This window comes from Hippopotamus amphibius, chromosome 11, assembly GCF_030028045.1.
Source record: "Hippopotamus amphibius kiboko isolate mHipAmp2 chromosome 11, mHipAmp2.hap2, whole genome shotgun sequence".
NCBI classification, from domain to species: domain Eukaryota; kingdom Metazoa; phylum Chordata; class Mammalia; order Artiodactyla; family Hippopotamidae; genus Hippopotamus; species Hippopotamus amphibius.
The window spans coordinates 21,352,119-21,424,207 of NC_080196.1; the positions used below are offsets into that span (position 1 = coordinate 21,352,119).

At 35.4% G+C, this 72,089-nt stretch overlaps 4 protein-coding genes across 5 annotated transcripts; all 4 read left to right on the plus strand.

Moving 5' to 3' along the window:
- The first annotated feature begins 1,702 nt into the window (after positions 1-1,702).
- LOC130831679 (putative olfactory receptor 2W6) lies at positions 1,703-6,658 on the plus strand. Of its 2 annotated transcripts, XM_057700029.1 has the most exons (2): positions 1,703-1,711; positions 5,729-6,658. In XM_057700029.1, the coding sequence occupies exons 1-2, from the start codon at positions 1,703-1,705 to the stop codon at positions 6,656-6,658; spliced, it is 939 nt and encodes a 312-aa protein (XP_057556012.1). The 2 variants fall into 2 exon arrangements, with proteins under 2 accessions (XP_057556012.1, XP_057556011.1); XM_057700028.1 differs by lacking the exon at positions 1,703-1,711 and having other exon boundaries at positions 5,705-6,658.
- Positions 6,659-21,825: 15,167 nt separating this feature from the next.
- LOC130831687 (olfactory receptor 2B6) lies at positions 21,826-22,767 on the plus strand. The gene has a single exon (XM_057700036.1). It carries the CDS (start codon positions 21,826-21,828, stop codon positions 22,765-22,767), a length of 942 nt encoding a protein of 313 aa, XP_057556019.1.
- A 19,070-nt stretch (positions 22,768-41,837) lies between these two features.
- LOC130831694 (putative olfactory receptor 2W6) lies at positions 41,838-42,767 on the plus strand. The gene has a single exon (XM_057700044.1). The coding sequence runs from the start codon at positions 41,838-41,840 to the stop codon at positions 42,765-42,767; it is 930 nt and encodes a 309-aa protein (XP_057556027.1).
- A 26,006-nt stretch (positions 42,768-68,773) lies between these two features.
- On the plus strand, positions 68,774-69,709 carry LOC130831743 (olfactory receptor 2W3-like). The gene has a single exon (XM_057700098.1). The coding sequence runs from the start codon at positions 68,789-68,791 to the stop codon at positions 69,707-69,709; it is 921 nt and encodes a 306-aa protein (XP_057556081.1). The 5' UTR covers positions 68,774-68,788.
- Positions 69,710-72,089: the final 2,380 nt, after the last annotated feature.

A 72,089-nucleotide genomic window follows, 5' to 3' on the forward strand; every position in this document is an offset into this window, starting at 1 on the left:
ATGTTCAAATATCTGTCTACTAACTGTAAATCTGGGTTATCTAGCGATTTCTTTCTATGGCCTTCAAAAAAAATTGATTACTGGTCATATAATCTTGCCTCTTTTCATGTCTAGTAAATTTTTATTGTACACTTGACTTTGTATGAATGGACAATAGAGGCACAGATGATGTTATTTTCCACCCACGTGTTTCTTCATGATATCCTTTAAGTAGATCACATAAGGGCTTCTTTTTCTTCCATTTTATTATCCTCTGCTCCCACTACCATGTTCCCTCGTGTACCAACCACAATAAGCATTTCAATTCTTTCATTTTGCAAAACTCCTCTAAATTTTTGAAACTTCTCTATTTTATTTTCTTCATCAAGAATCCTCTCCCTAATAATCCATCTTTTAAAGTTTTCTTTAAAGTAAACTAAAACCCAATATAGAGTGTGTTAAGTGCAATAAGAGTGTGACAGAACTGCAGATAATGACCTTCAGGAACCTAGAGGAAAGAATAGCCAACTAAAACAAAGAGGAAGAAGAGAATTTTCTAGGAAGAGTATTTTAACTGAGCCTTGATTATTTTAGTATTATTTTTAATGGAATGAATATCTCCATCTGAGAGAATGTGACAAGCAAGAACACATATAGTTAGGAAAAATCACAATTGTTAAAGATCTGCTGTATATTGTCAGGGACGATGTTCAGTATTTAATATATCTTACTTTATTTAACTTTCACAGAAACTCTTCAAAGTAATTTTTCTCCCCAGTGATAGTAAATGAGGCTTTATAGTTTTTAAACCTGCATTGTTTCTGAGATGGAGTTTAAACCGTTCTATCTCCAAAGGCTATTCTCCTTCCCCTTTGTTCTAAATCATTTTCCAGAGATAATTCAATTTTTCATTGTTTAGGGGAAATGATGAGTAGTTCAATGTATTTGGAACATAAAATAAACAGAAGCTCTTTTAGATAGAGCTGGAAATGTTAATTTGTCCAGAACTAGTATTAATATTGAGAAATGTGTATTTCTCTAGGCAATGAGTCACTTCAAGACTTTAAACACTGGCAATGTAACACCTATATTTTAGAAAGGCTCCTTTTGTAGCAAAGTGAGAGATGACTTTAAGAAACAAGACTCTAGAGATTAACTAATGAACAGGCTCCTATAACAAATCAAGCAAGAGTTAATGAGGTACTAGGCTATGGCAAGAGAAGTGGAAATAAAAAAGAACAAGGTATGAAAGACAGATGTTATGGGTAGCTTAGAAACATTGAATATGAGCATTCAGGGGAAAAGATGGCTCAGGAAAACTGTAATGTTTTAAGATTTAGTGATTGGAAAAATCACGGAGGTGAAAATCAAAAAAAGACTTTTGGGAAATAAAGTTCAAAGAAGTGATGAACACTTGACATCAAATTTTATGAATACAAGCAATAATAGTACAAAAGCTACAGTGGTGATACAGTTACAGTAAAAGAGAATTTGTTTAAAGGTAATTGCATTTGATGAAAAAGATGACTGACATAGACTTATAAACATCATTTTTTTCTCTGATAACATTCTAGGATGTCATATCACAATTGGGAAGTATCTCTTGTCATCACTTGTAACTCTTGGATTGTATTATTTTATTTCACAGAAAATAGCTTTCTGTAACTATAATAATTCCATCAGTTACAAGTTTAAATGTATTTGTAATGGGTTAGGGTTGGTGATGGGCCTGGTGTGAGTAAAATGGATAGGAGTGAGGTAACAAAAACAATTTTAAGACTGCCTTTAAAATTTCTTCTTTGGCTAACAATTCCACATCCTTCATTAAGTGCCCCATGAGGATCTCAACACCTTTATTTCTCAGAAGGACTTATTATCTCAGAAAGGAAGTTCTTGAGAGCATCAAGTTCTCTAGGTATTTGTCCCTATTTTCTGTGAGAAAACATTACGTTGAGATGGTAATACAAGCTAATAACTTAATGTAAGTATAAGAAGCAACTCTCAGAGGAATGCCTCATCCTACTGTGCCAAGAAGTTTGCTGGAACACAGAATTAATATTGATTAGCTTTGATTGCTCATCTACGTCCTTCAACATTTGCTGACAGAAAAAAATCACTGCATGCCATTTGTTTATAAATTAATGCAGATGATAATATTATCATTGTTTCCAGCTAGTATATTCCATCTCTGCCAATATAACTAGTGGTATTAAGATTATAGCATAGGGACTTCCCTGGTGGCTCAGTGGTTAAGAATCCGCCTGCCAATGCAAGGGACATGAGTTCGAGCCCTGGTCTGGGAAGACCCCACATGCCCTGGAGCAACTAAGCCCAGGTGCCACAACTACTGAGCCTGCGCTCCAGAGCCCATGAGCCACAACTATAGAGCCCATGTGCCACAACTACTGAAGCCCATGTGCCTAGAGCCTGTGCTCCACAACAAGAGAAGCCACTGCACTGAGAAGCCTGCGCACCACAATGAAGAGTAGCCCCCAGTCGCTGCAGCTAGAGAAAGCCTGTGCACAGCAGCACGAAGACCCAACTCAGCCAATAAATAAATGAATAAATTTATATTAAAAAAAGATTATACTATATGACATTAATGATGTTTATGTTTAAAACATAGCACTTGACATGATGATGACCAAATATATTCTGTTTTTACTTGACAAAAGTATGTAGAAATGGTTACTGAAGTTAGTCAGCCGTAGAGTACTAATAATAATGGTGATCAAATTCTAAATAATATTTTAAATGTACAAAGCACATTTATATGTAGTATCTCATGTGTATGCCTCTGTAGTATCTTATATGTATATCTCTGGCTGTAGAGGTGAAATGTGAGATTCACCTCTGGTAGAAATCTTTGACAGCTAAATATAGAAAACGTGTTTTTGAGATGCAATTGTTTCCATACTGTTCATCTTACGATCGTAACAGATAGTTTTTGTATTAATTTTAAATGTCAAAATTAATCTCTTTTTTCAAGTTAAGCTTTATTATTATGGACCTTATAGTTGCATAGAAAATTAATCTTCAATAAACAAAATTGTAAAGGGCTACGAATGGTACTTCTCTGCACTGCATGCCCCAAACAAGTGCATCTTTTCACAGATTCTAGGTTCTATTCTGAATTGAGTATGAGGTGGCCACGTTTCATGCCTTAATGCTTATCACTAACTACTGGTCTTGATGGGACCCAGTGAGGAAGATCTGATGCTCTCTCGGATGAACCTGTAATGTGTGTGTGCTTGTGTGTGCGTGCGTGCATGTGTCTGTGTCCACGTGTCGGTAAAAGTGATGTTTCCTCTGAGACCATACACTCTCCCAACCCTTGTTAGAGATAATTAGTTCAGGGAATTTTTGAAAGGAAAGTTTTACTCCATAGGGTGAGGCAGAAAAGGAAGTATGAACTCTGAAACCCATATAAAGGTGAGTCCTTCGATCTTTAAGTGTTCCTGTGCTGAGTGTACATCAGCCATGCCCCCGGCTTCCTTCAGCCTCCTCCTTATCTGACTCCTTATCTGATGTGGAGGGGGTATGTGGATATTTGGGGTTCTCAGGTGGTATAACTATTGTGTGCTCATCAACATTCTCTCTTCATTCAGATTCACCTCTGCTGGGTACTGTTGCCCCTTTTTCTTTTTCCCTTCTCATAGATTTCCTAAACGTTATCTTTCTCTTGTTTTCACTCTGGTCATCCCACTTGGACTTCCAAGTGAGGTCCCAAGAAAGAGAAGGAACTGTGGACATGGCATGTCTGAGGCTGCAGTCAAATTTGGTAAGTTAGTGATTCTGTGTTGGAAGAAATATGACCCAGGCTTCTTTCCAATCACCTGGGGGTTTTGTGGTTTTTTTGGTTTGTTTTGTTTTTTGTTTTTTTTTTGTTTTATTTTGTTTGGGATTTTTTTGAATTTTAGACTATAGCTGTATCATGGGCAATTAGATTTATTATGCCAATACTTCACAGCCTAAATGTTTATGCACTTTATTTACATAGGCTTGATCAAATTTTAAAGATTGTGGTTTAATACCACTTGTTCTATGAGGAAGCTGGAGAGAGATTTTGAACTTATTAATGGAGTTCTACCAAAAAAAAAAAAAATTAGGAAGTAGTGGAATCTACTGAATTGGAAAGCCTTAAAAATAAAAATACTAATTATGGTTCTGCATTGCAAGATACTATATTGAATAATGAGCTCTCAGTAATTGTGAGTGTTGAGTATTAACAGTGAGACTTTGAACTCTAACACTGAAAGTCAATGAAAGAAACTTATAAAATGTTCTTCTGGGTTTCCTATGGCTTTGCATTTACCTCACATTTTGTTCAGCATAGAATGAGCAGTTTGTATAGCTATGACGTGTCCACATGTCTCTTAACCCTGGGACTTGATAATTCATTTCCTTAAACAATCTAAGCAGTAAATCACCATTCTGCCTCTTTGTAAACAAATTAGATAATAGTTGGTATTGGGAAATTATTTGGTTCAATTTTTTTAAATTTTGTGAAATGGAAATTACCTGGTCAAGGATCTGGATGTCACAGAGGACATATAAATTTGTCCTGATTTCCATAACAATGAAAACTTACTTAAATGCAGTGATAAACTGCATCATGCAATTAAATAATTTCTGTGCATGGCTCTTGTGAGAAAACTACGTGTTACTGTGTTTGGAAACCATTCTATCGAGCTGAAATAAGGATAGATACACTCACATATAATTTAAAAGAATATTCTCGGAAAACAGAGGAATTAGCCATTAGCTACTGAAAGTTCAGAAATGCAGGCATGCAGCCCTCACAAAGGGAAGGTTTGGTGAAGAAGGGCATCAATTAAATATTAAGGTGATGACATGAGGAGGAAGGCAGACAAGGAATGGTTTAACCACCACAGAAACACTGAACGAGAATTAACAATTCACAAGAATCTTCCCAGTTGTATAATCTCATGCTTTGTGGGTCCTTTGGTTCATTTGAGAAACTGTTAACTGTGGAACGAGACAGTTACTGTCAATCACAGTCTCCCTGCATTCCCCTCCAGTGGGGCCAGGTGACGCTAGGTCTAGGCTCATTCTAACAGAGTTTCTGTGCCCAATGTACACAGTGTTAACACATCCTGCAGGCAAATATTAACTGTATTTCTGATATTTTGAATAAAAATATGACTTGTTTGTTTATATCTTTGCCTGTAATACCATGAAAGCTACCTGCCTTATTCAATTTATAAGTAATAAAACTCTTTGTATTAAACTTTGTGCAACAAATCAAAAGAAATGAGTTACAATCTCAATTTTACAATTTATTTAGTTTCTTTATGTGCAGATTTGTATAACTGTTGTTCTGCCTAACTCTACAGTTAGAGTCAAGATTAATGGAGTCATCTCTGGAGTGAAATTGCAGGCATTCCAGTCAGTTCCATGTACCAGCTGTGTGATCCGGGGCAGCTTATTTTGTCATTCTCTTGGCCTCAGTGGCTTAATTTGTTAATGTTGAATAATTAAACTGCTGACCTGCTGGGGCTACTTTGAGAATAAAATGAGGTCAACTGGGTCAAATGGTTTAATTAGTGCCTAGCTCATGAGGTCTATAAATATTAGTTACATTAATATTTAAATGATTGTAATTCATTTGATTATTTTTTCTTTTATATTCTGAGATATTTTGAGCATATAGGGTATATATCTATGCTCTTCACAGATATTTATCTTTCTTCTAACAGGTAATATGTGGTCCCAGGTGAAGGAAAAGGACAACACAAGTTCTTCTGAAGGCTTCATCCTGGTGGGCTTCTCTGATTGTCCCCACCTAGAGCTGATCCTCTTTGTGGTTGTCCTTACTTTTTATCTGCTGACTCTTCTTGGCAACGTGACCATCATCTTGCTTTCAGTTCTGGATTCCCGGCTGCACACACCAATGTATTTCTTTCTGGCCAACCTCTCATCCCTAGACATATGTTTCACCACAGGTTCCATCCCTCAGATGCTCTACAACCTTTGGGGTCCAGATAAGACCATCAGCTACCTGGGATGTGCCACCCAGCTCTACTTCGTCCTGGCTCTGGGAGGGGTGGAGTGTGTCCTCCTGGCTGTCATGGCATATGACCGCTATGCTGCAGTCTGCAAACCCCTGCACTATACTCTCATCACGCACCCACGTCTTTGTGGGCAGCTGGCTTCAGTGGCATGGTTGAGTGGCTTTGGCAATTCTCTCATAATGGCACCCCAGACGTTGATGCTACCTCACTGTGGGTACAGGCAGGTGGACCACTTTCTCTGCGAGATGCCAGCACTTATTGGCATGGCCTGTGTAGATACCACGACCCTTGAAGCACTGGCATTTGTCTTGGCAATCTTTATCATCCTGGCACCACTCATCCTCATCCTCATCTCTTATGGTTACATTGCACAAGCAGTCCTGAGAATCAAGTCAGCTGCCGGGCGAAAGAAAGCCTTCAACACCTGCAGCTCCCACCTCACTGTTGTCTCTCTCTTCTATGCCACGATCATATACATGTACCTCCAGCCAGCAAACACTTATTCCCAGGACCAGGGCAAGTTCCTTACTCTTTTCTACACAATTATCACTCCCAGTGTTAACCCCCTGATCTACACACTGAGAAACAAAGATGTTAAAGAGGCCATGAAAAAAGTACTAGGGAAGTGGGGTGCAGAAGTATAGTAAAAAGTCATCAAATTTGAGGATTGTCTTTTGACCCATCTTCCATATATGTTGTTAGAACTAACAAATGAAGGAGTGTTCTGACATTACAGATTGAAAAAGCACTTAATGAGGTGGGGAATTCAATGGTTCGAGTAGGCTGAGAAAATGCAAATTCCTAAGTTGACAATCACTTGTACTCCTCTCGAGTCCTTATAAATCATGCATTCATCACTAGGAGGGCTCCAATCCAGGATCAAAATACCAGCCATGAATGTATACACCAGGCATTTTTGTACCTATTCTAACTACCACCACAATGATTTGTACTTATACGTCCTCAACATATGTGAAAAGAATGAACTTAGAAGTGGTGAAGAAAAATGCTTATTTTTTTTCTAGAAAATTCAAATGTGCTTTTATAGTGCCAAATGCCTCAACAAGAGGCAATATAAGTCGTTCAGTTACCTAGCACTTTAGTACCTCCAATACTATTACTTACATGTGGATCCTGTATATTTTGAATCATTTATATAATTGAATTTAACGATATTTATGTTGACTTCCTGAGGCAATAGAGAAGAAAGAAGAAAAGATATAAAGCAAGACCATGAGTATTTGCTTTATATAGAAGGAAGAATTTCTTGTTCATATTCAATACTTATTGATACTTTATTAATGACAAAAGAAAGAGAAAGGTCTTCTTGCTTAAAATGTTTGAAGATTATTAATCTCCACTTTTTCCATACGTTATCAGGATAAACTTGGATAGAGGTAGAGAAGAATGAGATGAACTCTGGGGAACTCATGGAATCTTTATGATTGGTTATTGTCTGAATGTTGAATTTTTCATATTTACATTAATGACCTCAGTACCTCACCATTTAGAGTGAAAATATATTTGAATGGTTTGTATCAAATGAATGACTCTTAAAGACAGACATATTTCTTCAGATATGAAATATTATCAATTGGATGAATCTCATCTCATAACCTGGGAAAACATATATTATGTTAGAACTTCTGCAAGTGAATAAGGATTACAAAATTTGGGAGTATTGCCAGTGTTATCATTAGGAACTGGATGAAGGACGGGTTTAGCAAGTTCTTATTTAAGCCCTCCCAAAATATTTAAGAAAGTTTAGGTTAATCTACAGGCCCTAGAAAAAAACCAAATATCTAATAAATTTTTCTCAAAACATATCATTTTTAGATATTTTCCTGTTTTTGAGCACTAACTCATATTTTGTCCAGAAAGATTAGATTTTATTTTAGATTAGTTAGGGTTTGTAAGAATGGGTTTAGTTTTGATTATTTCCATAAGAAGGTAGAAAAATATAGAATATACTTGATTCTTCCTAATTTATAAAGTAAGTAAAAGGTGATGCTGAGCCATCATGATGTTTATTAAGGACATAATTAATGCAACCCAAGTAAAGAATATGGATATTCCTGGCTCAGCGTTTCTCATCTCTTCCACTAAAAACAACTTATAGTATATGCCCTACTGGCATGAAACTGTACTATACATTTCTACATAAATAAAAAAATACTTTTAGAATCAATCTCTATTTAACAATGATTAAAATAATTTTTATATCATCTCTCCACTGTTTAGATATGCATTACTCTAGAATCAATAATATCTTGGAGTGGGGAGAAGAGATCAAGACACAGTGTATTAAAAAAAAGAGAAGACACAGAGTATAAATCTGTATGGATATATCGATTTTGGAAACACCTTATGGAATTCCCATCTAATTCTTTTCAAAACTTCCCTTTTCCCCTACAAGGGATAAGTTTCATAGCACTCTTCTCTAGAAAATTTAGAACCACTATTATAGGTTATAGGGGATAATGAGGTCAGATCTCAAAGGAAAAAAGGTCACTATGTCCTTAATTACATTATCATGGCCCAGCATCACCTTTTACTTAATTTATAATGTAGTTTAAAAAGTTAACTTAGATTACTTACTTATGTATGAAGTAGGAATAACCAAACATATTCTAACTGGTCTGCCATCTCCTGGGAATAACAGAACATTCTCTGTAATAAAAATAGCAGAATCATTTCATTTTCATTCTCTATAGATTCTTTCTTTCACTAATCTGTGCTTCATCCATATAGACTGATCTTTTACACAGAGCAGGTGGAGGTTCAGGTAGAAATGAGCATCAGAATTCAACCCACTGTGCACAACTGTATAGCTTTAAGCTACAGTGCTTAAACTTCCTCCAAGAGAAATAAATATTATACATATGTTTGTGTATGTATGTGTGTGTGTGTGTATTTATATCCACTGTGATTTTAAATTAAAAACCAGATAGATCAATAAATGCTTATTAATCAGACTATCAGATCATTTTTCATCTTGTTATTTTTGTATGCCCTGGGATTTTGTGATTATTTCTTACATAGTTATTCCGAAAATAGAGAGCTGATACAATTTTATGACTCATTTTATAAGGTCACCATAATTTGGATACCAAGTCTGACAAGGACATTACAAGAAAGGAAAATTAGAGGTAGATAGCTCATGATATATGTATAAAAATCCTAAAAGTCATTAGCAAATTTAATCTAGTGTTACATAGAAAGTATAACTATTGTAACCATGTGGGGTTTACCACAGGAATAGAGTAGTATAATGTGAAAATCAACTAGTGCTATTTACCAAACTTTTTTAAAATTAGACTCAGTCAAAGCATTTGATAAAATTCAATCACCATTCATTTTTTTTTTATTTTTTTGGGGGTACACCAGGTTCAATCATCTGTTTTTATACACATATCCCCGTATTCCCTCACTTCCTTGACTCCCCCACCTCGAGTCCCCCCCACCCTCCCTGCCCCAGTCCTCTAAGGCATCTTCCATCCTCGAGTTAGACTCCTTTTGTTATACAATAACTTCCCACTGACTATTTTACAGTTGGTAGTACATATATGTCTGTGCTACTCTCTTGCTTCGTCTCAGTTTCCCCTTCACCCCATACCTCGAGTTCTCCAGTCCATTCTCTGTATCTGCATCCTTGTTCTTGTCACTGAGTTCATCAGTACCATTTTTAGATTCCGTATATGTGAGTTAGCATACAATATTTGTCCTTCTCTTTCTGACTTACTTCACTATGTATGACAGATCGTAGTTCGATCCACCTCATTACATATAGCTCCATCTCATCCCTTTTTAGAGCTGAGTAATATTCCATCGTATATATATGCCACATCTTCTGTATCCATTCATTTGTTGATGGGCATTTAGGTTGCTTCCATGTCCTGACTATTGTAAATAGTGCTGCAATAAATATTATGGTACAAGTTTCTTTTGGGATTATGGTTTTCTTTGGGTATATGCCCAGGAGTGGGATGACTGGATCATATGGTAGTTCTATTTGGAGTTTTTGAAGGAACCTCCAAATTGTTTTCCGTAGTGGCTATACCAACTTACAGTCCCACCAACAGTGCAGGAGAGTTCCCTTTTCTCCACACCCTCTCCAACATTTGTGGTTTCCAGACTTTGTGATGATGGCCATTCTGATTGGTGTGAGGTGATACCTCATTGTGGCTTTGACTTGCATTTCTCTGATGATTAGTGATGTTGAGCATCTTTTCATGTGTTTGTTGGCCATCTGTATGTCTTCTTTGGAGAAATGTCTATTTAGGTCTTCCACCCATTTGTGGATTGGGTTATTTGCTTTTTTGGTATTAAGCTGCATGAGCTGCTTGTATATTTTGGAGGTTAATCCTTTGTCCGTTGTTTCATAGGCAATTACTTTTTCCCATTCTGAGGGTTGCCTTTTAGTCTTGTTTATGGTTTCTTTTGCTGTGAAAAGCTTTTAAGTTGCATGAGGTCCCATTCGTTTATTCTTGATTTTATTTCCATGATTCTAGGAGGTGGGTCAAAAAGGATGTTGCTTTGATGTATGTCATAGAGTGTTCTGCCTATGTTTTCCTCTAGGAGTTTTATAGTGTCTGGCCTTACATGTAGGTCTTTAATCCATTTGGAGTTTATTTTTGTGTATGGTGTTAGGAAGTGTTCTAATTTCATTCTTTTACATGTTGCTGTCCAATTTTCCCAGCACCACTTATTGAAGAGGCTGTCTTTTGTCCATTGTATACTCGTGCCTCCTTTGTCAAAGATAAGGTGCCCATATGTGTTTGGGCTTACTTCTGAGTTCTCTATTCTATTCCATTGATCGTCCTTTCTATTTTTGTGCCAGTACCATACTGTCTTGATCACTATGGCCTTGTAGTATAGTTTGAAGTCAGGAAGCCTGATTCCACCAACTCCATTTTTCCTTCTCAAGATTGCTTTGGCTATTCGGGGTCTTTTGCGTTTCCATACAAATCATAAGATTTCTTGCTCTAGTTCTGTGAAAAATGCCATTGGTAATTTGATCGGGATTGCATTGAATCTGTAAATTGCTTTGGGTAGTACAGTCATTTTCACGATGTTGATTCTAACAATCCAGGAACATGGTATGTCCCTCCATCTGTTTCTGTCGTCTTTGATTTCTTTCATCAATGTCTAAAAGTTTTCTGCATACAGATCTTTTGCCTCCTTAGGCAGGTTTATTCCTAGGTATTTTATTCTTTTGGTTGCAGTGGTGAATGGGAGAGTTTCCTTAATTTCTCTTTCTGCTCTTCCATTGTTAGTGTATAGGAATGCAAGAGATTTCTGTGCATTAATTTTGTATCCTGCTACTTTACTAAACTCATCAATGAGTGCTAGCAGTTTTCTGGTAGAGTCTTTAGGGTTTTCTATATATAATATCATGTCATCTGCAAAGACTGACAATTTTACTTCTTCTTTTCCAATTTGGATTCCTTTGATTTCTTTTTCTTCTCTGATTGCTGTGGCTAAAACTTCCAAAACTATGTTGAATAACAGTGGTGAGAGTGGACACCCTTGTCTTGTTCCTGTTCTTAGAGGGAATTCTTCCAGTTTTTCCCCATTGAGAATGATGTTGGCTTTTGGTTTGTCATATATGGCTTTTATTATGTTGAGGTAATTTCCTTCTGTGCCCATTTTCTGGAGAGCTTTTATCATAAATGGATGTTGAACTTTGTCAAAAGCTTTTTCTGCATCTATTGAAATGATCATATGGTTTTTATCCTTCAAGTTGTTGATATGATGTATCACGTTGATTGATTTGCGTATATTGAAGAATCCTTGCATCCCAGGGATAAAGCCCACTTGATCATGGTGTATGATTTTTTACCCTTGATCTTAGCCAAAAGGCCGAGAAGCGATGGTGTATGATTTTTTTAATGTGCTGTTGCAGTCTGTTAACTAGTATTTTGTTGAGCATTTTTGCATCTATATTCATCAGTGATATTGGTCTGTAGTTTTCTTTTTTTGTGACATCTTTGCCTGGTTTTGGTATCAGGGTGATGGTAGCCTCATAGAATGAGTTTGGGAGTGCTCCGCCTTCTGCAATATTTTGGAAGAGTTTGAGAAGGATAGGTGTTAACTCTTCTTGAAATGTTTGATAGAATTCGCCCGTGAATCCATCTGGTCCTGGGCTTTTGTGTGTTGGGAGATTTTTAATCACTGCCTCAATTTCTGTACTTGTGATTGGTCTGTTCATGGTTTCTATTTCTTCCTGGTTCAGTCTTGGAAGATTGTATTTTTCTAAGAATGTATCCATTTCTTCCAGGTTATCCAATTGATTGGCATATGGTTGCTTGTAGTAGTCTCTCATGATGTTTTGTATTTCTGAGGTGTCCGTTGTGACTTCTCCTTTTTCATTTCTAATCCTGTTGATTTGCATCTTCTCCCTTTTTTTCTTGATGAGTCTGGCTAATGGTTTATCAATTTTGTTAATCTTCTCAAAGAACCAGCTTTTCGTTTTATTTATTTTTCTTATGGTTTCTTTCCTTTCTTTTTCATTTATTTCTGCTCTGATCTTTATGATTTCTTTCCTTCTGCTCCCTTTGGGGTTTCTTTGTTCTTCTTTCTCTAGTTGTTTGAGGTCTAAGGTTAGGTTGTTTATTCGATCATTTTCTTGTTTCTTAAGGTAGGACTGTATTGCTATAAACTTCCCTCTTAGAACTGCTTTTGCTGCATCCCATAGGTTTTGGGTTGTTGTGTTTTCGTTGTCATTTGTTTCTAGATATTTTTTGATTTCCTCTTTGATTTCTGAAGTGATTCCTTGGTTGTTTAAGAGTGAATTGTTTAGCCTCCATGTGTTTGTATTTTTTGCTGTTTTTTTCCTGTAATTGATATCTAGTCTCATGGCGTTGTGGTCTGAGAAGATGCTTGATATGATTTCAATTGTCTTGAATTTGCCGAGGTTTGATTTGTGACCCAAGATGTGATCTACCCTGGAAAATGTTCCGTGTGCACTTGAGAAGAAAGTGTAGTCTGTCGTTTTTGGATGGAATGTCCTATAAATATCCATTAAGTCGAGATGGTCTAATGTGTCATTTAAAGCTTGTGTGTCTTTATTTATTTTCTTTTTGGATGATCTGTCCATGGATGTAAGTGGGGTGTTCAAGTCCCCCACTATTATTGTGTTACTGTCAATGTCCCCTTTTATAGCTCTTAGCATTTGCCTTATGTATTGAGGTGCTCCTATATTGGGGGCATAGATATTTACCATTGTGATATGTTCTTCTTGAATGGATCCCTTGATCATTATGTAGTGTCTTTCCTTGTCTCTTTTAATAGACTTTACTTTAAAGTCTAATTTGTCTGATATGAGTATTGCTACTCCAGCTTTCTTTTGACTTCCATTTGCATGGAATATCTTTTTCCATCCGTTTACTTTCAGTCTATACGTATCCCTTGGTCTGAAGTGGGTTTCTTGTAGGCAGCATATAGAAGGGTCTTGTTTTTGTATCCATTCAGCCAGTCTGTGTCTTTTGGTTGGAGCATTTAATCCATTTACATTTAAAGTGATTATTGACATGTGTGTTCCAATTACCATTTTCTTAATTGTTTTGGGTTTGTATATGTAGGTGTTTTCCTTTTCTTGTGTTTCCTACTTAGAGAATTTCCTTTAGCACTTGTTGTAAGGCTGGTTTGGTGGTGCTGAATTCTCTTCACTTTTGCTTGTCTGGAAAGCTTTTGATTTCTCCCTCAAATCTGAATGAGATTCTTGCTGGGTAGAGTATTCTTGGCTTCAGGTTTCTCTCTTTCAGGACTTTCAGTATATCCTGCCATTCCCTTCTGGCCTGCAGAGTTTCTGTAGAAAGGTCAGCTGTTATTCTTATGGGTTTTCCCTTATATGTTGTTTGTTGCTTTTATCTTGCTGCTTTTAATATTTTTTCTTTGTGTTTAATTGTCGTTAGTTTGATTAATATGTGTCTTGGTGTATTTCTCCTTGGGTTTATTCTGTATGGGACTCTCTGTGCTTCTTGGACTTGGTGAATTATTTCCTTTCCCATGTTGGGGAAGTTTTCAACTATAACCTCTTCAAATATTTTCTCAGACCCTTTCTTGTTTTCTTCTTCTTCTGGGATGCCTATAATTCGAATGTTGGTACGTTTAAGGTTATCACTGAGGTCTCTGAGACTGTCTTCTAATCTTTTTTATTTTTTTTTCTTTTTCCTGCTCTGTGGCAGTTATTTCCCCCATTCTATCTTCCAACTCACTTATTCGTTCTTCTGCCTCAGTCATTCTGCTGGTTATAGGATCTAGAGTATTTTTAATTTTGGTTATTTTGTTATCCATTGCTGTTTGTTTTTCTGAGTTCTTATGAACTGTTTCTTGTACTTTCTCTATTTTGTTATCGAGATTTTGTATCATTTTTACTATCATTACTCTAAATTCTTTTTCAGGCATTTTTCCTATTTCCTCCTCATTTATTTGGTGTTGTGGGTTTTTTTCCTGCTCCTTTGCCTGCATGGTGTTTCTTTGTTTCCTCATGGTTGTCCAAACTTTTGGGGTTGCTTGTCCTGGTGATAGAGGTGTTTATAGAAGACTGTCCAAGCCTCAGACTAATGTCCAAGTATTGGATTAAACGAATATTAAGTCTAGGAAACACATACATGTATAAGACACACAATTACTGAATCCGTTAGGACATAAGGCTCTAGAAAGACCTGACAGAACCCCAGTGTGCTATCAGATATTCAAAGAGAAACCCAGCAGAAATTGACAACTCAAACAGAACAAATCAGAGACAAAAGCAAAAGCAAACAAACAACAAATAACACCCTACACATACAAACATCAATCCACGGAGATTTTGTAAGCTAGGATCAAATATAGAAATGAGCTGGAGTACCACCAGAGAGAATGGAGATTCTCAGAATGTAATTAGACAACTGTACTAAGAACTAAGATAAAGACAAAAGCCTAATATTAAATACCAAGGCAGTGCGTCATCTGGAGAATAGAGCAAGGAGTCTGAGCAGACCAATAGTGTTGCTTATAAGTATGTTAAGATAAAATAAAATGGCTGGAAGAAAGGGGAACAGAAGAGCGTAATGTGGTTGGAAATATGGAAATAAAAAGAAAGGAATAGAAATGTATAAAAGATAGGGATGAAAGGAAAGTATGAGAGATATATTGTCCGTACTACCAAAAACTTAGCGGCTATGTGGGGCTCCCCGCAGTCCTTTCTGGTGTCCGAGGCCGTCTGCTGGTGTTCAGCTGGTTCTCTGTGGGAATTACTGTGTCCTTCCGTGCATTCCCAATGCATCTGTGGAGAGGGATGCACTCCACGTCTCTCTACTTCGCTGCCATCTTTTCTCTCTCCCCATTCATTTTTAAAATTCTTAGCAAACTAAGAATAGAATGCAACTTCCTGAAGCTGATAAAGTGCACCTACAAGAAACATCCAGCAAACAGTAAACCCAATGGCAAAATACTGAATGAAACAAGGATGCTCATTATAACCACTACTTTTCAGCATTGTACTGATGATCTTAGCTAGCGTAATAGGCATGAAAAAGAAATAAAATGCATATGGAATGGAAAGAAAGAAGTATATTTGTCATCATTTGGGAATGACATGATTGTGTATGTTGAAAAAGTAATAGCCTGCATAGAAACTATGAGGATAGGTAAGCGAGTTTATTAAGATCACTGGAAAAATGACCAGTAAACAAAAATCAATTATAGTTATAGTAGGAACAAACAAATAGAAAATGAAATGTGAAGATTTGTATGAGTCATAATGTCAGTTCATGGGAACACATCTGATCCGAGGATACTCCAAGTTTAATCTGAGCTTTTACATGTTGAACCCAATGATATTCCAGACCTGTTTATCTTAAATAAGGGAAGTATAAATACAAAAGAGGTTTGCATATCTTACTTTCATTTACACATTAAACTGGTCTTTGCCATTCACATATCATCTTCTCAGCCACCATTAACTCAAACACAAATACACACACACATTTGCGGCAGTAGCCCAAGGCCTTCTCTTATTTTTCTCTAATATGCTGTTCTTCAGATTCCATATCCACTGAGTTTTGACTTTATTAACACTAAGCTTAGAATTGCCTTTGGTTCATAGGTCTTCGGATTTTTACTTAGTCTCTCAGGTATTTAATACTTGGTGCTCCCCAATGTACTATTAGAGGTATGTTCCTCTCAGTGCTTAGTTCCTCTTTGTGTAGAAAGTTCTTCCTGAGATCTAGCCCTGAGGGATCCAATCCACAAGGCTTGTCACTAAACTTATCACTGTGGCCATGCCTGTTCCATTCTCACATAGAGTAATTGATTAGATGGTCAGAAATTAATACTGTAAATCATAACATTCTTGGAGATCTTTCCTTACAATACAAGACAGAGCTATCCCAATAATCAGCGTTCCGGGAAATGAGGGTAAGAAGAGGTGGGTGGGGAGGTTGGTCCTAGCCAAGGAGGAGGAGAAATCAAATTTAAATGAACCAGAGTGTGTATTTCATAGTGTATCTCTGGTTTCCTAAAATACTATGTGAATTTAAGAAAGTTTGTTTAACTTCTCTGTGTCTCAGTTTCCACATCAACAAAAGGAAGATAAAAGTATAGCTATTTTATAGGGCGTTAGTGAGGATAGTGAGCACCAATGAGATATTATTACTATTATTATTAAACCCTGCGGATTCTTTCCAGACCCTTGTTAACTGGGCATTATTTCTTAATTTTTCACTTCAACTACTGAAATTTTTAAATTTACTTATCTTGGTCTATTCTGCAAACTAAAGGCTTGTTTTTATTCATATTTTCTTATTGGTTTGGTCTTCTATTTTCTTTTTAAACCACTATTTCCTTTAATTAAATTACCTATTATAAGAACTTGTGGGAAAAAAAAGAGGAATTTCTACATTACAAACATCATTTTTCCCCTGATTAATCACACCCTCATGCTCACTCAGAGGTAAACACTCTTATTGGTTTGCTGACTTTTAAAAATATTATACATTTTTGTGTGTGTGGATTGTCTTAATTTTTTCTTTTCTTGTTTTACTTGATGCCCCTTCCTTCTTCCACCTCTATTCCTTTTGGATTGTCCATGTTAAGCATCTAATAAGTGTCCTTCCTTATTTTCTTCATTCTCATACAATCCTGTAGAGGCATACAACACATAAAATTATATTTAGAGCATTTTAATCATTGTTTTATATACCTAAGATTATGTTATCTAATCTTTCTTGCACCTTCATTTTCTCACTCAGCAATACTGCAGGCAAATTACTGGTACAGATTATTATTCAGTCAATTCCCCATTGAGGGAGAACATTTTTCTCCATCTTTGGCCACTAAAAACATTGCTACAATAAAAATTCTTGTTCCTATGTCTTTACATGTTGATAATTTTATTCCATAGGATAGATTTCCATTAATATATTGCTAGGTTGGTGGATATATGTGTATTTTCAAGATTAACTGTCCTATTTACTTCTAAAAATCTAGTGACACTTTGAATTTCTACCCATGATTTGTGAGAGTAGCCTTTTCCCTTCAGCAATATTAGGAATAGGAGTTACTGCTGGTTACATTTTTTTTTCAGTCTGATAAGTGATTATCATCATTACTTCAATATAGTTCTCTGATTACTTAGAAATTTAAAACCTCATATAGATTTGCTATTTTGAGTTGTATGTTCATATTATTTCTTCATATTATTTTTCTATTGTATTACGTATTTTTTCTTAGACTTTGTAAAAACTTTTTATATTGTAGATACTAACTTTTTCATAATTAGAAACATATTTTTCCTGTGTCTACTCATCTGTAAAATTGTTATGGAGCTATGTAATACATCATATAAAACTAAATCCTGGATAGAAGAGACTATAGAAAAATACAAATCATTTTTAAAATCTTGCCCCCCCAAATCTAGGAAACTAGATTAAACCAAGGGAGAGCTTCTTATCTAAGCTGAGAAATGATAGAAACTAAGCAAGAGTCTATGAAAAAAAGAAATATTTGGATATAATAAATAAAACTGCTTTATGTAAATCAAGGTAATAAAAATATTTCTAACAGTAAATTAAACAGAAGTCTATTTTACTGTACAGAAATTAACCTCAGAATTTCAGAGCAAATGTACAGTTTTCTATGTGGCTTCACAGAACTCACTTAGTAGCTCACAAGAAGAAACTAAGTCCCAGTTTGACAGCACAAAATCCAAACTTTATTTGATAAAGTATTTTAGTCCCTATTATCATTCCTTTTTGTCTTGGAAAAAGTTAGACAGTCTCCAGAGAAAGGGTATTGTAGAGAAAATCTAAGCTAAAAATGAAATATCGCTTCATGGAGAGGTCCTCCTTGTCTCTTCCCATTGGATATCACTGTCAATTACCATTAAACACAAGAGGATTGTTACCTTCCCTTAAGCCAGAGCACACACCAACATTAACAGAGAAAATTTTCTATCCTCATTTATTTTGCAGATGTGGTGCGGAGAATTCTGAAAATAGCAGTTAATACCATAATACTTTGCAATGTGATGCTGGAAAAATATATTCTGGTTGTCTGCAATATTTTATTCCTATTCTTATATTTTCTGAGTTTATCCAGGACAGAGATCTCATAATTTGCCATTTAAAGACTGGAACAAAGGATTGAACAAACTTCATCATATCTGTTTATAACTGAATAGCTTATGAAGAGGTGGTTAAATCCACATGCCTCTAATTAGTCCTATTAGAATTAAAGGTTCTTGGATACACACAGACACAGAAATCATCCTATCTCTAATGCTTAAAATGAAGGTATGTAGAACACTTTTCTAAAAATTATTCTATAAAACATACTGAAATTTGGATGTTCTGAGCACTCATCTCTTAAGGACTATTTATCATTATATCACTTAGAAAATTTTAACTCAGCCCCAGTTTCTAAATTCCATTTATTTGTTTATAATGCTACTTAGCCACATATTTGTTATCTCTACTGAAAATTAAAACTTTAGAGCAGAGCAGTGTTGCATTCTAACCTTCAGTCTGCTATGTACTAGCTTGGGAAAATAAACTCTCCAAGCTTCCTAATTCAAATTTCTGCCTGAATCAGTCTCTTGTGAAATGCGAGTAAACAAACAAAACTTCCCTCTCTGTTCTAAGTTAGATTACAATGTTGTGTGGAAAAAATTACTATTATTTATTCTTGTGCTCCAGCAGGAATATGAGAGTTCAGTGTAGTATTTTAAACCTTTCATACATTCACAGAGGCATGGTAATTTCTTGAGAAAGTTTAAAAGTAAATAATTTTTATGTTAACTGAAAAACAAAATTCCAGTGTTACAGAAGATCAAATTGCTTTCCAAAAGCATTGAGTAACTTGCCCAGTTGTGCAGTGACTTGGTGGCAAGATGTGAACTACAACTTTTGTCTTCCTTTCTCATCTGAAAGCTCTTTCCATAGTAAAAGGTTAAAAAAAGTTGCTAAGACTTTGTTGAACCTGCTTATTATGAATCCTTGAATCTCAGTCATGGAGTGAGAAAATCTAGTAGGTAGCTGGGGAATGTAATGTCACCAACATACAGGCAAGCAGGTGATAACAGTTCATATTTATCTAGGCAATATAAATTAAAATAGCCTTAGCTACATATTTATCCTGTTTTTCAAAATTCTTATAATCGGTGGCAATTTTTTTTTTTTTTGCCAATAAGGTGCCAATTGCTCCCATATTCCTTTAGAAAATCTCCGTGTAGAGCCTAAATTCAGTCAGTCTAAGGATCTACTAAGAGATAAAGACTATATTTATATATGATTTGTTTTCTTATGGTATTAAAGTCTAAAGCAATGCTGATCCTTATAGTAAAATGCAGAGTACAAGTAAGACATTTAAAGTTACCATATAATACATAATAATTTTTATTAAGAAAAGTTATTATAATACTTGTTTACTAAAAATTAAAATGAGCGGGAGTAAAGTTAAATATTAAAGTCTGATTTACTCTCTCTCTATTCCCACTCCCCAGAGGTAACAAATTTTAACACTTCTTCATACTTCCAGGTAAATTTTATACATGTATGAATACTGACAATTAATATTATATTGCCTTATGTAAACACATGAAAGCATGCTAAATATATGTTAAGAAACTCATTTTTTCCCTTGAAGATTTGAGCATTTTTTCACGTTCATATTTACATCTCTATCTCATACCTCATTTTATTGACAGCTGCATATCAATGGGCATAGCAAAAGCCTTGTTTACCGCTCTGTACTGAGAGCTGAAGAATAAATGAGCAAAATTAAAATACACATCGAATAATAATTCAAAAATTACATTTCTATCATTAAATTCACATTTCTATACCAACAAAATAATAGTAAAATAATATAGGGTAGTGTTAGTAAGGTAGACAATTTTGGGATGGATACACTTTTTACTGATGGCTTTGGCTTATACAGTCAGCCCTTCCTATCCGTGGGTTCTGCATCCACGGATGGAAAATATTTGAAAAAAATTCCAGAAAGTTCCAAAAAGCAAAATTTAAATTTGCTGCCCAACTATTTACATAGCATTTGCATTGTAGTTACAACTATTTACATAGCATTTACACTGTATTAGGTTTTATAAGTAACCTAGAAATGATTTAAACTATAATATATGAGAGGATGTGTGTAGTTATATGCAAATACTGTGCCATTTTATATAAGAGATTTCAGCATCCTTGGAATTTGGCACCCAAGGGGGTCCTGGAATCAATCCCCTGTGGATATGGAGGAACAACTGTATTAGTACTTCCAGCAAACTAAGGACTCTGAACAGCCTCTGCTCTAAACATCTCAAAGTTCCTGCATCACTATGATACTTTAACTCACACTGCTGTATGGCACTATGCCAGACAACTTCCATTAAAGATCACATTTATAACTTACATCAGATAGTCACTATTACCTCTATTGTTGAGGTCAATGGTTTTGGAGTTGTGGAGGGAATCAGAAGATAAGTTTTCAACTCAAAGAGTCATTTTCTATTGGTAACCCTAGGACACTTAAGAGTTCTAAAACTTATAAGCAATTTTCCTCAGAGGGCTTGGATCACTACAATTCCTTTCACTCACATTAACACCACCATACTAGAAAGGCATTGTTATATTCATTTTATTGATGGAAGCCTGAAATTCATAGACTATAAGAAACATTGCCGGAAACATTAATGACTCATGACTTATATAGTAGAGACTTGAACCTAGGCTTGTTTGGCTCCAAATCCCATGTTATTAATATCTTTTTATTTTGATTCTGTGAAGTCCTAAAAGGTAAAAGACATGTTCCTTGGAAATGTGTCTGATAGCTTGCTAGAACAAATCTACAAACATAGTTTGGGGGTGGTCTAAATAATTTTAACTGTTTCAGTCTCAGATAGAGTAATTGTTTCAGAGAGAGTAATCTCCTTGGCATTGAGGAAAAATCAAAATGAAAAGCAACAAAGCAGGAACTGTAACCGAAACTTCCTAATAGCTATCCATGTGGCAAGCAGTGCAAATGAAAATTAACCAAATGACAGGAAACAAAATCAAAGAACAAATTTTATTAAAACTCTTTAAAACAGGTATTTACTTTTAAAATTTTGGCTTTCATTTTTGAAGTGCTGATATAGATATAGAAAGACTGAATTTTAGAAATGCTTAGATAATTATGTATTTTTCATGTTACAAGCAATATCAGTTCTGTAAATGTCTTCAAACAGGTAGGAAAGTGATTATAAATAATTGAAATAGTTAATAAATATATGTTCATTGACTTCCCGAATTTTTATGTTTTCAGGAAACCAAGCGTTGAAACATTGATCATGAATCCAGTAAATGAGAGCATCCCATTGGAGTTCATCCTCTTAGGCTTCTCAGATCGACCGTGGCTGGAGTTTCCACTCTATGTGGTCTTCTTCATTTCTTACATGGTGACTATCTTTGGGAATCTGACCATTATTCTAGTGTCACGCCTGGACCCCAGACTCCATACGCCCATGTATTTCTTTCTTACCAATCTGTCACTCCTAGATCTTTGCTACACCACAAGTACAGTTCCACAAATGCTGGTAAATTTATACAGCACCAGGAAGGTGATTAGTTACGGTGGCTGTGTGGCCCAGCTGTTCATGTTTCTGGCTTTGGGGGCCACTGAATGTGTCCTGCTGGCCGTCATGTCCTTTGATAGGTTTGTAGCTATTTGTCGGCCTCTCCATTACTCAGTTATCATGCACCAAAGGCTCTGCCTCCAGTTGGCAGCTGCATCCTGGATTAGTGGTTTCAGCAACTCAGTGTGGTTGTCTACCCTGACTGTCCAGCTGCCACTCTGTGGCCCCTATGTACTAGATCACTTTCTCTGTGAAGTCCCCACACTGCTCAAATTGTCCTGTGTTGACACAACAGCAAATGAGGCTGAACTATTCTTTGTAAGTGTGCTATTCCATCTGGTACCCTTGACACTTATTTTTATATCATATGCTTCTATTGCCCAAGCAGTGCTGAGAATCCAATCTGCTGAAGGTAGACAAAAAGCATTTGGAACATGTGGCTCCCATCTAATTGTGGTGTCACTCTTTTATGGTACAGCTATCTCCATGTACCTGCACCCACCTTCACCCAGATCCAAGGATCAGGGAAAGATGGTTTCCCTCTTTTATGGAATCATTGCACCCATGCTGAACCCTCTGATATATACACTTAGGAACAAAGATGTAAAGGAGGCGTTTAAAAGGTTAGTTGCAAGAGTTTTCTCAATCAAGAAATAAGTGTTAAAAAGAAAAAATAGGCCCAAAATGGAGTCAGTTGTTCTAAGCCCATGTAACCAAATCAAGACTCCTCCAGGAATGTAACTTTTACTCAGAAAACCTGGAATTAGCTGGTCAGCACTAAGTGAGGTAACCTGCCCAACAGGCCCTTCCATTCCCGTTAGGAGGGCAACCTTTTTCTGAAGCAATGCATTCTTTGCTAATAATTTCCTTTTTTTTTTTTGCCCCTTTTCTGCCTTTAAAAACCTTTCCTTTCTACAGGTAGGCAGAGCTATTTTTTGTTTGCTAGATGGAATGCTGCCTGATTCATGAATCATTCAATAAAACCAACTAGATCTTTAAAATCGATCTGGTTGAATTTTTGTTATTTAACATAAGGAATATGCTAATGATAAGTTTTACAAATGCTTAATGTTTACACAGCTTACTACCTTCTCTTCAAGTTGCCCTGTTTTCATCATTCCTACAGAGAACTACTGTGATTATCTCCCTCAAATAAAATTTTATTGACAGGAAGGTACATGAGTCTTCCATTGCCTAAACATACTTATTGAACAAGTACCCTGAATTAGTCTTTCAGTTCACCAGAAACTGTGTAACTTCAACATCTTCCAACTTTACATCAATGTTTTTATAAGCTGGTGTAAGTTAGACCTTTCTAAGAATATGATAAAAGCCAGAAATCATTTCTCTGGTAATATCACAATTACATACATGTGTGTATACACACACACATTTTTTTCACACAATTAGAGGAGATTTACCAAAACCCTGAGAAATAACAACTTTAAATTTGGATATGAGGGGACTTTCCTGGTGGCACAGTGGTTAAGAATCTGCCTGTCAGTGCAGGGGACATGGATTCGATCCCTGGGCCGGGAAGATCCCACATGCTGTGGAGCAACTAAGCCCATGCAACACAACTACTGAGCCTGTGCTCTAGAGCCCACAAGCCACAACTAATGAGCCCATGCTCTGAAACTACTGAGCTCGTGTTCCACAACAAGAGAAGCCACCGCAAGGAAGAGTAGCCCCTGCTCTCCACAACCACAGAAAGCCCACACGCAACAACAAAGACCCAACACAGCCAAAAAATAAAAATAAATAAATAAATTTATAAAAAAAAATTTGCATATGAGGTTAACAACCCTAATTTAAAATTTTGAATACCACACCCATGTCAGCATAATAATAACCACAATGATTTTTCTTTTGGACTTAAACCCAGCTTTTCCAATCTCTACACTCATGTTTTTCTCCTCATTGGAAACATTCTTTTTATTTCCTTTATAGATTAAATCCTAGGCATTTATTAGGCCTAATTTTCACTTCCTTGAAATTTTTTTCACAATTCTCCCCATTATCAATATTTTCACTATTCTCTTAAACTTTAAAACACTTACAGCCTAGAGTTTAAAATAGGGCATGTTTAATGATTTCCAATGATTTTTGTTTGTTTGTTTGTTTGTTTGTTTCATACATGTTCCTTGCAAACAGTTCACTGCATTTTAGTGTTCTTAAGAGAACACAGACTATACCAGAAGTATTGGATTACCACACCAAACATCTTACTGTATTACTCTTAGGAGTCATCAAAGTGCTGAGGAAGTAACATGTGCTTACATATCAGTTGGTTCTTTGGATTGTTGAGTGATTCATTCACATTATAGATATTTAATTGTACTTCTATCCTTTTTCTCCCTTGTTTTCTTCTACCAATACGTTATACATTTAGAAAATACAATAATTGAAAACTACATTTATCATGTTTCTCCTTAAAACACTGCAGTAATACCATGCACTTTTGCCGTAAAATAATGCTAACTGAGAAGAAAAATAAATCTGATTTGTCAAGTTCTGATTTCCATTCTCTTTCCTGTTAGAAATAAATATCACTAAAATAGTAAATAGAAGCAAAATGCTAATAGAGTATATTGAAAACATGACAATAGTTTCCTCATTGAAAATGAATTCATTGTCAAAGGTCCAAATAAGTGATATATCAGATATCTAGAAGCAAATGTGCATTTCAAGGCCAATGTCAATGAAATTTGGTGAATTCAAAGAACATAGAAGAGAAATAAAATTGACCTAGCTTTTAATTTTTCTTAATGAAGGATTAATTGATTCAATTAATTTTATACTGTTAGGTTTGATTTTATACTGGTATACTGGTATATAATTTTATACTGGTAGAAAATGATTTACAGGGAAACTCTATAAGCTATTTTTAGTTACTTTGTGATTATTAAAAATACACAAATAATTCATTTAGAATAAGATATACTTTTAGTAATTTTAAATGTAAACCAATTTTATTTATTTGTTTATTTGCAATTCTGAGAACTTTATTTTTCTAATCCAAATAATTTTTAAGGAAAATGTATTTTTTGTCTGTTTGTTTTTTACACACACGTATAAATTTTGCTTTATTACCAGTTGTCTTATACGTGTTATTAAAACATTATTTTTCAAGAGATGCTGCATAGAATGGAGTATAAAAAAATAAAGATTTTTTAATTTTTAGTCTGAAAGCAGTGGTCTGGAGCAGCTTGACAGGGCTGGATTCCCACACATGGTTCAAATGGCAAGTCTCCCAGCTCGGCCTGGGAAAGGGGTGCCCTCTGAGTGATGCCTTTTTATTGGATTGGTCTTCCGAGGATGGGGAGGGGTGAACCTTCATGCTACCAGGATAGGGGTGTACCAACTGTGGTGGTTAGTTGTGCATGGCTATCTCAGAAGCATTTTTAAATAGGACCTCATCCATACCTGACCCAAGAGAGCTGAGAAGAAAAAAACAGATCTGGGGCTTTTGATTCCCATTTTACTCTCTCATTTCTGGCTTCCTCTAGTGACAGTATAAGCTTATGTTCTAATGGCAAGTGGTCAAGGCCACGGGCCAATAGACCACATTGCCTTACTGAGGGGCAGCATAGCATTGGCTGTGGGGTTCGGATGCCTGCATTTGCATCCTAGCTCTACCATTTAGCACTTTGTGGCTTTGGGAAATTCACTTAGCTTTTACGCTTCAGTGCTTTTTTTTTTTTTTTTTTAACTGGGGTATAGTTGATTTACAATGTTGTGTTAATTTCTACTGTACAGCAAAGTGGAGTTCCCTGTGCTAGGAAAATGTATTTTGAATATTGTTTTCTTTAAATTGGGGTGATGAATATATAACATAATATTTGTTATTTTAACCATATTTGAGTGTACAGTTCAGGGGCATTAAATGCAATCACACTTTTGTGCAACCTTCACCACCAACCATCTCCAGAATATTTTCCTTCTTCCAAAACTGAAACTCTGTGCCTATTAAACAATAACTACCCATTCTTCCCTCACCCCAGTCCCTGGAAACCACCATTCTACTTTTTGGTCTCTATGATTTTGATTACTCTAAGTGCCTTATAGAAGTGGAATCATAAAGTATTTGGGGTTTTTTGTGACTGACTTATTTCACTTAGCATAGTGTCTTCAAGTTCCATCTATCTTGTAGCATGTGAGGATTCCCTTCCTTTTTTAAAACTAAATAATATTTAATTGTATTAATATACCACATTTTGTTTATTCATTCATCCATTGATGGAAACTTGGTTTGCTTTCACCTTTTATGAATAATATTGCCATCAACATGGGTGTACAAATGTCTGTTTGAGACCCTGCTTTCAGTTCTTTGGGGTATATTCCCAGAAGTGGAATTGCTAGGTCATATGGAAATTCTATCTTTAATTTTTTGAGGAACTGCCTTACTGTTTTCCACAGTGACTGCACCATTTTACATCCCACTAACAGTGTACAAAGGTTCTAATTCTCTACACGTTCACCTACATATCTCATTTTTACAGGTGTCAGACTGGTAATAGTAGAGAAATGTTTTGAATATAATATATCTTATCTGCAGTCTAAAATTTGAGAATATTTTTCATGATATATTTTTATGACATAAAGAAAATAGGAATATAGTACAGTTCTATTTATCATATCTAGTTTTTAAGTTGATTAATGGAACAACGTTACTCAAGAAGAGGTTTACTGTAATAGGATATATATTTTAATTCTCTTTTAATATACATTTATCAATAACTGAGATTAAGGCAAAGAAGTCAGCCTTATTAGATTCATAGATGACACAATGGGAAAGAAATTGCAAATAATATAGGAGGTAGAAACAAATTTAAACATAAGAGCAATCAGGAATGTTAAATTAAATCTATAGGATGTGATTGAACATTGATACAAAAGCCTTTACTGCATGTTATGGTCTATAGGATATTAGAAATTATAGTTCTGGAATTGATTTCCATAAGAATACAATCGGGGACACATTCATTGTACTAATCATAGATAAGCGAATTCAGTTCAATCCTTATAATAAGTATACTTATCCTTCTAATTCTGCCTAGGTAGTTTTTGTAACAAAATTATATCTATGATAACCATTTCCACTGAGGATCAGAGGAATAAAATGAGGAACAGAAATGGCAGATATATTTAAACATTTGGGAAAATGTCATGTAGAAGAAGAGTTAGATTTGATTTGTATGGTTTCTAAAAAAGAACTGTAGTTTACTTACAGTTATCAAATACTGGTTTATTTTTCTTCCTGCACACATGCAAAAATATTCTCAATCCCTCCAAAAGAGAGACATCTCCAAAATCTATATCATTTCTGGCATTCAGCTAAAAGTCTAGGAACTCCATGTACATGGATTCTCATGACCAAGAGACTTAGAGACTAAAAGACATTTTCTTCTCTCTCCCTCTCGCAACATCATACACTTAATATTTACTGATGGAAATAGTCAAGAGAAGAAAGTATTATAAGGAGGAGAAAGTGGCAAGTTGGGTCAAATGCTTTGGGTAGGACAAATAAGATAAAGATGGAAATTCACCACTGTATTTGGCAAATTGGAGACAATTTGTGACACTGACAAAAGCTGTTTTTGGGCTAAAAGCTGTTTTAGTGGGTTAAAAGAGAGTGGAAGAAATAGAATTTGTTTCTGGGAAATTTTTCTGTGAAGGGGAATAATTATTCGAAATGCACCTGGCTGGGGAAGTGGGGTCGGGAAAGTTGTTTCTGTTGTTGTTTTTATGATGTTAGAGTTAATGGTATATTTGTTTCCTTCTGGGAATGATGTAATAAAAAGAGAGAACTTGATGATGTAGTAGAAATATGAGAAAATTTCTGGAGTTATATTCATAGTAGATAAGGTAGAATTGAGTATAATGAACAAGTGGAAGGACTGGCTTTGTTAAGTGAAAAATTAATAAAGAGGAACTTCAGTTAAATAGAATCTGGAGATCAGAAGGGGGAGCTCTCACACCTTCTCATTCCTTGTGTTGTTAGCAGAGCCCAGCAGAAGAAGAAAGATTCCTCTTCCTTCCTGGCAAAGACTCAGCCAATGAAAGCCACGGACTCTTACTTTTTTCTATAGCCCTCCCAATTTCTTTTTCCTCTCTATAAAAGTATTTGCTTTTCCTTTCTGTGTGAGGACATGTACATGGCTTGGTAGGGTTGCAGACCCTGAGCTTTAATTCTTTGCGGATCTCAAATAAATCTATCTTTGTTGGAGAAATACCTGGCAGTCTATTTGCTTCAGGACAACATTTTGTTGGCCCAGACAGGGACCAGAAAAGATCCTGAAGGACCCAGGGCTGGTGGACAAACAGATGTGGTACCCACATTGAGTCCACTGTTGCTCCCTGCTTTTTTCACTGACCCTGGAATTTGAAGGTATGTCTTTCTTCTGGATGTGAAGCTGCCTCCCCACCCCCCACCCCACCCCCCCACCCCTTCTTGTTTGAAGCTCTCCAGGCTTTATTTGGGATCTAGTTAAAGAGTTTGCCTTTCTGATTAAGGCCCTATTCTGTATGCAAGTACTCATTTGGCACTTTGGTCTGATTTTGAAATCAGACTTCTTTACTGAAACTGGCTCGCCCTCAGCCTTTTCCTTTAAGGACAGGGGCTGCTTCTGCTGAAGCCAGCTAGCTTTCAACACACTCCTTCAGGAATAGGGGTTGTTTCTCTGGAACGGTGCTGGGTCTTTCAGCCTTCCGCCTATTCTTTTGGAAAAAAAAAAAAGCCTTACCCCTGGCTCCTCTGGGACCTAGCTGCATCCTTAATTCTGGCTGAGATTGGCTTGTAAGCTGTTTGAATTGAGCCATTGGTGCTGTCAGCTGTTTAAGCTATTTGAAAATTGTTCTTTACCCTAGAGGAAATGGGATCCCAGTCACCTAAGTTTCTTGAGAGCACTCCCCCTACAGGGACTCTGGCCTAACTGCGGTCTTTCCTCCTGCACATTTCTAACTAAAGGACAGACCTGACCAAAGGCAATTTGGAATATCAATGGTTATTATGGGGAACTTTTGAAATCCCCAAAATATATTTCCTTAAAACTGAATTGGAGTACAATAGCTCAAAAAAGCTCCAGAACTGAATGGAATGCTTATTTTAATTGGTATTTTAGGCTTCCCTCAAAATTGGAAGTCTAAAATTGCCTCTCTGAAAAATATGATTTTAAGATTAACTGAGGCAAAGAAATGAATAAGGAAAGATAAAATGGCTCCTGAAGCCTCAGGCTCTTCTTCCTTGGCTTCTTTGTCTCAGGCTCCACCTCTGGCAACATCTTCTTCCCTCCCTTCTAGATACCTGATACCTATGTCTTCTCTATATCCTCAAGTTCCCCACAGTAATTGTCTCCCCAAACTTCCTCTTTTTTCTGAAACTCTCCCCACTCCTCTTTCTTCTGACTTGTCAGAACCTGTCAAATTTAAACTTAAGCCTTCTGAGGATCCAGAAGCTAAACCCTTAATTTCTTATATTTCCAGGACTAAAGCTCAACTTTGAGCTGTAGTCAAGGATTTTCCCAAAGTAACCAAATATTCTCACAGATTTGCTGAGGAATTTAACATAGTCATTCAAATCTACCAATCTGGGTTCTCTGACTTATTATCAGCTAGTTAATATGCTTGTCAGTGAAGGCCAGGCCCAGCTTTGAATGAAAACCCACTAATTGGGAAAATTCCAAAAGGTCTCTAAAATTACAACCGGGAGACCAGTCCACTAATTTATATAATCAGGCTTGGGCAAATGCTAGGCAACTTCAACAAACAATTGGCTTTTTCAAATTTGTTGATGGGAACAAAATTCAGGCTTGTACACAAAAGTCTGATGAACCTGTTCATGAATATTACAATGGACTTCAAATTATTTTTAATGAAAATTCTGATATTCCTTCAGATGTTCATTCTACCAGGGTAGCTCTTAACTCTATTAATAGACTGAACTGGAACCTTTCCCTTCTAGTAAAAAGGGGACCAGATAGAATAGGAAACTATGTCCACTCCAGATTTAGTTAATCTGGAAAGCCAGCTCTCTTGCACTCTAGACGAGTCACCTCCAAGGAAGATCACCAAAATTCTTAATTAACTACAGCAAATGAAGGCTTCTAAGTGAAACGAAAACCCTCCTAGTTTATGCTATTATTGCAAAGAGCCAGGACACTGGAAAAGAGATTGTTACAAATTTAAGTGCTTTAGGTGCCTTCAGTCCTCTAACCAGCCTTTCCAAAGTCCTCCCAATTCTCAATGACAGGGCTCCGAGAAACTGTAGATGCTCTTCCCAATCCTCTCTCTTAAACAGCTTGGAGAAACATTATTCCTGATTGTGGATGAATCTCTTCCAGTCCTAACTGATCTGGAGTCACACTCTGGGTGCTCAACCTCACTACAGTAAAACAGCCTCTGACTCAGAAAACTGAAAATTTACACATAGCGGGATCTCTAATGAACCACAAGAGGTTCCTGTCTCTAGACCTATTCCCTTTTGCTTGGGCCTTTTGAGAGATACATACCCTTTCCTCCTTAGTTCCTCCACCCCTATCCATTTATTAGGCTGAGACCTCTAAGAGAAGTATCATGCCAGAATTTCTTTTTCCCAAAAGGCAGGATTAATTCTAGAAATGGACAGTTGTCATCAAAGTAACCAACCAGGTGAATTAAATGACCCTTAGATATCCTTTATTTGTTCTGTGTCTGACAGTATTAGAGATGATTCTGGAAACACTGATCATTTGTCCCTAATGAATCAGCTACCACCTTCCTTATGGGCAAAATCTCCAACTGATGTTGGCAGAACTCACAGCACACCTCCCATCAAGATTCAAATAGATCCCTCAAAACTTCTTCCCAGGGAATCCCCTAGTGGCACAGTGATTAGGTCTCTGTGCTTTCACTGCTGAGGGCCCGGGTTCAGGGTTCAATCTATGGTCAGGGAACTAAGATCCCATAAGCCGCAAGCAGGGTGGCAAACAAAACAAACAAACAAAAAAACAAAAACCTCTTCCCAGAATTAATCAATACCCTATAAGTAAAAAAAGCCCTTCAAGGCATAAAGCCCACAATATAAGATTACAAGACTCCAGGCCTTATTATTCCTATACTAGCCAATGTAACACTCCCATTTCACTTGTGAGAAAACCTAGGACTAAGGGTGGAAGTTTGTCCAGGACCTCCCAGCAATAAACAACATTGTTATCCTCTAACACTCTGCTGTTCCCAGCCCTCAAAGGCTACTAACATCCATTCCCACCAGAAGTAAGTTATTTATTGTAACTGATTTATTCAGTGCATTCTTTATTATTCCAGTTGATGAAGCAAGTCAGTACCTTCTTGCCTCCACTTGGGAAGAAAAACAATTTGCCTGGATAGTAACACCTCACGAATATACTGAGAATCTATCTTACTTCTCGCAAATCCTGAAGGCTGATCTGGATGTTTGCTCTTCTTCTCAAGCCTCCTCCTAGAAAGACAGCATCTACTTGCTGATGCTTTTATCCTTAAAGGGATTATCAAAGAAAGATTGCAGTTTACCCAAATCTAGGTTTGATATTCAGGGAATCTAATATTAGAACAAGGGTTACCCTAGATATAGATAGACTTCATGGTGTCCTAAGTTTCCCACAACCAAAAACCAAGTGTCAACTGTAAGATTTTCTCAGGCTATGTGATTATTGCCAAAACCTAGATTCCAAATTTCTCCCTTATGGCCAAACCTCTATATGCTTTACTTAACAATAACAACCCTGACCCAATTTTATGGGAAGAATCAAAAGACATAGCCTTCAAGATCTTAAAGAAGCATTTGATGAGCATACCTACACTTGGGCACCCCAATTATCAGATTATTTTTCCTTTTTGTGTATGAAAGGGAATGCCCTTGGCATACTCACCCCAAAACACAGGGACAACCATCGACCCACAGGGTATTATAGCCAGCACTGGACCCTGTGACATGGGGAGACTCCCCTTGCCATAGGGCCATTACAACCACTTTTGTTAAGTCCGCCAAGAAAATAGTTGTGGGATCCCCTTTAACCATTTGTACCTCATGCAGTAGAAGCTTTCCTGACTTCTCATCACACAACATTTCTCAGTCAACCATCTCACCTCCTATGAAGTCCTTTTGTCAACTGTTCCTCACATAATTGTTTTATGTTGTAATAACCTTAACTCAGCTACTTTTCTCCCCTCCATCACCAACAAAGTCCCTCATGACTGCTTAATGCTGACGGACCACCTCCTGACTTCTGGAAATGATGTACAGGAAATCTCATTGGGTAACATTGACTTTTCATAGTTCATGATGATTCAGTAAATTTAATCAATTAAATAGAGTTGGGAGACCAGCAGGGAAGCTGTCACGCCCTGTGAAGATAGCAGAGCCTAAGGAAGAAAGACTGATTTTCTTTCCTGGCAATGAAAATCCATGGTCTCTGTAGCTACTAGCCCTCCCAACTTCCTTTTCGTCTCTATAAATGTGTTCTCCTTCCCCAGCCACGTGCGGACTTGCACAGGGCTCACCATAGTTGCAGACCCCAAACTGCAATTGTCTGTTTATCCCAAATAAACCCATCTTTGGAGAAATATCTAGCCGTCTCTTTGCTTCAGGTCAACATTTAAGAGGATGAAGGTTCACCTGTGGTAACAGGCAGGAAGGCAGAGTATACGGCTGATGGTGTCAGTAGGTGGTAGAGCTAGTTGCTAAAGAGGAGTCTATAAAGTTCTCTTTTGATTGCCTCAATTTTCTCAGTAAAATTAGGCATAAAGTTCATCACCTTAGAGTGAGAGTGAGTGGGGAGGTATTGATGATTTGAGGAATTGGGAGAAATTGTGAAAGTTACCTGTGAGGGTGGAAAAATAGAAGGATTACAGAAGTATACTGTAATTGTCTGGCAGCATTAAGGGTTTACTTGAACTATGTGGTTGTGGACTTGAAATGAAATAGAGTTTTCTAGTCTTATTAAGCTGCATTAGGAAAGGTACAGGGATGGTAGATAGTTGAACTTCACCAAACTTGTGCTATTGCAAATTCTGGCTAAGGAGGAAGGAGAAGAATCGGAAGGAGGCAAGTAAAACAAGTGGTAGACTCATTGGATTGAAGGGGTTGAAGAATAATTAGAGTCAAGTTTCAAGAGGAAGTCAGCTGGAAAATAAGAGATGTTGCTTGGGAGAGAGATGTTTGAAATTGAGATTGTGGAGAGGATTCAGTTGATCATATCTGAAGTTCAAGCATCACCCACGAGTCAGTCTTTTTTCTCATTGTTTATATGCAATAAATAATCTTATTAGGTAATCCTCCTCAATATCTCTGTATTTCTTGAAGTTAACACAACAACTTCCTAATTTCTCTGTTGTCCTCCAGCCTTGTCCCCCTCAAATTTATTCCCACACACACCAGTAAGAATGCTCCTGTTAAAATGTAAGTCTGTTAATGGCTTATTCCAGTTTAAACCATAGCAGTGACACTCCCGCCCCAAACCCTCCACTGTAATTATTATAAAGTTTAAATTACTAACATGGCTTATAACTCTCTGCATGATCACTCCAGCTAATGTAAAACTTTCTTCACTTCCACTTTATGTCATGTGAGATTTATCCATTTTGATTCATTTTCTGTACTGTAGTATATTCCTTTGTATGAATGGACCACAGTGTATAAATCAGGGCTCCAACTGATATTCATTTAGATGAGTTCCAATTTTCTTCTGCTACAAATAAGGCTGTACTCAACATTGCTATATCTATGTCTTGGGTATATGTGCAAGAGTTTTTCTATAGGTGTGGAATTTCTGGGACATAGTTATATATGAATCTTCAATTTTCCTATATATTGATTGCCTTTTTTCCACTTATTTATATTATTTTTATTTATTATTAGGCTGCAAGTACATAGTTGTCAATAAACTAAGAAATATTTACTTAGGGTAAATGTAAATGCACGAAGAAGAAATAAGGTATAAATAGTCACCATTTTATCATCTCTAGAAAAGTCAATACTGCAAACATTTGCCCTTAGAAACTACTCCTTCAAAAATTACCTATGCCTTTTTTTTTCAAAATGTTCATTGTAAAAGACAGCAAGTCTTCAGCATGTTATATTTACTATCACCTTATAGATTGACTGAAATAATCAACAATTATTCATTGAGTAACGACCGTGGGCTAACTGTGCTAGGCACTGGGAATACAGCAGTGAATGCAATGCTTAATGGGAAGTAAATACATTGTAACATGGAAAAATAATGAGCAATTGATAAATACAGTAAAATCAATAATTTAATGTTTATCTCTTTCTCTGTCTTGAATAGGGTGGTAATTTTGACACAATGTTGTAACTTCTCTTTCTTACCCTCCTTCCTTTCCTTAAGAAGTCCTCTAAGACAGACAACGTAACATTTATTTATATACCAACTGTCTTTCACAATGCCTGTAAATATGTTTGATGAATAAAAGTTAATTGAATTCCCAGAGAATTCTGCATTAGGAGTTTTTATGGGAATTGCTGCTGAAGATTAAGCACAAAACAACAAAAAAAGTCTTTGATCAGAGAATAGCTTTCCTAGATACTCCCACTAAATCCCTACTCAACGAAATGCCATTCATAAGTGAGGGGATGATTATTCTAGTTATATTGGGAAAGTTGAGATTTGATGTTGTTGGGTAAATCCTCAGGGCTGCTGAGTAGCTCTCAGAGGTAACTTTAAAGCAGAGGGAACACAGCAGTGATGGGAGCTGAGTCACATTAGCTTTCCACTGCAATCAGTCCTTAATGACTGACTCTCCTTTAAGATAGATAACCCTAGAGATTGCTCCATTTTATGAGTTATAATGAAACTTGCTTGAAACTTTTTAATAAATGCATGCAGCATGGGGAGAGCATGTTAATCAGCTCTGCTCTTCTAAGACCTGGATCCCTGTGGACATAGAGAAAACAAGATCTTGGTTATCAGTAGTTCAATTCTAATAGTCATTATAATGAGATCTCCAGGGTCTTGTTTTTCCTTCCAACTTGTGTAAAGAACAACAGAAGGTGAAAACCACTCTCCCTCTTACTCTAGTTTTAAATACTACTCATTGACCTCATCATGCAGAATCCCTTAAGATTTTCATCAGTTGTCCAGAGGGAAACACATGAGTAAACGTAGCCATGTTTCAATATTACAAGAAGACAGAAATGGCCTAAGAAAAGTTACTCTTATCAATAGATCCAAACATTTCTCGTTCTTCAGTTTTTCCAATTTATAATTTCATCTTTCCTTTCTGATCTCCTTTAGAACATAACTATAAGGACAAATAAGTCACTTGCTCAGTGAAATAATAGGCAGATTATGTTTTCTTTTCACTTAGAAGACAAGAAAAAAACAAATAACTCCAAACCCTACATTTTCTTCTTAGTTGGTTGGGTTTATTAATTTTATGTTCATATAAACAACTGCAAAATATTTAAACATAGAAAACAAATGTACCATTATATCTAAACTTTTTCCAAACTTATTCACGCTCTTACTTAGAAAAGTAGCAAGAAGGAAATTAAGCTAATTTGTTTAAAAAAAAAAACTAGCAGTCTGTGTAAAAATGCTTTTGTTTACAAGTTCCATTTGAGCTTATAGAATCAAAGGGAAGTTTAATTTAGAGGGAACATGAAAATACCTAGTATAATAGATTTTTGGTCTCAGTTCTACAACTCATTTTTCTGCTTTGACTTTCAAATTCATTTGTTTTCCATACCTAAATGTCAATCTGTGAAAGAGCCAAAATTATTTATTTCCTACCAAATTCCTGGATGTTGTGAGGAAATAAGGGGGTGACGACTTTAATTCTGTGGCTTTATTAATGTGGGTCAGAAAACTGGGCAGCTGTAGAGCTCTGGATCTATTGTGATCCTGTGTCACAAAGACAAAATCATGGGCTCTATAAAACATGTGTGTAACTGATCACAAGAATTTTTATGCTTTAGGAATGTGATGCTAACATATGTATTCTTTGTGAGGTTACAATTGTTCTAGAGCCAAACCTAAATATTAAACTCAAGCTAAATTACTTTTATTTACTTCCAAAATTTTATTTAACTCTTTTAAATGTTAAAGTAACATATAACCATATGGTTATATGTTACATTTTTATATAGTTATATGTTAACTTTTTTTAATTTAGAAGAATGAAAATTGAAAATCCACTTCCTTCAAACTCCGATTATCTTTGCATATTTCTATAAACCATAGAAAGGGGAATGCACTATATCTGAAATTTCGAAACTTTATTTTTAAAAGTTCATTTTATATATTTAATATAATTACATTTTAATACTTTTATTAATTTTAATATACTGTTTTAAATATAATTTATATTTAATATAATTTTAATATGTTCAATATAGTTAATAAATACATTTAGAATACTTAATATATAACATACTTAAAATATACTTAGCATATTTTATTTTTGCTTCCATATCAATAAACACACACCATGTTCTTTTTTGTGATTTTATGTTATTTTACAACTGTGCAAACATTTATTTAACCATTATCCAGTCAATGGACATTTAGTCTGTTTCCTTTTTTGGCCACAATGTAACCATGCTACATGTATAACTTTTTGCACTTATGGAAGTAATCCTAATAAAAAATTCCATTAAGTGAAATTAATGGGTCAAAGAGTTATGCATTTGCCAAATTTAAATCTGGTAAAACTATTCTCCAAAAATTTTAGCCACATACAATGTATGAGTGCCATTTTCTTATATCTTCACAGACTTTGAATATTACCAAACTGAAAGGTATTTGCAATATAATAGGAGAAAAATAGTATCTCATTGTTTTGATTTGTATTTATTTAATTATAAGTGAGATTGAAACAATTTTATATATTTTGGGATCATCTGTATTACTATTTGAGTAAATTTTATCTCATTATTCTTTGCCCATTAGTCTTGTCTAGACAAGCATAATTCTTATTTATTTGAAAAAGTTTATCTGTTGGAAAAAGTCCTTTGATAACTAAAAATATTGGTTCTTTGTTTCATATATGTGTTGTAAATATTTTTCTGTTTTACAGAAACTATTAGCAGGCTTTATCTGAGAACTTAATGAGACATTGCAATTGGTTCATTGGTCATAAAACTCAATGCCTACATTGTTTTTTTACTTTAGTTTTATTTTTATAACTATAAAATGATACAATTTTAAACCCAGATAACATACGTTTTGCTTCTGAGTTAAGTTTTTTAAGAGTCAGTCATGAGTTTCAAATAACATCAGTTTGGATAAAAATGTAAGCTTAAATGTGTCACATCAGTGAGTATGATTAATGCTTATCCTTAAGCTCTGCACCACCCTTAGAGAAGTCTCTCTAGGCCTTAATTTCACTGGTTGCAGATGTTATCATTTTGGAGGTTTTGGGGGCAATTTTACCTTCTCCAAAAGGTAGTCAATGTGGTTTCCATTTTTTGTTTGAATACAATTTAAAGAACACCAATTAATCAAATTACATTTGATTGGGTGGGCCAAAAGCTTCGTTCGTTTTTTCCGTAAGATGGCTCTAGTAGCACTTAGTTGTCTTTAACTTCATTCGAAATAATTTTGTTAGATTGCATGTGACAGCTGTCATATCAGCATGCATTTTTAAAAAAGACATCAAAATTGGTGAATTTTTGCGTAGCTATTTTAATATTGAAGATGGAAGAAAAAAAGCAACATTTTTGGCATGTTATGCTTTATTATTTTAAGAAAGGTATAAAAACACAACTGAAACGCACAAAAAGATGCGTTCAGCGTATGGTAAAGGTGCTGTGACCGATCGAACATGTCAAAAGTGGTTTGCAAAGTTTTGTGCTGGAAATTTCTCGCTGGATGATGCTCCACAGTCAGGTAGACCAGTTGAAGTTGAGAGCGATCAAATCAAAACAGTAACTGAGCACAGTCAACAGTATACCATGCAGGAAGATAGCCGACATACTCAAAATACCCAAATCAAGCATTGAAAATCATTTGCACCAGCTTGGTTGTGTGAATCACTTTGATGTTTGGGTTCCACATAAGTTAAGCGGAAAAGAAACCTCTTGACCATATTTCTGCATACAATTCTCTACTGAAATGTAATGATAACTTTCCGTTTTTAAAACAAATTGTGACGGGAAATGAAAAGTGGATACTGCACAACAATGTGGAATGGAAGAGATCACGGGGCAAATGAAATGAACCATCACCAACCATGCCAAAGGCCAGTCTTCACCCAAAGAAGGTGATGTTGTATATATGGTGGGGTTGGAAGGGAGTCCTCTATTATGAGCTCCTTCCAGAAAACCAAATGATTAACTCCAAAAATTACTGCTACCAATGAGACCAACTGAAAGTGGCACTCGATGAAAAGCATCCAGATTTAGCCAACACAAAATGCATAATCTTCCATCAGGATGATGCAAGACCACATGTTTCTTTGATGACCAGGCAAAAACTGTTACAGCTGGGCTGGGAAGTTCTAATTCATCTGCTGTATTCATCAGACATTGCACCTTTGGATTTCCATTTATTTTGGTCTTTACAAAATTCTCTTAATGGAAGAAAATTCAGTTCCCTGGAAAACTGTAAAAGGCACCTGGACCAGGTCTTTGCTCAAAAGGATAAAAAGTTTTGGAAAGATGGAATTACAAAGTTGCCTGAAAGATGGCAGAAGGTAGTGGAACAAAACAGTGAATACGTTGTCCAATAAAGTTCTTTGTAAAAATGGAAAATGTGTCTTTTATTTTTACTTAAAAAACCAAAGGCACTTTTTGGCCCACCCAATATATTTTCTGTAGTCCAGTAACTTTACCAATCTAAGTGAAAATAAACGTTATAAATCAAGTGACAAAGAGAAACATAATATGCTTTTTTTGGTATTATCCTTTTGAAAAATTATACTAAAATAGAAAGAAATTATACTTTAAAATTCTTTCCTCAGAAAACAGACTAAATCTCATTTCAAGGATAAAAAGGTATTCAAAAGCAGTTCATATTTGCACATGTTGCCAAACTTGATCTTTCACCCCACCAAACACCGGGAATATTTTCCCATAGAAATAAAAGTTCAAAATTTGAGTATATGGACAACTGTGGCCCCAGTCAGAAACCAAGAAAAGAACTTAAGGGTTTTGATTCTTAACCATCTGATGTTATTCCAAGATTTCCCCTAAGAATATACTCTATTCTCTTTAGCAGCCCAGGTAATTACCCAAAGGAGTGTGCAGTCCCCATGATCTCAACAAGAAAGCAAGTTATGTCTGTTTCCAGGTACCACTTTTTGATGCTAAGAAATTAGTCCTCTGTTTTTTTTTCCACCTGGGTCTATAAGAGCTGACAGCTCCTGAAAGCCTCCTGCAGGCTGAGTATTTGGCTCACATGGCAGGTAGACAGAGAAGGAATGCTAATGCTATTTTCTATTTCATCTCTTTTCTCCATAATTTAACTACCCTATGGCAATTATTCCATTTTGCCTTTTCTATGAGGCAGTGATATACCATTACTCTATCACTTGAGTCAAATTATAAGAAAAAGGAATTCACATGGCCTTTACAACTCTTTTATCTTCAGGAATAAACTAGACTGTACTACAAGGGAGACAGTTCGGGGCTTGACTTTTATCCCCTTTCTTGACAAGTTAAGGTCTCTATAACCACTTCTATATAATTTCTGGTGCATTAGTCTCATATCATCCTACTGTTACTTTCTACCTATATTAACTGCACAATCTTCCATAAAATCCCAGATAACAGATCCCAGCCAGAGGAAAAAAAACATTAATATTTGGTCTCCCCAGATCCCTTGGGAAAGCAGAAACAAGGTAAGCCTAAATGACCAGAGAAAATTAAGAAAGTTTTCTTTCTTTTACTTGGTATACTGTATTTGGCTGTGAAAAGTAAATTTACTATAAGAACTTTGAAGTTGAGAAGTTTTCACCAAAAATATTTTTTATTTGAAAATCAAAATATTTGTGACAATAATTTATGTCTAACTCTGCCTTTATTTTTTCCAAGCTTACTAGTTGAATATATTATTATTAATCAAAGCAGTCCTCGATTCCCTAAATCACACAGCAATCTAGATATTTTATAATATCCATTTAATAATTTTAGTCTTGTTATTTATGCCTAAGTTATCAAAGAGTCAACATGACTAAGGGTTTTGAGATGTGTTTCTGCTATTCTGTTGTTTTCACACGTCTCCCTTTCACTGAGATACCCACATGAAAGCCCTCAGAAATCACCTAACTAAAAATTTTAAAAAGAATTCAACATTTTTATCTTCTTAGGAAAGCACGTGTTTGGTGTCACAGAATAATTAAATTCCTTATTTTATTTTTCTATGAGGACAATCTTTACAGGAGCTCTTTAGATAATATTTTTAAAGAAAGCTGCCATACTTCCCTAATACAGGGCATAGTTTTTATGACAATAACACTAATTAATGGCATTACAAATTGTGGTAGAAAAAATTACGGTAGATATGGATTTTTGTTTTTCAGATAGCTAATCAATTCTGGAATTTTAGGAACTATTAATTATACAAAACAAAATTATTTTTCTTCATAATCATCAAGAAGGAAATGCTGGCATTTTAACAAGAAACCAGAAGAAAGAAGTCACTTTCATACTTAAAAAGTAAATATACTTTTTAATTTAAATTTCCTTATCAATTATAATTGTTTAAAGAAATAATTGTGATATTTAGTTTCATTATTACCTTAATGTTCTTTATTCCAAATAAAAGTCTGTCTTTTATGAATCCAGAGCTCTCTTTATTCTTCTTAGCCATATTAGGGTCAATCATTTTCTTTTTTTAATTTACTTTTTAAAGTTACTCTTTATTTACCACATTCTCTTTCCTTTTCTCTCCATTCATCCTGATTGCCATGCACTTCTCCTCTGCAAGAGAATCATGTTGTTTCGATATTTCTGAAAGGCTGCCAGGAGACAAATTATATCCAAAGTTGTCATTTTATTACTGGATAGAATATCCTTTCCAACCCTAGAAATCTAGGTTGCAGAATTCTATTTGTTTCAAAGAAATGAACCATAGAGATCCAAGTTGACAGCATTTCATGGGAGGAACTGGGATATTTAGTAGATACAATAATAATCTAAGTTAAAATGATGACATTGACACTGTTAAGTAAATACATACTTAACATTAATAAGATTATAACAGTCCAGGTCACGGTAGGCAGTTTTTTGTGTTTTTCAAATCATATCTTGGATACTGAGGTTAGTCCTGGTTGTCACATTTCCAGAAGGTCACTGTCAACATTTAGGGTATTTGGAAGACATCTACTGGGTGATAATACACCTGATAACCTTGTTATATTAAGAATTGTAGAAGGAAATTGAATGTCTTGAAAGAAAATTAACGTGTGGTAACTGCCTTAAAATATTTTAATGGTTGTTGTATGAAGAGAGATTAGATATGACGTATACTCAATAAAGTTAAAAATACTTTGTCTTATGAATAAGAGGAAATTTTCTACTTAATAAAAAGATGTTGATTATCAGTCAGAATTTTACAACAATGAAATAATATACCTTACATGTTTGAATAAATGATGAACAGCTTATATGGCTGGGCAGAAGCTATTCAAATATTGGATGTCTTATGTGTTCCTTAAAAATCCTGATATTCAATGGTTTTCAGAAAATATAGATTAAGTACTCTTTATTTTATTCTTACCAGCTATACAGATGATATGAAAGAAAGGCAATGGGAAAATCCAATGACAGTTCAGAGTATAGTTTTATCTTAGTGGGCTCCTCTGATCGTCCCAAGCTGGAGATGGTGCTCTTCATAGTAAATTTTACTCTGTATTCAGTGGCTGTACTGGGAAATTCAACCATAATCCTTATGTGCATATTAGACTCTCGACTTCACACGCCAATGTACTTCTTTCTGGCAAATCTTTCATTTTTAGATCTCTGCTTCAGTACTAGTTGTATCCCACAGATGCTGGTTAACCTCTGGGGCCCTGATAAGACTATCAGCTATGCCGGATGTGTTGTCCAACTTTTCTCTTTCCTTTCTGTTGGCGGAATCGAGTGCATCCTTCTGGCTGTCATGGCGTATGACCGCTATGCTGCAGTCTGCAAGCCCTTGCACTATATGGTCATTATGCACCCACAGCTGTGTTTACAACTGGTGGCTGTGGCCTGGGGGAGTGGACTGGTCAATGCCTTCGTCATGTCCCCACTAACAATGACTCTTTCCAGATGTGGTCAGCGACGAGTTAACCATTTCCTCTGTGAAATGCCAGCACTGATCAAGATGGCTTGTGTGGATGCTCGAGCAGTGGAAATGCTGGCCTTCACCTTTGCCATTCTCATTGTCCTACTGCCCCTCACTCTGATCCTTGTCTCCTATGGCTACATCGCAGCAGCAGTGCTGAGGATCAAGTCGGCTGCTGGGCGATGGAAGGCCTTCAATACCTGTAGCTCCCACCTCACTGTGGTCTCCATGTTCTATGGGAGCATTATCTATATGTATATGCAGCCAGGAAAGAGTTCTTCCCAAGACCAAGGCAAGTTTCTCACCCTCTTCTACAACCTGGTAACTCCCATGTTGAATCCACTCATCTATACCTTAAGGAATAAGGAGGTGAAATGGGCACTGAAAAAGGTTTTGGGGAGGCAACAATGAACAATAGAGGTATGCTAAGTTATAAATCCCAGGCAATTTTTTTTCAAACACTACCATTTACTTTGTGCTTATAATACCTTTAGCCAATGTATCACTCTTGGATTTTTTAAAATGTGGATAAACACGCTGAAGTGTATCCAGAGTCAGTGTGAATCAACCAAAAACCATAGCTACACATGATGTGGATGTATCTTGGGAAAATAATATTTGGTAAAAAGAATTAAATCCCAGAAGAAAGGTGAAATGATTCTCATATAGATATAAAATAAATGTGTTAAAGATTTTATTCAACTCAGTTAATGAGGGAACCAGGAAAATGTAACAACCAGTTCAAGAAAAAAAAAGTCAAATAGCACAAATTTTATAAGAAGTGAAAGAATGCTGAAATGAACGTACAAATAGAGGCAAAAACTGCTTCTTCCACCGTGCGGAAGGAAAGGCAATTTAATTTCTACTTGACAGAACTGAATTTCCATGTCACAGACAAGAATTATGTTGCATTGTTATCAGTTATCTATAATTTATAATGTTGTAATATACCTGCTACAGAATTAGAATCAGATAACCTGGGGAGGTGTCATCTAGTATCTAGACAATGTATGATTTTCCACTGAAGTGTAAATTTGTCCCTACAGACTAACCTATATATCTTATACCTCATTTATGCTATAAAACTGAGTAGTTTCAAGCCTCTTAATAAAATGTTTGTAGGTATTGTCATCCCAATTTTTTAAATGCCAAAAGCATGGTTTACAGGTCCTGTGTAAATGACCTGAGTCACACAGTGGATAACTGGAATTCAGAAGCGGTGTATATAAACCTGGACCTTTGCCATTATCCACTGAATAACACTGCCTTTGTTGTGTTTGGTGCATGTACAGGTGACCTAATAATCAGCCCCAGCCTGTTTTTTCACCTGTACAATCTTTCAATTATGCTGGATATGCTATAGATCCTATAAGAGAATTCTCACCATTTAGAAGGTTACAAATTTTCCTTTAATTATTAATACCATGACATCATCCTTTCTCGCATTGCCCCAAGCAAATCCCCCGTCCAAATCTTTCCCATGGTCCAGTGGTCAGCTCTAATACAATATATTTGTAAAATTATCTAGGAGTCTTTGATCTAAAAATGCTCTGTCACTCCTTCTAAACTACGGTATTTTTATACAATGAAATGACAGTTCTTCTAGTTAATATTATTATATTCATATGTTTCTTAAGTTTCCTATTACACTGTAAGTTCCTTGATGATAGGGCTATTTACTTTTTAAATTTTTCTTAGCACCATTCCAAGTACTAAGTTGTTATTAAAATGCCTTGTACATAATAAGCAATCAATAATAGCTCAGGATGATCACTAATTTTAACTCATTAATCACATCTATAAACCATTCCTTTATTTTATTTGATATTCTAATTCTGATTACAAGTGAATCTATCACAATATACTGTTTGAGTTTAAGCTGCTGTTAAACATTTTATGCTTTTTTAAAAAATCAATTCAACATAAACTCTATGAAGAGAGAGATAAAAAGTCATTAAGGACTCTCCATGGGTATCAAAATTCTTCCCCAACTTTTTGGAAACAGAAATTCTTTTGTTTTTTTCCTAAATATTAATCATAAACTCCTGGGGAATTGCTATGAATTCTGCCATGTTTCGATGGTGACAACAGTTCAGAACTTTAAACCTCTTCAGTTGACATAAGAAAGATCTCTCTCCCTTCATTAAAATGATTTTCTTGCATACAATGCTCTCACAGTCCCCATTTCATTTTTCCTTATTTGTTACCCAGCTCCCATTGTTAATCAATCATTTAAAAAGTGAAAACAGTATTTTTATAAAGTTTCTGTAAAAATGAGTGGAATAGTATATGTTTGCAAATCATAGAATTGTTGGAAAGTTAGAGGATGGCCTTTATGAAGGTCAGTGGGAATGATATAATAGTGAATTTTACACTGAAAATGGAAATTATTCTCTAAGTATATTGTGATGTGCAGGTAAAAAATAATGCTTTAAATGAAATTTTTTCTCTGGTGAAGAGCTCATATACCATTTCTCAAGGCACTAGAGATTTTAGTTAGGTAACACCGAGAATTCTACTCTTGCGATGATAAAACTCCCCATAATATGTGTCATAAATGTGGTGATTTCCAAAACAGCCTCCACTTCTATGCTTCCTTCTCTTTTGTATTTACTTAAAATATCAATAGTAATTTAATATCTTAGAAAGGCACACTTATGTTGTATATTCTCTATTTTAGAGAATATTTGACTATTTTTTTTAAGCTCTTTGTTTCTCTTTAATATTTATTGACTGATAGATTTGGTTGTGCCAGGTCTTTAGTTGCAGCAGGCGGGTTCCTTAGTTGTGGCTTCTGGGCTCCTTAGTTGTGGTATGCAAACTCAGTTGCAGCACACAGGCGGGATCTAGTTCCCTGAGTTGGGATCGAACCCTGGCCCCCTGCATTGGGAGTGTGGAGTCTTAACCACTGCACCACCAAGGAAGTCCCTTAGGGGATCATTGTTTAAAAATTGTCATTCAGGATACAGAAGATGTGGCATATATATACAATGGAATATTACTCAGCTATAAAAAGGGATGAGATGGAGCTCTATGTAATGAGGTGGATAGAACTACAATCTGTCATACAGAGCGAAGTAAGTCAGAAAGAGAAGGACAAATATTGTATGCTAACTCACATATACGGAATCTAAAAATGGTACTGATGAACTCAGTGACAAGAACAAGGATGCAGATACAGAGAATGGACTGGAGAACTCGAGGTATGGGAGGGGGCGGGGGGTGAAGGGGAAACTGAGAGAAAGTGAGAGAGTAGCACAGACATATATATACTACCAACTGTAAAATAGTCAGTGGGAAGTTGTTGTATAACAAAGGGAGTTCAACTCGAGGATGGAAGATGCCTTAGAGGACTGGGGCAGGGAGGGTGGGGGGGACTCGAGGGGGGGGAGTCAAGGAAGGGAGGGAATACGGGGATATGTGTATAAAAACAGATGATTGAACCTGGTGTACCCCAAAAAAAAAAAATTGTCATTCAAAGGAATGAATCTATAATATGAGCCTATCAGTCATCATTATAAGGCTTATTGAAAATAATATTTATCAACTTGAGAAAGAGGGCACACAAAATTCCACAGACATAGCTATTCACATCCATTCTGTGTGAAATTAACTATCACAATTATAATTGACAAGAAAATTTAAATTAAAAGTATATTTACTTTTTAAACATAAAAAAATAACCTTTCTTCTGGTTTCTTGTTAAAAATGCTATTTTTCCTTGATGATTATGAAGAAAAATAAACATTTTGTTTTGTTTTGTGTATGAAAAGTTTCTAAAATTCCAGAATTCATTGGCTATCTGAAAAACAAAAATATTTATCTACCATAATTTTTTCTACCATAATTTATAATGCCATTAATTGGTGTTTTACCCTACAAACTATGCCCTGTATTAGAGAAATACGGCAGCCTTTAAAAGTATTATCTAAGGAGCTCCTGTAAAAGAGTGTAGTCACAGAAGAGTAAAATGAAGAATCTAATTACTCTATGACATGAAATACGTGCTTACCTGAGAAAACAAAAATATTGAATTCTTTTCAGAATTTTTAGTCAGGTGATTTCTTAGGGACTTCACGTGGGTATTTTTATGAAAGTTCTGGATGGTCACCACCCACCAGAGAATGTGCTCACTGAAGTCTGCCATTTCTTTCGACAAATGCTGCAGGAAAGGAGAGTGTCTAATTTGCAAGTTCGAAGGTGCAGGGTTCCTTCTTAGCCCCCGAAACTGCTACCTGCTCTAACTTGTTGTGATAAAAACAATCTGAAGTTATGTTTTTGGGACAGTTTTCTGACAAAGGTGGTTTGTGATGTCAATATCAGTTAGGTCATGATGGTTGATAGTGCTGTTCAGAACATCTATGTCTTTACCAATTTTTTGATCTAGTTTTATCAATTGCTGAGAAAGTAACTGATATATATGTTAAAATATATCCAGCCATGGCTGTGGAATTATCTATGTTTCACTTTAATTTTGTGAAAATTGCTAAAAAGAAAATAATACAGGTGATATATTTATTGTTGTACATGTGAATAAAATTGTCATGACATATTTTGGCAAAATAACTTGTAAATTTATTGAATTCACTTGCTGATGAATGTTGGTCATGACAGCAAATCATATATGTTTGAAATGTATGAGGTATTGGTAGGATCCTGAATCTTATGTAAAAAAATTACCTCTAGCCCTAATTCTTTTGAGACTGACCAAATTAATTGCATCAAAGGAGTGATTATCTATCTATTTGGACACACATATGAAAATTCCTGGTCACAGTGGGGCAGAACCCCCTTAAGACTGTGAATAAACAATATAAAGATTTCATGTTTATAACATTTTCTGACTTAGAGGTCACAGGATGCCCAAAACTTACTCTCAAATCACTGCAAATGATCAGTCCAGATAGTGTTATTATATTTGATTCAAACATATTATGATTAAACTGTCTAATCCCCAAACATCTCAATTCAATTCCTCATTTGTATGCTATGGTATCCTTTTTATAGGGTGGATGCAGGTTTTCATGAAATTATGACACCCTAGAAATTATGAAAACTTTTCTACTTATGGATAGACTCTTGTCATTAATTTCTTATGGTGTATATAATATCTGTTAGCATCCAGATTTAGCCCTAGGCTTCAGAAAACACCCCTTTACTTTCCCTTCCTGTCTTCAACATTTATTTTCCTTCTGTAAAGAGTAGTAGAAAAAGCATAGATAGTTTAGTTACTCAAAGTTAGAGTTGAATCACAGCTCTGCCATATTGTAAATGTTTTGGTTAAACTACTTAACCTCTTTGATTCTTAGGTTATTTAGGCATAAAAAATGAATTACTATATACATCTAATGGGGTTGTTTTGATAGTTATTAATACTATAATTGGGACTTCCCTGGTGGTGCAGTGCTTAAGAATCCAGCTGCCAATGCAGGGGACATGGGTTCAATCCCTGGTCCCAGAAGATCCCACATGCCACAGAGCGACTAAGCCCCTGCCCCAAAACTACTGAACCTGTGCTCTAGAGCCCTTGAGCCACAACAACTACTGAGCCTGCGTGCCGCAACTACTGAAGCCTGTGCACCTAGAGACCATGCTCTGCAACAAGAGAGGCTGCCGCAATGAGAAGCTGGCACACCGCAGCAAAGAATAGTCCCCCTCGCCACAACTAGAGAAAGCCCATGCGTGCAACAAAGACTCAACACAGCCAACAAAATTTAAAAATTCAAAAAACAAAAAACACTATATTTGCATTAAAGTAATAGTTTGCTTTAACTATTCAAAGGCAAGACAATTGTGTAGGTATCAGTATTTGAAAGCATGTATGACTGAGAACAGATAGCCAGTGACACAGTCTTATATGTGGTGGGCAGAAGGGAGGGCAGTGGACCCAGCCAAGGACAGGAGGGATGACCGCAGCCCCACTCATGGATCCTTAGATTAAGGAAAATCTCAGATTTTGCCTCTTCCTCAAGTCATCACAACTCTAAACAAACGGTTAAAATGGCTTAAAATGGTTCCAGAAAGATTCAACAGCATTGTCAAATTACTTTGACTTTGAGCTTATATACTTTAAGTCTATATACTTAAGACTATTAACTTTGCTAACATTTGCAATGACTTTAGCCAATTTAATTTTCCTGTTTTAATGTTCAACATAAAAATTCTGTAAGCTAAGCCATGCTAAGTGCCTCTCATAATATTGGCTGGTAGCAAATATTGCAACATGATTATATTATATATTATATTATATTATATTATATTATATTATATTATATTATTAGCAGTTTTAGGAAAACTGCTCTTGGTAGGTAGAAGGAATACAGTCAGACTAAATTAATCATTAGAAATAGTTGAGCCCTAAAAACTTTCTGAATTATTTGAGGAATGATAAATATTACTTTTTTGAGGAAAGTCTTCTTTCTGAAAGCTCATATTACACTATCTGTATTAGTGAAATATCAGCTCCGTGAAAAAGGATGGAAATACCAGGCATCTGTAAGTCCTATGGGAGAGACACACTAGACCCTGCCTTAATTTTCCCTCAGGTTCAACAGAGAATAGAGTAACAAATATGAAAGGTGATAGCACTAATGACCCACCCTAAATGGACCGCCACCGCGGCAGAACAATGCTCAGCCACAGTGGCTTGTCAGTTTTGGCTCAGGAACAGACTCCCAGGATCTTGGGTCCTGGGTGACATCTTCAAGAAAATAAAGGAAATATGATATGACCATCCGGTTACCTCCTGAGTTCTGGAGTCTTTATAAGACTCCATACTACTCAGTTCCCTCCTATCAGTCATCGTGACTACAGCAGAAATATCTTCATTATTTAAGACAGCACAGTGCCTTTGTTTGCTCCCTTAAGTAGCCTGCTCTATAGTTCATTGTGTCCTTGGTTGTTGAGTTATATATCTATTATATTGGGTCCTCCTTTTTTGACCACATGATCCTATTACAATGAAAAAGGAGAAATTATAATATTAAGCTTCTTTTTGTCCAACAAAAAAGGAAATGTGTATTATACACATGTGTAATGTGTGTACAATATCTTGAAAACAGGCAGCTGGAAGTGAGATGGATAGAGGAGTTGAGTACATAAGAAGTGGTGGCTCCCTGGGATGCCATGACACTGACATAACAAACATGCCTTGGGAGTGAGACAAACTATCCTTCCACTTCCAATAGTTTATGGAACTCCTTTTTCCCCTCAAAGCCTCATTAAGTATCTTTAGGAGTAAAATGTGTATATTGTGGTAGTTCATGGTTCTAGAGAGCCCCTTGACCAGTCTCTACTCCCAGGAGTGGGAAGGGATGGAAGGGTGGAAGAATGAACTTCAAGGACTTCCGGTTTTCCTTCTTGAACTCAAAAGTGACACCATCACACTAATTGGTATATGAATCTGAATTGATAAAGATAGATCATTACAGGTCATACTGCAAATCCTACATAAACACATTGCCATATTATTTAATTTAATGTCAAGATCATTTTAAAATTTTCCAAGTTTCAGTCAATTATCTTGTACTCAATCTATGGCTACTTCTTTCTCAATATCCTATTTCTTTTTATCTTTATGCGCACAGAATTGCATTAAGCATAACTTTTTGTGTGACACAACGATTCATGCATAACTTTCCTGATTTTTAAAAATATGGATAAATAAATTGTGGTGTATTTAAGAGGAATACCATACCGTGGTCAACATGAATAAGCTTCAGCTATACACACTATCTTGGAAAAAACACTCTTGTGTTTCTCCTTTATTTACACTCACCCGATGTGGGGGTGGGGGTGGGATTTCCACACATCAAGCAATTCTCCAATACCAGCTGGGTATCCTACATTTTAATTTATTTCTGAAATTATCTACCTGGAGTTAGCATCAGGTTCCATGAGCTCAGTCACACAAGACTGCCTGCACTTCAGATGCTGACCACAAGTCCCAGGTTGTCACCTGTGCTTCTGACCAAATGGCTTTACTTCTGACCGACTGGCTATAAATCTGGGTTCCCACAACCCCCTCCTTGAGTTCAGTAATTTGCTAGAATGGCTCACAGAACTCAGGGAAACACTGACTTACATTTACCAATTTATTGTAAAGGATGTAAGAAAAGATATGAATGAACAGCCAAATGAAGAGATACATGGAAATCAGGTTATTGCTTAACCAACTTATGAGACCCAACAAAGCTGAAAACTAATCTAGTTGGGGAGTGAGGAGACAGGAACACAAGCAAGCTGATTTATTTTGCATAACATTCATAGGGTTTGGATTGTGAGGCACTAGTTATTTTTGAATGTGAGGGTACAAGTAAGTCTCTGGGGGAAGTTTTTTGAAAGAATGTACAAGACCCAAAGAGACTTTCATTTCTCCTTTCACTCCACCAGCCACATGATCATCCTGCTCCCAACTTTGGCAAAAAAAACAAAACAAAACAACAACAGCAACAACAACAAAACTGGTGGTCTACTCCACTGCAAGGCTGAACAAAAAGGAAACCAGACTCTGAAATATCAAGCTCAATATAGTTGGTTAATATACTGAAAATAGGAGGAATGCATGAAAGTCTACATATTGAATTGTAAGACTCCCCAATCCATGTTTTCCTACTGATTCTGAGATCACTGTCAGACTTGTTTATGAATCTACCAGAGATTACTGAATATTCATCCTTGGGTAAATTGTCCAGCCCCACACAAAAGACCTACTGATACTGACATTTACTGGCTGCTAAAGGTAATGGCCAAGCTAGACCTGTCTCCAGTAAAACCCAACAAACCACAAACCCTGTCCACTCAACAGGGTGTTCTGTTGTCACATAATCACATTAGCGCTTCACTCCTGGAAAGGAGTGGATAGTCACAGATTAATGGGCATTCAAGGAAAGCCTCTAGCATGAAGGAAGTGATTATCTATCTATTTGGACATACATATGAGAATTCCTGGCTACACTGGGGCAGAAACCCTTTAAGATGGTAAGCAAACAATATGAACATTTCATCTTTATAGATTTTTCTGACTTAGTGGTGTAATCAACAGATTGTACCCCAAACTGACTTTCAAATCACTGCAAAATTTTAGTCCAGCTGGTGTTAAATTTATGTCTGATTCAAACGTTTTATGATCAAACTAATTTTAAAACACACAGTTCAACTCCTCATTTGCATGCTATAAGCTCCTTTTTTTTTTTAGGGTAGTTTTTCTGGAATGCAAGTTTGGTTTAACATACAATGAAAGATACAAAAAGCTTCCATACTGAAAACTGACAAATATTTATAAGAAAAAGAAAATCTAAATAAATGTAGAGCTATATTTATTGATTGGAAGATTCAGTATTTTAAGATGTTCATTCGTCTCCAAATGCTCTACAAATACAGTCTCAAACAAAAATGCAAGTAGGATTTTTTATAGATATTGGCAAGATGATCCTAACATTTATATGAAAATGCAAAAAACTAGAAGAGCCAAAATAATCTTGAAGAAGAAAATACTCCATAGGAAAGATAAATGAGTTACTAGGACAGGATAGAGCCCAGCAATTGATCCACACATAAATATTCACTTTATTTATTTTTAAATGTCACTAGCACAATTCAATAGAAAAAATTCTTTTGAATAAATAGAGCTGGTGTAACTGAATATCCATGTAGGAAAAAAGTGACACTTGACTCTACTTCTTACCACACACAAAAATTCAACTGAGATGAGTCATAAAAGTAAATGCAAAAGAAAAACTTGTGTTTTTTTCTTGTTATTTATCACTGCATAACAAATAACCTAAATTCTAGAGGCTTAAAAACAACAATTTGTTACAATAATTATTGTGTAGATGAGGAATTTGGGCATGGCACAGTAGGGATGTCTCATTTCTGCTCTATAATGTCTGGGATCTCAACTATGATGGCTTTAAAGGCCTCAAATGGCTGTTACAGCTCATGTGGGGCCTGATTTCTTCTCCATGTCACATCTTTTAGGAAAAAAATATCCAGTATGATCTTTTACTTGCATGTCTGGTACTTCATCTGAGATAGTTGAAATACCTGGGTGTTTACTGGAACCACTTCTTCTCCACCATAGTGGTCTCAAAGATTCCTTTTTTTTTTTTCTTTAAAGCTCTTTATTGGAATATAATTGCTTTACACTCTTGTGCCAGTTTTTGCTGTACAACAAAGTGAATCAACTGTATCCATACATATATCCCCATACCCCCTCCCTCCCACAACCCCCTCCCACCCTCCCTATCCCAGACCTCTCAAGTCATCACTCATCGAGTTGATCTCCCTATGTTTTGCAGCAACCTCCCACTAGCTATCTATTTTACATTTGGTAGTATATATATATGTCAATGCTACTCTCTCATTTTGTCCCAGCTTCCCCTTTGCCCCCACCCCACCCTGTGTCCTCAAGTCCATTCTCTACATCTGCATCTTTATTCTTGCCGTCACTAGGTTCATCAGTACCACTGTTTTAGGTTCCACATATATGCATTAGCATACGGTATTTGTTTTTCTCTTTTTGGATTACTTCACTCTGTATGACAGTCTCTAGGTCCATCTACCTCACTACAGATAACTCAATTTCATTCCTTTTTATGGCTGAGTAATATTCCATTGTATATATGTGCCACATCTTCTTTATGCATTCATCTGTTGATGGGCATTTAGGTTCCTTCCATGTCCTGGCTATTGTAAATAGTGCTGCAATGAATATTGGCGTGCATGTGTCTTTTTGGACTATGCTTTTCTCTGGGCATATGCCCAGTAGTGGGATTGCTGGGTCATATGGTAGTTCCATTTTTAGTTTCTTAAGGAACCTCCATACTGTTTTCCATAGTGGCTGTACCAATTTACATTCCCACCAACAGTGCAGGAGGGTTCCCTTTTCTCTGCACCCTCTCCAGCATTTACTGTTTCTAGATTTCAAAGACTTCTTAAATGGGACACAAAAGTACTGACAATATTTTTTTAAAAATTAATTTAGAATTCATTAACATTTTAAACTTCTGATCATCAAAAGACACTGCTGAGAACATCAAAGGGCAAGCCATTGAGTACTGGAGAAAATACTTACAATCCATATACCTGATAGAAAAGTTCATATCCTGAATCTACGAAGAACTCAAGCATCAACACTAAAAAGGAAAAATAGCAAAAAATTTTAAGTGAGCAAATTTCCTGAGCAAATGGCTCATAAACATATGAAAAGATGCTCAACTCAGTATGCATCAAAAAATGCAAATTCTAAGTGCACTAAGATGTCACTACACATAATGGTTAAAAATACAAAAATGACAATATCAAGTGTTGGAGAGGGTGTGTGTGGAGCAACTCGAACTCTCATACATTACTGGTGGGAGTATTAAAATGGTACAACCATTTTGGAAAGCTGTTTAGCAGTTTCTACTAAAGTTGATCATACATCGTATCAGTTATCTGTTGCCACATTACTTAACCATGTCAAAGTTTAGTGGTATAAAATGATAATCCTTTAATTTGTTCACAATTCTGTAGATCAGCAACTTGAGCTGAGTTCAATCAGGCAGTTCTTCAATTAGTCTTGTCCACGAAGACAAGACTGGGAAATGATGCTGCAGTAATGCGGCTTGCCTGGGACTAGACAGTCTAAAATTGCTTCACTCATATGTCTGATAAGGGCTCTTGGTTGGGCTACATGTCTTTAGCGAGCTAACCCAAGCTCCTTCATGGCAACAGTGTTCCAAGAGGACAAGCCTATGTACAAGCACTTTTCAAACTTCTGCTTATGTCATGTTTGCTGATGATCCCACTGGCCAAAGCTACTCACATAACTAATGTGTGAAGGAACTATAAAAAGACATGTCAGTGACAAGAACAAGGATGTAGATACAGAGAATGGACCGGAGAACTCGAGGTATGGGAGGGGGCGGGGGGTGAAGGGGAAACTGAGACGAAGCGAGAGAGTAGCACAGATATATATATACTACCAACTGTAAAATAGTCAGTGGGAAGTTATTGTATAACAAAGGGAGTCCAACTCGAGGATGGAAGATGCCTTAGAGGACTGGGGCGGGGAGGGTGGGGGGGACTCGGGGGGGGGAGTCAAGGAAGTGAGGGAATACGGGGATATGTGTATAAAAACAGATGATTGAACCTGGTGTACCCCCCAAAAATAAATAAATAAATTAATTAAAAAAAAAAAAAAAAAGACATGGATATAGGGAGAAGGCCATTACTTAGCAATGTACCACACATACCTATCACACAACCCAACAATTCATTCCTAGGCATCTATCCAACAAGAATGAATGCATATGTCCACAAAAAACTTGCCTTGTCAAATTCCCAAAAGAGCATCATACAAACCTGCTGATCAAGCAATTGAGTTTATTAGACCTACTGCATAAATGGAAAATACTCTCTTGACAGTGCTAGTCATATCTCAAAAGAGGAAAATTAGGGAAGGATATTCATAAGGTTTATGAAACTGGGATGACTCATTATATGGTAAACCTTGCAAAGCAGAGAACTGTTAGCAAGACAGAGTTTATAACATAGTAGCTTTCATTGGTGGGCAAAGCAAGGCATAAGTCTTGAAGGAAACATTAATAAGTGAGATGCATAGTTGATATTTTCTCGAGCAAGGAGCTAAGTTATTATTGCTTGGTCTCAGTATTGTTTAAAATAGGTGTTGGTATTTGTTTTTCTCTTTCTGGCTTACTTTGCTCTGTATGACAGTCTCTAAGTCTATCCACCTCATTACATATAGCTCAATTTCATTCCTTTTTATGGCTGAGTAATATTCCATTGTATATATGTGCCACATCTTCTTTATCCATTCATCTGCTAACTCATATATATGGAATCTAAAAAAATGGTACTGATGAACCCAGTGACAGGGCTAGAATAGGGATGCAGATGCAGAGAATGGACTGGAGGACATGGGGTTGGCAGGCAGGGGGTGAAGGGGAAGCTGGGATGAAGTGAGAGAGCAGCATAGACATAGATACACTGCCAACTGTAAAATAGATAGCTAGTGGGAAGTTGCTCTATAACAAAGGGAGATCAACTCAATGATGGGGTGATGCCTTAGAGGGCCAGGACAGGGAGGGTGGGAGGGAGTCGTGGGAGGGAGGGGATATGGGGATATATGTATAAATACAGCTGATTCACTTTGGCATACCTCAAATCTGGTACAAGATTGTAAAGCAATTATATTCCAATAAAGAGCTTAAGGGAAAAAAAAAAGAATCTAGTTGATCTAAAAGAAAAGATGTGCCAAGCTGGATGATGAAAACTAATGAGGATAAAGAAAATTAAGGTGGAATTCAACATGACTCCAAAGCAAACTCAGGCAAGTCACGAAAACATAGGAACATCTTTTTAGTTATGTCTTATCCAGTTGCTTTAAATTTTTTCAATATTATGTAAGCTTTTTTTCCTTAGCCCATGTCATTCTGCAGAGACAAATCAGAAAGCAAATCTTAGAAAAAATGTTCTACTTCTCCTCCCATAGCATATATATGGTTTCTTCTCATATTTGAGGCACACATCTACACACATACAGAAATCCAGGATATCTAGGATACTTTGGTATTTGGACCCTTGTGGAAATAGGAGCTTACTCATCTATGACTATTCTTATCTCTTGGACTTCAGAAATATATTCTTATTTAAGGAATAAATAAGAAAAACTAAATGTTCTTATTTAAGGAATACAGTGTTAAAGTCCAAGCAAATTCCAATTCCTTAGCCCTGAAAACTTATTACTGGAAAAAGCAGAAAGGGAAACTGGAGTTAGTTAAGCAAACCTTCATGTTACCAGTCATCTCTGGAGAAGGCTATAATTCATAGTTGAAACTGTCCAGATACCTTCTTGTGAAAAAAAGAAGCCCTTCCCTAATTTACAGATTTCCTGTTTATAAACTAAAATGAAATATCATTGAAATGATTTATCTGAACCAGTTAAAGGCAGTTAGACTATGATAAGTTAAAGGTATACATGTACAAGTAAAATATAAGACAAAAATAACAAAATGTATGGATGAAGTGGTAAAATATTATTTGAAGCTAGACTGTGATAAGTTAAAGATGTATATTATAAAATTAAAAATAAAATAGAGGTATAGCTAATAACACAAGAAAGAAAATAAAATGGAATTATAAAACATTCATTAATAAAAAGGCAGGAAAAGAGGGGAAAGGAAAAAAACAGATGAAAAATAAGCATGACAGATGACAAATTTAAATGAAAGCATATTGATAATCACATTAAATGTAATTGAAGAAAGAACACAAAGCAACATCCTCAACTTCCTTAAGAAACTAGAAAATAAAAACAAATGGAATATACCCAGAAAAAACCATAATCCAAAAAGAAACATGTACCATAATGTTCACTGCAGCACTATTTACAATAGCCAGGACATGGAAGCAACCTAAATGCCCATCAACAGATGAATGCATAAAGAAGATGTGGCACATATATACAATGGAATATTACTCAGCCATAAAAAGGCATGAAATTGAGCTATATGTAATGAGGTGGATAGACTTAGAGACGGTCATACAGAGTGAAGTAAGCCAGAAAGAGAAAAACAAATACCGTATGCTAACTCATATATACTGAATCTAAAGAAATGATACTGATGAACCAGTGACAGGGCAGGAATAAGGATGCAGATGCAGAGAATGGACTGGAGGACACGGGGTTGGGGGGCAGGGGGCGAAGGGGAAGCTGGGACGAAGTGAGAGAGTAGCATAGACATAGATACACTGCCAACTGTAAAATAGATAGCTAGTGGGAAGTTGCTCTATAACAAAGGGAGATCAACTCGATGATGGGTGATGCCTTAGAGGGCCAAGACAGGGAGGGTGGGAGGGAGTCGCAGAAGGGAGAGGATTTGGGGATATATGTGTAAATACAGCTGATTCACTTTGGTGTACTTCAAATCTGGTATGAGTGTATTATATTCCAATAAAGAACTAAAAATAAAATAAAATAAAATAATAAAATAAAATTAGAGCCCCCCCAAACAAATAAGCAAAAAAACAAATGGAAACACAACACTAACAGAGGAAAGGAAATAACAGAACAGCAGATTTCAACAGCAGAAGTAAAATCAATAAAATAGATAACAAAAAATTTTAAAAACTATGAAACCAAAAGCAGGTTCTTTGAGAATATCAATAAAATTGATAAACCTCTTACCAGAATGATTAGGGGGAAAAAAGACACAATTACCAATATCAGGTATGAAAGAAGTGATATCATCACAGATGCTACAGATATTAAAAAGATAATAAAAGAATCATTAAAAATCATGCCAATAAATTCAACAATTTATGGAATGAGGAAATTTCTTGAATTACACATACTACCAAAAGCTCATTCAAGAAGATTCTGAATAGTCCTTAACCTGTTAAAGAAATTGAATTGGAAGCTAAAAAACATCATAAAGAAAATTCCAGGACCTGATGTTTTCACTGGTGGCTTCTACCAAACGTTTAGTTAAGAAATAATACCAATTCTACATAAACTCTTCTAGAAAACTGAAGCAGACTGAATACTTATGAATTTATCCTTTAAGGCCAGCACTACTCTGACAACAAGACCAGAAAAAGTCATAAGAAACAAAAAACAAAGACTAATATCCCTCATAAACATATATGCAAAAATTTTTTTAAAATTTTAGCAAATTCAATCAATACACAAAAAGTACAACATATTTTAACCAAGCAGGGTTTATTACAAGAATGCAAGAGGAATTTACAGTTTAAAATCAATCCACATAATTCACCATATTAACAGCTGAAAAAAACAATAAACCATATGATCATCTCAATCGAAGCAGAAAAATTCAACATTCATTCATGATTAAAACTCTCAATAAACTAAGAATAAAAAGGTACTATCTCAACCTGAAAATAGGCCTCTAAAACATTAAACTACAGCTCTGCTTTTCTCCAAGAACCAGAAAAAAGGCAAAGATACTCACTCTTGTCCTACAATTCAGTACTGTACTGGAGGTTCTGGCCAGTCCAATAAGGGAAGAAAATAAAAAAGAACTCATAATGGAAAGGAAGAAGTAAAATTGCCCTTATACATAGATCACATCTATAGAAAATTTGCAGGAACCTACAAAAAAAAAGCTATTAAAACTATTGATAATTGGTGCGTTTTGTAAGGCTGGAAGTTAAACAATCAGTACAAAAATTGTATCTCTACATACTAATATTAAAACTTCAAATTGAATAAAGATACAATTTATGGAAGTATCAAAAAATATGAACTATATAGGGACTAAATTTTGAAATGAACTTAGGCCAAGATTCCATTCATCAATTGGCTCATGTGTGGCTCCACTGTAACAGAGGGCCCATGATGGTATTTTGTGTCTGCTGGTATCTTGGATCCTTCTATCGAAAAATCCTTGAAAACTCTGAGAACTCCCATTTCTCCAGTACACAGTTACTCTGGTAAATAACTACAGTACCATTTAGGGAGAATGTGGGGAAACTGCCACTGAAGATCAGTATGAAGCCTCAGTTTATGTGAATGCTGTGGCATTGAATGTCCTGCCTCAGTGGGGACTGGTCTCTTTTTACTTCCATGATCTCTTCTTATTCTGGGCACTAGCACATACCTGGAAACTGGGCAAAGAATTCTGATTTTAAAAAGCGGAGGCAAATTGTCACTGATCCCTGTGTGTTAGGTCCCTTGGAAAAACGGCTGAATCCAGAACTGTGATAGGGAAGTATAAGATTAACCTGGATATTTTGTGCTAAAAAGTAAGGAAGTATTCAAAATATGATAGGGACATATCAAAAGGACACAAATATGTGGTTGTACAAAATGCACATATTATGGGAAGCTGGGTAAAGTGTACACAAGAACTCTCTGCAGTATATTATGTCTCTTTTGTAAATACAAATGATTTCAAAACAAAATGTTTCCTTAAAATGGACATAGAAGCCAGGCTGAAGGAGTTCTAGCTAAACAAATCTGGGATAATTCGAACACCAAAATAAATAATGATATTAATATATTGTAACCCAATGAATAAATAGGAATTCATATTGGAAGGAAGAAATGAAGGGAGGAAAGAAGGAAAATTTTTCATGTAGTAAAATGCCAACTAATAACTTTAGAAAGAATAATGGAATTAGAAACATCACAGTTATAATTAACTCAGCCAAAAATATCAATGAGTGCTAAAGCAAGTGGCGAAAGTTTCATGAGGAATGGGACACTGATTTTTTGCTGTCTTATAAAATGCTTCTTAATTACAGTGAGAAAGAACAGCAACTTACAGTGGAGAAACCTAGAATACCTACCCTACCTTAATCAAGCGATCAAAGTTCTTATCACCTGTAATAGGCCAAACTGACATCATATGCCCTCCTGATATGATACAGTGAGGACACAGCATCATTTCTATGATATTTCTGCCAAGATGTGTAACCTCTCTAATCATAAGAAAACATCAGATAAACCTACATTGAGGAGTTTGGGATATTTTATAAAATAACTATTCTGTACTCTTCAAAGTTGTCAAAGTCATGGAAGTCACGTAAAGACTGAGGAACTTTTCCAGATTGAAGAAGACTAAAGATAAATGAGAAGTAAATGCAATACATAATCTTGGATTGGATCCTTTTGTTATAAGCAATATTATTGGTATGATTGTTAAAACTTGAGTGTGTGAATTAGGTGATAGTAATATGTAAATGTAAATTTCATAATTTTGATAGTTATATTGTGGTTGTATAGGAGAATGACATTATTTCTAAGAAATTCACTAAGGTATTCAGGTATGATAGAGCAAACTGCTCTCAAATGATTCAGGAAATAGTTATTTGTACTAACCTTACAACTCTTTTGTAAGTTTGAAATCATGACAAAACTGAAAAAGTTAAAAAAAACTTCTGGCACCTAAAACACTAACTCTTTTAGAATGGTCTCAGGCCTGGCTAAGTCTCCTCACTCTTAAAGATGAGCTCAAGGAGATAGACTGCTCATCCAAAATAAAAACTAGTGCCTCCTCTCCCTCCACCCCCATATTCAAAGTCTAAAGGAAGCACAGATGTTAGTTTCCTTACACATGTCCCACTGGTCTTCCTTTCTGGACAGAAAACCAAACTTGTCTAATTGCTTCAATGGAATATATATTCCCGAAGGTTTCAGTGAAGATAATAAAAAATTTTTAATTCTCCAATCTGAGAAGTCCAGTAACATTTTAAAGTATAAATGGTCTTTATTACTTCAGAATAGTCCTTTAGGAGCCTGAAGATCTGATCTCAGATTCCTGGTGTGGGATATGATGAAGCCTACCATGGGCCTCAGGATGGCTTCACAAAAGGAAAGTGTACCAATTTAACAGGAATCCTGGTACTCAACACAAGCTGAGGCTCAAAGTGACTGAGGTCCAGGTTGTAGGTGTAAACCATACACTTGTTTAGTGAGTGTTTGCTTTCTCACCCTGGCCTCCTTGTACGATTTATTTGTGCAAGTTCAGAAGCAAGTTTCAAGGTAAAGTCACAAAAGGGCAAATATCCACAAAAACAGAGACCATTAACCAGCTTCCAAGGACTAAAACTGATTTTCAGAAGAAAGAAAAAATAGCGAGAATAGAAGAATTAGAACAGAAGTAAATCCTGACAATATTTCCTCATGGATACTTTAAGAGAAGGCATGTTCTAGTTTAATAATTTAAGTATTTTTTGACAATTTTTTTCTTATGCTAGTTTACTTGTCTCTTAATCATAAAAACATGATTGGCAGTCATACTTAATGATATTATTAATGGCTATATTTTCCTTTGCCGTATCCAGGAAAAAAGAGGGACAGTAGGGACAATTGAATAGGGAAGCAAATACTGGACTGGAATATAATTTTTAATGTAGTTGATAATATATAATCATAGAAGTAGAATTCATGTAGACAAATTAAGTACTAAAAATCCATGCTTATGAAATTCCAGATAAATTCCAGATAAATTATAATTGTTAATTATGTCAGAAATGTGTAGTTATACTAAAAATCATCAGTTTTTTGACTGTTTAGATAATGTTAATATTCTATTTGCAGAAGATCCATTGTATTGATATAACATATGGATAAAATATGTTTCAAAATACTTTTTAAGCTTGGAATACTTTAAGGGACAATATAAAAAGAAAAAATCCTTCAGACTTTTGAAAAACCATCAATAACAGCTAATTCATCCCACTGGATAAAATTTCTATCAATGTAAGATTTCATGAATTCAAGCTAAAGTGGAATTAGGTTCTTATTTTGATACTGGGAGTCTACTGATTTTATTGTATGTCACTATTCTTATCTCTAAACGGACTGGTGACTGTTCTTTCATATGAGTCTCAGTTTTGAGAACAAATCAACGATCTTAAACTTCTTAAACAGATTGATAATTCATGCACCTCACGTGATAGGTGACTCTAATTATAAGCAAATGCAAAATAAAATAAACCAACTAGTAAAATAAATTGTTTCCCCAATCTTTAAAGCATTCTATGGCTCATATTGCCTTAATTGGTGCCTAAATGGATGTCACCTTAATTTTTTTAAAAAAGGTTGAAAATTCCCTAAAAGTTCTTTTTGTTTTCCAGATACATACATGTATATATATATATGAATAATAGTGATTTGATTAAGTTGGAAAGGATGCGGCTGTTCATCTGCTTAATGGACCTTTTCACTGCAAGGTTCTGTAGAAACTTGCACTTACTTGGCCTCCAAATTAAGTTGGTTATCTCCACCAACTCAAAGGTACTCCTTTCCTTGTGTGTTCCTATTTAAGCATCTGTGCAACCAACTAGACACAAACTTGAAGACCCTGCTCCACCACTGTCCCATCTCTCATGTGATAAATCTCCCAGTGCTGTGGATTCTCTCTCCATCACTCATCCATCTGTACACATTTTTTTTTAAATTTCTATTGGAGTATAGTTGATTTACAATGTTGGTTAGTTTCTGCTGTACAGCAAAGTGAATCAGTTATACATATACATATATCCACTCTGTTTTAGACTCTTTTCCCATTTAGGTCATTACAGAGTAGTGAGCAGAGTTCCCTGTGCTATACAGTAGGTCCTTGTTAGTTATCTATATTTTATATATAGTGGTATGTACACATCTCTTTACTGAGGCTTTCACAGAATAACAGTTCATCAGCATTTTTCATCTAGATAACTGCAGCCATCTCATGAATGTCTTCCACTTTCCAGTATTGCTCTTTTCTAATTCATTGCAGCCAGAGTAAGTTCTAAAAATACAAATTCAGTCATGTAACTACTTTACTCAATGCTTCTCTATTTTTTAATATAAAGACAGAAGTCCTTAACATGAACTACAAGACCATACATACACTAGCCATTATTACTTCTCCAGTCTAAGTGAATTTCATTCCCTTGTCACATTCCACAACACCAAGCCATTTCAACTTCTCCCATATGCCACTCTTTTTCTTGACTCTAGTCCTCTCATGTTAAAGCTTTTATCTGAGGTATTACTTCTTCCAAGAACGCATCCCTCATCCCCCGGGTTTTAGGTAAGTACCCCATCTGTGTCTATAAACCTTCTAATCACATTTTATCTCTCTCTCTATTATGGCTGCCATACTATTTTCTTCATTCTATTCTGGACTATAAGCTCTGAGAGGGCAAGGATCATCTACATGCTGTTTGTCATATTATTTCCAGAATTTTGCACAGTGTCAGTTACGTGGTAGACACTTATATTTTATTTTTTCCTAAATATACCTCAAGTTTTCATTCTGTACAAGTAGGACACCTACAGTTGACTAAACTGCAAAAGGCTTTTGAATAAAGACTAGACTGGAAACTGTGAATGAATTATAAATAAGGAGAAGATTACTGATGAAAAAGAAATTTAAAAATTAGGAAGACAAGCAGTATTGTTTTTTGCAGTGGGGCAGACAGTAATAGGGAAAGAAAAAAATAAGACTGTAAGAGTTCAGGTATGTAGTTAGACAAAAAGGACTTTGAAATAGACATTTTCTTCATTTTTCTACTCCCAACAATTATAATAAGGCCCAAAACTCACTAACTCTCATTGAATGACACAGTGACTTCACTGCTCTAGTTTCAGTATACTGCCTTGATGAAACTGGTGACTGGAGATTTAAAAAACCACAGATACTACATGTAAACACAACAAAATAACCCTCCTTTAAAATCCAGCAGTTCTTGAGCCACATGTGGCCAGGAGCACTTACAAGAGCTCTAACTACTGTGATAATAATAAATCTTTAAGTGTTTGATATTGTTAGGAAGAATAAGAAACAATTCATAAATTAGTTTCTTTATCTTTACCCCAGTGTGAGGGATATTGTTGCTGTTGTTATCATCTCACTGGACAGTTAAGGACACTCATGTGGATATAACTTGCCTAAGGTTACACAGCTACAAACCAGGGGTGAGCCTTACTTTAAACAAAGATTGATCTCACCAAAGTGGCTTTACTTATTATTCTTTGCTGCCTTCATAAAAAGTGAGAACATGGAGACATATTCATGGTGGGAGAGCATCATCAAGCCAGAGTCATCCATCAGCACATTACATCCCATGTTCCCAAACTTCAGAATCCACTTCTTGTCCAAATTTTCATAGTAGTTCTTTAAAATTTGTCTGGTCTTCTGAGCCTAACAATTTCCCATAGCCTCAATAATCTCCGTGAGAACCGAAGCCTTGCTGTCCCTCTGTCTGGGATGTATCCGGGCATGTCTAGAGTCAGTTTGCCTGATAGACTGAGAAAGTACTGATAAATAATTCAACAAACAAATTAAAAATACATGTGTATTTTGTTTGATGTCTGTCTTCTTTACCAAAATATAGGCATGTCAAATACTTATTTAATCCTTTAAACAACTCTCTGAAGTAGTACTTATTATTATGCTCATTTTACAGATTATAAAATTGGGCACAGAGTGTTCAAGTAACTTGCTCAAGGTCTCTTAGCTACTCAATAGCATTGCTGGGATATGAAACCATGCTCCAGGGTCTGGGCTCATTACCAGAATGCTGCCTCTTTCTCAACTATCTGTTGGTCACTCAAGTAAAAATATTCAGAAAAAGTTGAATATGCAGGTTTATATTTCAGAATAAAAATCTAAGCACTACTGATTTGGTAACCGTCGGCATATGAATGGTATTTGAGTTAAGTGTAAAGAAGATATCACCCAGAATAATATATGAAGGGAATTGGATCCAAAATATGAGAAGTACTAACACTCAAGATTTGTGCTTGGCAATATGCTGTTCTTGATTTTTGTTATTTTCTTTGTATGACATATTGGCAGCATTTAATATTTTTGTTCATATCAATTTTGAAATGTTTTTTTGGTTCCATTTCACAATGGAATAGAAAAGACTTAAAGGAATAAAAAAGAAAGAGAACAAGTTAATGAAAATACTAATAATTAGAATAAAACAATAAGTAGTCTTTGTTACATTGTTATTATACAGTTCAATATACTATCCAATATAATTACATACATGATTTCATCCTTATAACAATTCTATAAAATATATACTTTACCATTCCTATTCCACAGGAAGGAAATAAAACAGAGCAGTTAAATATCTTGACCAAGGTTATAAGACTGATAAGAGGTAGAGCCATGATTCGAACAATTGTTCTAATATACTACTACTATATTTTATATTTATACTTTTTCTAAGTAACTAGGTTATAAATTTTGTTCTAAAATACATATTTTAATCAAAATAATATACACAAAAATTAAAGCAACAGGAAGTATAAAAAAGTCTATCATAACAGCAAAAATAATTTTATACAGTATTTTCCAACACCAAATTGCACATTCTGAGGACAAAATTTTTAACTTTCTCTTTTAGCTCAATTTACTGATTCTAAACATGTACTTTTATCTTGATTCCTTGATCTACCAATTTTAGTATCTGTTGATGGTGCTTTAACCAGTACTATCAGCTATGTTATTGTTATTGGCATTCTTTCATTGACTGTGTAACTTTTATGATATATTCAAATTTCTATACTTTGATTCACCACATTTAGAACTACTTCCTGTCTCTTGCTTTCCTTCCACCTCTCCTCCTATCATATGCCTCCTAGCTCTTGTCATCAATTAACTCACAGCTAGTCAAAACTGACCTTAGGTTTCTAACATCTTTAAATTCATCACAGGTGAAGGAGAACCAGATTAGCAAAGCTGACTGAGAGAAAAATCAGCATTCTTCCCACATGTCTGATCACATTTCCACCCACGTGACACCTAATGAAAATTAATGTTCAATAAGTAATAAATAAACAAACTGGATTTTTAAAATTTTAAAAATAAGAGTGACCAATAGAATGATGACCAATAGTATCTGCGTGTGTGTGTGTGTGTGTGTGTGTAGGCCACATAATATATATTCCGGCTATAATTATTATAATCATTATTTTAGATGGATCTTGATTTTTGTATATTTTATTTATTATTACTCTGATTATAGAAAATAAATTATGTCACATTGTTCTTCTAATAATTTCAATCATAATCTTTTCAATAATTGTTCTAGGTTGTATTTGCAATATGTAATTTTCCAAAAAGGCTATTTTTAGTAATTTATCCTGGTCGAGAATATTGTTATGTTTGAATTTCTCATTTTTTACTTAAAAATCCAGAAAACTTTGAGCTAATTAATAACTACGTTTTTAAAATTTGCTTAAGAAGACTGAGTTTTGGTTACATTTCCTTAACATGATTTATCTCAGACTTCTCTGACATGCTTCTTTGATTGGGACCAAGTCAGTGATTAAAGGACTCATAGCACTCAATCCATCATAACTACATCCAATGGGTGATATTGGGGTATTGAGTAAATACATTATCTTTCTGTTTTAGCCTCATGATGTTTAGAAACTTGGTTTGAGAGTCAAACAGACCTGGATCTGAATTCAACATCCACAGCTTCCTAGCTGCGTACCCTTGGTAAGTTACTTAATGCTTACATCCTTCAAATTCAGGTGTGAAAATTAAATAAAACAGCCCAAGAAAATACTTTTGCACAGTGCTAAACACTAAGTAAGGGCTTAATATCATTGATAGTCATTACACATTTATTTTTGTAAGTTTTTGATGAATGTCTGTTTCTCCCACTAGACTATAAATCAGTGAAGTAAATTACTATCTATTTTAGTAATCTTTTATCTCTGACATACAATACAGTGCTTGGCAAATAATAGGAGCTCAATAAACATTTGCTGAATATGTTAACTATTTAGTAGTATAAATATTTTCAGTAATTCTTATTCCAAAGATTATATTCTTAACTTCCTGATCTAAGGCTGCTTCAATCTATGTATTAGTAGAGGCCTTTTAAAATCATGTAGACTATAACTTCTAGTCAAAAGTTTTTTTCTCAAGCCATATATGCAGCTTTAATTAATCTAAACTGACTAAAACTGTTTAGTCGTTAGTAACAATACTGCTAATATTTATACTCAAAATAGCATGCACGGGAAAGGCTCTCTTCTTGATCATGTGTAGCATAGACCTGTTTTTTTCTGTTTGTAATCATAACAACTAACATCTAGAACATGGTTTCTGATGTGCAATGCACTTTGCAAACATGAGCAATGGTGTGTAAAGATATCAATGTGTATGAGATACTAGTGTATAGGTGGAGAAGGAGATGTGATTCCTTCACTCTTTCCTGTCCCTCCTGGATCTTGTACTACACACATCTGAGCCAGTTTTTTGACTCAAACGTCATATTCTGTACATAGAGTACAGGAAACATCTTTATTAATTTAAGGTGCTGAGAAATGTTCTGTTACACGTCAGATCATAAAATCATCTTTGAGTGTTTTTTTTAAACTATCTGATTTTGGAAGCGCTTCCGACACATTCAAATGAACCTAAAACTTTTACTTCTTTAATTACATAATTCAATCATGGGAATCTTTGGATCTAAGAAGTATTGAAAAGATTTTGAGATTTTTCTTGTGTATTGAAAAGATTTTATAAAACACACATTTATGACTTTTGAATTGATCCATCAGTTTTAAGTATGTAAAAGTGACTTACCTGGATTTTTTTCTTATTTGACAATTAGCTCTTTCTTGAGGATAAAAAGGCATATTTTTTAAACCAACGAGATAGCATTAAAATTTACATATATTTTCTAAATGATATAAATGAAATTATATCATTCTATATTATATCACTTATTTTATTATATCATTTTATATAAATATAGGTCTCTATTTATATAAATGATAATAATTAGTTTATAATTTATATTTTAAAGAACTCTAAATCTGCCTCACAGTTATATCCAGTTAAAAATATAATTATGAACATCATTCATAAAAGGAAGAAAGTTTTTAAATACAATATTCATTGAAAACTACATAATTTTGTCTTTCATAAAATTGAAATTTTATGAAATATGTGAGAATATATTTGTAGGTAGGGAAAATAAAAACTTCATATAAAAGATAAAGTAGAAATAGTGATCTCATCACTTACAAAAGAATTTATGTATTGTTATGGATTCAATTGTTGAATAAAAATTGAAAGGTTGTGCCTTGAATTCCAATGAGTAAAAAAATCAGCCTTTACTCTTGTTTTCCTTGTTATGCAAAAAGTCACTTTCCAGTTCTAGTGATAGAATTTGCTATGATCTGTGACACGCTAGTTAAGTGACAAATGTTTTCCCAAATGCAGAAGGCTGATAAGCATCAAAAAATTAATCAACCTCATAGCTAATATCGTCAAATTTAAACAATATGAGATTGGGGGGACCAAGCAATTGCCAAAGATTTCAGGAAAAACATGCTGGTTAGAGTGCAGTAAAACAGGTACTTCGATACTCTCTCTATCAAGAACTTTAAAATACTGGCAATATCCCTTAACCTCTAACTACAGAGCAATGATTGGAAAAATGATGACACAGCCTCAGGAATATTATACAGACATTAATGATTATTTTTGTAGAACTTTAAAACCAAAGCAAAATTTTACAATGTAAAATTGTGAAAGGAAATTTAGAATATAAAATTTATAAACACATTATTATTTACATTGTGTTAAATTACATATACTCATAAGAAAAGAATGAAAGGCAATAAATCAATCTTGCAGTGTGGTTGTTTCTGGGATGTGGATAATCTTTTCCTATCCTTTACATATGTCTGTGTTTTCCCGATATTCTACTATAATCTGAAATTCTTTGGTATCCAAAAATAAGAGAATAAAAAGAGATATTCTTCCTAAAACACATAATCTATATCTCCACAGAATATTGACATTTTATGTAATTATTTTACATAATTACTTGATACGACCCGCCTCTCTCTGTGGATTCCTTAGCCTGCTTCATTAAGAACATGGAGTGTTCCTATCTGCTTCCCTGCAGGTGTGTACTGATTATCCACTGTCATGACCAACTGGAGTTGCCAGGAACACTTCATCTTGTTAGGTTTCTCAGACAGACCCACGCTAGAGCAGATCCTCTTTGTGTTTGTCCTCATCTTCTACCTTGTGACTTTAGTGGGCAATATTGTCATTATCTTGGTTTCCCGCCTGGACCCCAGCCTCCACACGCCAATGTACTTCTTCCTCACTAATCTGTCCTTCCTAGATCTCTGCTTTACCACCAGTTCTATCCCCCAGCTGCTTTTCAACTTAGGCAACCCAGACAAGACTATCAGTTACACAAGCTGTGCTATCCAGCTCTTTATGTTCCTGGGACTGGGTGGCACAGAATGTGTTCTCTTGGCAGTCATGGCTTATGACCGCTTTACTGCTGTCTGCAAGCCCCTCCAGTATTCTGTCCTCATGCACCCTCAGCTCTGTTGGAAGCTGGTTTCTGTGGGCTGGGGAGTTGGGCTTCTCAATTCCCTGGTTATGTCTCCAGTGACGATGAAGCTGCCACGATGCGGGAAATGTAGGGTGGAACATTTTCTATGTGAGATGCCAGCTCTGATAAAAATTGCCTGTGTGGATACGGTGGCTGTGGAGAGCACTGTTTTCATCTTATCAGTAATTATTGTTCTGGTGCCCCTGTCGCTTATCCTCACCTCTTACAGCTACATTGCCCTAGCAGTGCTGAGGATCAAGTCAGCCGCAGGAAGAAGGAAGGCTTTCAACACATGTGGGTCCCCTCTCACTGTAGTCTCCTTATTTTATGGGAATATTATCTATACGTATATGCAACCAGGAAATAATTCTTCTCAGGACCAAGGCAAATTCCTTACCCTCTTCTACAACTTGGTGACCCCCATGTTGAACCCTGTCATCTATACACTGAGAAATAAGGATGTAAAGGGTGCAGTGAAAAAGCTTGTGTCTAGAAGGTAACGTGACAGGGACTTTTCTTGTGGTTGCTTCTTTTAATTAGTTAATAGAAATAAATAATTCTTGAAGTGAAAATTTTTGATTTATTTAAATATTCCTACCCACCCAATAAAAAATTCCAAGGATGGATTTGGGAATACGCACTATAAAGTCCAAATATGATACTGATGACTAGCTGAATAATAGGTAAAATTTAATTTTCATAATATCTTATGTTTGACACTTCAAATCATAGTTTCTCCTTCATTTCAGTTGTCCACATCTAATTAAAATTCAACAAAACCATGAATCAATATACATAAAGATTTGTATCCAGAATATATAGAGAATGTGTACAAATAATAAAAAGGCAAACAATTTAGTGAATCGTGGGCACAAAGCTAAAACCAGACATTTCACATAAAAAAGATGTATGCATGACAAAAAACACATGAAAATGTGCTCAGTATTTTAATCTTCATGGAAATGCAAATTAAAACCACAAGATACCACTTCATAATTAATAAAATGGCTAAATTAAAACATGGGAACTCTGATAATACCGAATATTAGTAAAGATGCAGAGAAACCGGCACTCTCATGTGTTGCTTGTGGAAAATAGAGTGATGCAATTATTTTGGGAAAGTGTTTGGCTATTTTTTTATAAAGTTAAGCATATCTCCTCTATAATTGAGTATTTACACTCCTGTGTGCTTTCCTAAGAGAAATGAAAACAAATGTCCATTAAAAAAGATTCATGTAAGAGATGTCCCATAGTGGTTTTGTTCATTATAGCACAAAACCAAAACAATGCAAAAATAGATAAAAATGTGATTAAGTCACAAAATGTAGTTCCATTCGTCAATGAAAATGTACGATCTCTTGATATATGCAACAACACAGATGGACCTCAAAAACTTTCTGCTGCATTAGAGGTCAAACACAAAATTATGGATACCATACAATTCTAATTTCATGAACTTCTAGACAGTCAAAACACTAACCTAAGATGATAGAAAGCAAAAGCAGAGCAGTGATTTCCTTCTGATTTTGACTGGGTGGGAATATGAAGGAACTTTGTAGGGTGATATAAACACTCTACAATCTTGATCTAAGTGATGGTTACACAGACGTGTATGTTTGTTTAAAGAAAACTACAGATTAATACCCCTTATAAACAAAGATGCAAAAATTCAAAACAAAGATTTAACAAATTGAATCCAACAATTTACATATAAATGAAAATACATCATAATCAAGTGGGGCTTATCCCAAGAATGCAGTTAAACATTTGAAAATCTATCAAAGTAGTCTATGTCCATATCACCCTCAATGTGCCTGATCTGACCTGAAAATCAATGTAATTTACTATATTAACAAACTAAAAAAGAAAAACCATGTGATCATCTCGATAGATGCAGAAAAAACTGATAATATTTGACATCCATTCCTGACAAAAACTCTTAGCAGACTAGGAATACAAATGAATTTCCGCAACTTTGTAAAAGGCATCTGTGAAAATACACAAGTGTATACATGTATCAAAACTTATTAAATTATACACTTTAAACATGTGAAGTTACTGTATGTCAATTATACCTCAATAAAAGTGAAAAGAAAAGAAAAAAAGAAAGGAGGGAGGGAGGGAGGAAGGAAGGAAGAGAGAAAGGGAAGGAGGGAGGGAGGGGAGAAAGAAGGGAGGAAAGGAGAGAGGAAAGAAGGAAAACAATCATGCCACTGCTGATACTTCCATCTTCCCAAGGTGTATGGTAATATTTTAAATTTTTTCAATTTCTACATTTTTTTTCTGCTTATTATATTGTTCAATTCAGGGCCTGAAAGAATAGCACTTCTTAATTTAAAAAATTTATGTATATCTATTATGACAACAAAAAGGGGTATAATTTGTTCCATGGAGAACTTTAGTGGTGCAAGATTCTAATAACAGCATACACCCACCACCTCCATGTTAGCTGTTTTTTCTTTTCAATGTGACTTGCAGGAATAAACTATGGTCCACGATTCACTTGTATTCTGTACTTATTTCAGAAATCAATGGAATTGCATCATTTGTAAGCATGTAATTTCTAAGTAATACAGAGCTAAAGGAAACATACATTCTTCTAGTATTCATCTTCAGAAAGAGTTAAGAGATTGACCTACAAGAGACTGCATGTGGAGTGCATGCTTTGTAAATGTGTATATATGTCTTTATGTGTGTGTAATAACAGATTAACATACAATATATTATTTACATTATTAAATCCAAATACAAGTCAAAATGTAACACGTTGTGGAGGAATATGAGAAACATTCTTTGGAAAGTATCAGATGGTTTTTCTAAGGTGGGTTGTGAATCCAGAAAGCAATAGATTGCATGCTACAAATGACACATTATTGGCCA

What these genes read in the sequence shown, in the direction of transcription:
- LOC130831679 (XM_057700028.1), top strand. Translation starts at nt 5,705, where the DNA reads ATGTGGTCCCAGGTGAAGGAAAAGGACAACACAAGTTCTTCTGAAGGC.
- LOC130831687 (XM_057700036.1), top strand. Translation starts at nt 21,826, where the DNA reads ATGAATCCAGTAAATGAGAGCATCCCATTGGAGTTCATCCTCTTAGGC.
- LOC130831694 (XM_057700044.1), top strand. Translation starts at nt 41,838, where the DNA reads ATGGGAAAATCCAATGACAGTTCAGAGTATAGTTTTATCTTAGTGGGC.
- LOC130831743 (XM_057700098.1), top strand. Translation starts at nt 68,789, where the DNA reads ATGACCAACTGGAGTTGCCAGGAACACTTCATCTTGTTAGGTTTCTCA.